Source organism: Saccopteryx leptura, chromosome 2 (assembly GCF_036850995.1).
Source record: "Saccopteryx leptura isolate mSacLep1 chromosome 2, mSacLep1_pri_phased_curated, whole genome shotgun sequence".
Classification (NCBI taxonomy): Eukaryota; Metazoa; Chordata; class Mammalia; order Chiroptera; family Emballonuridae; genus Saccopteryx; species Saccopteryx leptura.
In genome coordinates, this window is record NC_089504.1 from 217,078,718 (window position 1) to 217,149,372 (window position 70,655).

General features: G+C 45.1%; 3 protein-coding genes across 12 annotated transcripts in view; 2 read left to right on the forward strand and 1 right to left on the reverse strand.

Annotated features, from left to right (window-relative positions):
- The first annotated feature begins 3,939 nt into the window (after positions 1-3,939).
- Positions 3,940-18,951, forward strand: RSPH1 (radial spoke head component 1). Of its 6 annotated transcripts, none has more exons than XM_066365911.1 (10): positions 3,940-4,047; positions 5,249-5,362; positions 5,464-5,569; positions 9,971-10,061; positions 10,539-10,674; positions 13,070-13,141; positions 15,745-15,904; positions 16,789-16,944; positions 17,279-17,340; positions 18,850-18,919. In XM_066365911.1, the coding sequence occupies exons 1-9, from the start codon at positions 3,994-3,996 to the stop codon at positions 17,305-17,307; spliced, it is 918 nt and encodes a 305-aa protein (XP_066222008.1). In that variant the 5' UTR covers positions 3,940-3,993; the 3' UTR covers positions 17,308-17,340; positions 18,850-18,919. The 6 variants fall into 6 exon arrangements, with proteins under 6 accessions (XP_066222008.1, XP_066222010.1, XP_066222005.1 ...); XM_066365913.1 differs by having other exon boundaries at positions 16,789-16,899; XM_066365908.1 differs by lacking the exon at positions 17,279-17,340 and having other exon boundaries at positions 18,850-18,951.
- Positions 18,952-20,257: 1,306 nt separating this feature from the next.
- UBASH3A (ubiquitin associated and SH3 domain containing A) lies at positions 20,258-59,582 on the reverse strand. Of its 5 annotated transcripts, XM_066365915.1 has the most exons (15): positions 59,465-59,582; positions 57,429-57,482; positions 53,550-53,736; positions 51,000-51,198; positions 47,806-47,975; positions 46,018-46,226; positions 39,966-40,092; positions 37,588-37,687; positions 34,782-34,904; positions 32,572-32,664; positions 29,143-29,287; positions 28,394-28,500; positions 25,711-25,820; positions 24,523-24,669; positions 20,258-20,840 (listed from the first exon to the last, which is right to left on the reverse strand). In XM_066365915.1, the coding sequence occupies exons 1-14, from the start codon at positions 59,575-59,577 to the stop codon at positions 24,532-24,534; spliced, it is 1,875 nt and encodes a 624-aa protein (XP_066222012.1). In that variant the 5' UTR covers positions 59,578-59,582; the 3' UTR covers positions 20,258-20,840; positions 24,523-24,531. The 5 variants fall into 5 exon arrangements, with proteins under 5 accessions (XP_066222012.1, XP_066222013.1, XP_066222014.1 ...); XM_066365916.1 differs by lacking the exon at positions 20,258-20,840 and having other exon boundaries at positions 23,918-24,669; positions 25,711-25,817; XM_066365917.1 differs by lacking the exon at positions 20,258-20,840 and having other exon boundaries at positions 23,918-24,669; positions 25,720-25,820.
- Positions 59,583-67,596: 8,014 nt separating this feature from the next.
- Positions 67,597-70,655, forward strand: part of TMPRSS3 (transmembrane serine protease 3) — a 24,168-nt gene continuing 21,109 nt past the window's right edge. The window contains exons 1-2 of the mRNA XM_066365920.1: positions 67,597-67,678; positions 69,012-69,156. Of these exons, the coding sequence (XP_066222017.1) occupies positions 67,658-67,678; positions 69,012-69,156 (166 nt within the window). The 5' untranslated portion in view covers positions 67,597-67,657. The remainder of the gene's footprint in view (positions 67,679-69,011; positions 69,157-70,655) is intronic.

The following is a 70,655-nucleotide window of genomic DNA, read 5'->3' on the forward strand; positions in this document are numbered from 1 at the left end:
ATCTAAGCTTTATTGAACCAGTGCTTCTCTGCTTGGTGGATGGCTTGAGGTCACTCCCAGAAAACCAGAGTAACTCCTTTAAAACAGGGATCTGGGAGGCAGTCAAGTGTAGTAATTAACAGTAATAGCTCTTGAGTCAGAAAACGTGGTTCAAATCCCACTGCCTGTATGACCTTGAGCAATGACTTTATTTCTCTGTGGTTCCCTTTGCTCAGCTATGCAATGGGGAAATGACCATGAGGATTTAATGAGATACAGTCAGAACTTCGCCAACATTAGTTATGGTCATTATTAGAGCAAATTTGAAAGTTAAATTTCCAACATTTATTTTTATAGTAAAAAAGGTAACATTTATTTGCATATTCTTGATTACCACTCCATATTTCTAAAACTTAAAATATATTAAATGTTTTATTAGAAAGACATGTTCAATTGTAGTAAATGTGGCAACTGCCAAGTTCAAAGAAGAAAATAATGGTCTATTATTCCAATCTCCTCACTTTTCCCCATAAGAAAAACTGTTAAATTTTGATGTTTATAATTTTATTATCTTTGCAACTAATAAGCAGTATAATTGTAAGGTCGTGTGTGTGAATTTGCTTGTAAATTATTTCTTTTTTTTCATAAGTTATGTGTTTGGGCCTGAGATTTGCTTAAGGCTGCACCTTCCACTGTTTCATTGTTTCTCAGGGAAAGGTCTGCATGGTATTGTGTTCAGGAAATCTGTGGATAATCGTTTTGTGGATTCGGCATCCATAATGCTGTCAGTGGGATCAAACTCTGTGTCTACTCAACAACCCTTCCTCTCTCTCCTCCACAGCAGCAACAAACAATAAACCTTGGGGTGGGTGTGCAGGGACCTTTCTATAATGATATGTGATTTCTTTGTAGTATCTTCAGTATTAGCAGTATGTGGCCATTATAATAAATAAAATATCATCTTTGATCTCCAATCTCTTTGAGATTGCTAGGATTTATTCTACCCAGTTGACAGAGTAAGAAACTGGGTCTTAGAGTACAAGTGAGTTATGTGGGAGAGGAAAAATATTTTTTCTTCTATCTTTCTAAGTTCTCTTTGCTGGTCTAATAATCAAATTAATGTGAGACAGATTAACATGAGAAAATAACCAAATTTGTTACATATATACCTATGGGGCTTCTCAAGAATATGGGACCTGAGAGTAGGCAATGCGCAGGTATATGAGGAGAAGCAAACATTTGGTCCACAAATTCTTGCTGGGCCACCAGAAGCAATGTGACACAGAGGGCAGTCGAACAGAGTTTGCTTGGATCCTCCTTGTCTCCACTTAATTCATAGCATGATACTAAGGTGATGTTCCCTTCCTTTAAGCAGGTTTTTCTATGTGAATTCTTTTCAGCAGGTGTGTGTGTGTGTTGGGGGGCAGTCTAAAGTCTTTCTGAGTCTTTTATTTCTTAAAAAAAAACCCAGCTTAAAGTAATCAATATTCCAAAAAGGCAAATTTTGGGGTGTTGAACTCTGCTTCTCATCAGTTGCCCAAGGTGACCAAAGCTAATAACCTACAGGAACCCAGAATTAGAACGTGAGCATTCTGGCTCTAGGTAAGTAATGTTTTCACCAAACAATGATGACTTTAACAATGTTTTCCTTCCTTATAGATTGATTATTTTGAAAACTTAAATATTAGTTTTAAAGGAATAAAATGATTGTTCTTGAAGGTTTTAATCTCAATAACAACTAAGAATATCATACAATATTTAGATTTAAGATGAAACAGTTTTTGTATAGTTTGAAAAACACACTAGAAATCAGATGTATAAAAATATACAATGGCCAGACCATACATAAAAACGGAATTCTGACCCAAAATCTCTAGCCAAGAAAATCAACCCAGTGTCTTCAGTAACCATCTCAGGAGCCAGCCTGCTGTAATTCAGACTTGTAGGAAGTCAGTCTGCCATCTCTACCAACAGACCCAGGAACAAACAATAACTCTGTAATAATTGGCCTCAAGTGACCAGGACTTGATTAATAACTGAGAGTTTTTCTAATTTTTGTCTTTACTTCTTAAGACCAATAAAAGAAAGTTTAATTTGTACTCTAACTCATCACATAGGATGCCCTGCTTCTAGTTAGTTTTCTTGCAGCTTCCCAAAATCAACAGCTTTCTATCAGGGCACACCCAGAGCCTTCCCTTTTTTCTGCTATAAAGTTTTCCCATTTCTCTGCCTGCCTTTGAGTCCCTGCCAAATGCAAATGATAGTGGCTTACTCCCTTGTTATAGCAAGCCATGAATAAATAGTCATTGGTTGTTCTCATTTGGATGGTCGTTGTTTATTTCCACATGCAAAAATATTTTTAAGTAAAACAGATTTTAAAAATTGACCATATATCCATCGCATTAGGGATCAAAAGGCTCATATGAACTGGATTTCACTGGTTTGGTTGAACATCTACTGAGTAAAAAGACTTTTCTAGGTGCTGTAAGGAGAAAAAGATAAAGGTGGCATAGCTTCTGAGTATTCAGAAATCAGATACCTGCAGAGATAACTATTACATGAGACAGAACTTGTCTTGCATGTGATAAAGATGGTTCAAGGTACTGTGGGAGTTAAGGGAGAGATAGTAAGCACACCTAACTTAAAGGATCAATAGAGGCTGCAGGAAGGAGGTTTCACATATTTAAAGTAAAAAAATTAAAAACACAGAAAAATATGCTTAATATATATAATAAACACACGACATAGAATTAAAATTTGCATTTTGTCACACTCAGACCTTTAAAGTAGATGGATGAATGATAGATAGATGATAGAGTTGAAGTCCTTTCTTCTTTCTCAAAGTACTATTCCTCTTTCTCTTCCTGAGGGTGCCCTTATGGATTTGGAGTTTTTTTGGAAAGTGGTCCCTTAGCTAGTTTGGCTATGTGTTTTGATAGATGAAGCTGGGGAAAGGAAGTCATTTCAGGGCGAGGTGTGGCACAGGCAAAAGTATAGAAGTGGGAAGTGAAAAATGTATCTGGGGAATTGCCTGTGGTTTGGTTTTGTGTGAAACAAGTATAGGGAAGGGGTTGTGGCCATGAAGCTAAGAAGATGAAGAAGATGGCTTGGGCATTGAACTTGAAATGCTGAATTCCAGCGAGTGAGACTGGTCTGCATTTGGATTTCCGAGTTGAGGAGGTGTGTGAAGTGGCTAAGAAGTCCAGAGGCTGTTGCCAGAGTTTACCGGGCGAGTAAGAAGGCCTGGGCCCGGTAATGACTGAGAAATTGGGAAAGAGATCACGAGGAGCCCTAGGAAGGCACAGTGTCAGATGGACAGGAGACTGTCAGATGACAGGAAGAGGGGCCCCTCAGCGGGTGGAAGTGAGCGTGAATGTGCATGTGGATGTCTGTGTGACCGCGTGTGCAGTGTGTATGCATGTGGTCACGCATCTGCTAAGAGGTCAGAGCTGCCTCCTAGAATCAGGAGATGTTTACAAACGTCTCTGTGGACCGCCAACGCCTCAGAGTCGGAAGAGCAGAGCAAGGAGATGAGAAGTGGACAAGCCTGCAGAAGCCGAGAAGCCGAGGGAAGGGTTGGGAAGGGGCAGTGCCCAAAACCTGTGAGGGGTGATGCCCACTTTAAAGGTTACCCAACGCGCCTCCTGCGCCCCTCCCCTTTAGGGGCCTGATTCAAAGGCCTCTCGTTGCCGCAACACCCACCAGCCGACAATAGGGATTCCCAAAGTCGGTTATGTGACGTCGGGTTAGAGAGCCGGAAGGTATCAAGTCGGCTCCAGGCCCCGCCTCCTCCCCATCCCGGGCGGCGATTGGCCGATGCTTCCCGTTGCTATGATAGCATCGATGGCTGCCAGAGGCTCCACCTCGCGCCTTGCATCTCTTCGCCCGCTCTAGAGGAGAGAGGCGGAGCTGGCCGCGTCTCCCTGGCGACAGCGGACGCAGAGGTGGAGGCTGCTGGTACTTACCAACTAGAGGCGCGCAGGCAGCGACGGAGATCGAAGCAGAAGCGAAGCCATGTCGGATATGGGCTCGGAGGAGTTGGAGGAGAAGGGAGAAAATGATCTTGGGGTGAGAGCTTCGAGTGAGAGAAAGGCTTCACGGGGTACTGGACCCCTGGAGGCCGGATTCGCATAATAGACTGGTCTGGAGGCCAGTTACAGTCCCCCTACCAGAGGCCTACCCAGGGACCAAGACCTCGCCGGCCACAGCTAGCACTTGAGAGGTGAAACGTTATGACGTTTGCTTGCCACATCCCAGCTCGCGGTGTCCTACTCCACATCTATCCTCCTGTTAAAGGCAAAGATTTCCAAGTCAAAGGTCCAAGCATCCTCCCCTCTGTCCAGTTTTCTTATGTCTGGGTTCTCCCAAGGTGCCATACTATTTATTTTTTAACTTGATTTTAGAGAGAACGAGGGGGGGGGGGGGAGAGAGAGAGAGATTTGTTGTTCCACTTATTTATGCATTCACTGGTTGATTCTTGTATATGTGATGACTAGGGATCATACTGCAATCTTGGTGTATTTGGGTGGTGCTCTAACCTGCCCCGCCAGGGCAGTGCCATACTATTCTTGGATAAGTATTTCAACAGTGGAGCTTGGCTCCTCAGGATTAAGGTGGATGAAGGAAAGCTGCTTTCTGGCAGCCTTCAAAAATGCTGAGAGGAAATCTCAGGCTCAGCAAAGGCTTCCTGAAGATATTACCACATAGGTCTATAATCACATGTGCTTTCTTCACTCTTGTGGGACCTGACCCTGGTTGTTGGAATTATTCTTTGGTTTAGGCAGCGGAAGAGGTAAGGGATACACAACCAGTGAGGTGAGCTGGGCTCTATGTGAATGTGTATTTACTGTCTAGAGCAGGGGTAGTCAAACTTTTTATAAAAACCGCCCACTTTTGCAGTGCTGGTCAACCTAGTCCCTACCGCCCACTAGTGGGTGTTCCAGCTTTCATGGTGGGCCAATCAAGGCGCCATTTGGTTGCTCTGCTACTGCCCACTACTGGTTTCTCCTGGGAGCACTTTAAAAAAAAGTTACTTGCTCAGGGTCTGTTTCTGAGGGAACCCAACATACAACACATGCCCAGTCAGCTTTCTAGTTTCTCTCCTTAAATAGCCCCACTGGATTTGTAACTTTTTAGTGCCCAGGCGTGGTTACCTTCCTCACCTGTAAGACTGGTCAGAGCATGGGGAGGATTTGATGTGTAGCACATGGTTGGCACTTAAAAAATGGAAGCTTGTAATTATGCTGATTTTTTTTTTTTTTTTTGCCAGGAATATGAAGGGGACCGAAATGAGGCAGGTGAAAGGCATGGTCATGGGAAAGCCAGACTGCCCAATGGGGACACATATGAGGGGACCTATGAACATGGTAAAAGACACGGCCAGGTCAGAATCGGTGACTTGAGTAGGTAGTCTTCTATATTTAATACTCAATTTGTGAGTATTTAATCAGAAATGATATAACTCCTACAATCAATGTGTTTCAGGGGACCTACAAATTTAAAAATGGTGCTCGATATATTGGAGAATACTTTAAAAATAGAAAGCATGGTCAAGGCACATTTATATACCCAGATGGATCAAAATACGAAGGTAATATGTTCTCACAAAGCAGATTTTTGTGTTGCAGAGGCCTTCTTTTGGGATTGAACTTGTCTGTGAATACTGAGAAATATGGGGAAGCTTAAAGTTCTCCAGATTAGTCAGTCATTCAACAAACACAAACTGTGTTCCTATGTTCATAAGGTTGGTGCATAAACCAGAAAGGCTTGCAATTATGGGAAGTGTGACTGTCCCTGTGACCAGCACATTCTGTCCTGTGAGCCTGTGCATGGAGGAGCAAATGCAAGGGAAGCTGCTGGGCAGAGGCAGATTTAACGGCGGGTACACCAGGCACGTGCCCTGGGCCCCGACTTCTGAAGGTCTGAACAAAACCCTGCTGCATATGATACACATACTACACTGCATAGGCACACGAGGCTGCACCCAGGGCCTCAACTGACCTTAGTCCGCCTCTGCTGCTGTGTGAACACGAACCTTGGGGAGTTGTTTTTACTGTTTCCATGTCTGATAGATCCCTTTTCTGATGAAAACTATTTATATTGAGCACTTCCTTCACTGAGGGCTCCTCGTGAGAGGCATTCAGCCTTGTTAGATTAGTGTTCTTCTCTGCCACAATTCTTAACATGCCAATGCTATGTCTCAGGAAGATTCTTGTTTCCTTATTTCCAAGAACCTCACTGATGCCCCAAGCATTATTGTCACCGGGTGTTCCTATGGTCAGAGTCTAATCCAAACAAGGGATGAAGAAAACTCTGAACCTGGGAGGAATGACAAGCGAGGAGTGGGATTAAGCCTTCAGAAACTGTGTGCAAAATTCTACATTCTGGGCTTCTTTTCTGGGAAGAAGTTACCTAGTTTCATCAGATTTCCTAAAACGGGTTGGGAACCTATGGCTCGTGAGCCAGATGTGGCTCCTTTGATGGCTGCATCTGGCTTGCAGACAAATCTTTAATAAAAAAAATAATAACGTTAAAAATATAAAACATTCTCATATATTACAATCCATTCATTTCCTACCGCTCATGTTAATAGTTGCTGGTGGCTGGCCAATCACAACTGTCCTCTGGGACAACACCAAATTTTTATTGGATAATGTGTATGGCTCTCATGGAATTACATTTTAATATATGTGGCATTCATGGCTCTCTCAGCCAAAAAGGTTCCTGACCCCTGTCCTCAAAGATCTATTAACCCAGCCCTGAAATTGTGGTGACAATAGGTGTGACCTTGTACAGGGGACCTCATCCCTGACTGCCTCAGCTTTCTCATCCGTAGTGAATTGATGCATGTAGAACACTTAGAATTGTGCCTGATGGAAGGAAGCACTCAGTAAATGTTGGCTGGGTGACCACATACCTGTGTGGCAGTATCACCTCTTCATGCGACACATCCTTAGAGAGCAACCTAGAGTTGCCTGCCGTGTTGCCAGGTAAAACCAGAACCCAGGAATCCTGAAACAAAGGCCCTTCCAGAATCAGAGGCCAAGTTTTAGAGTGTTAATTCTCTTCCTGTTGGAGATGAAATTTCTATTTTGTTGTGCAGATCTTAGAAGGCTTGCTCCAGAAGAAACACCTGCTGCTTTTTAAATCAACTTTAAACAATTTAATTTAGGGTTTAATTTAATTCTTTCCAAATCCTATGAACCCCCTCTTATTGTTGCCATTTTTTATTTCAGTGTAGATGTTAATACATTTGAACAACATGTAACTGTATATAAAAAAGATTAAAGAATTTTTAATATGAAGGTTAGAGAACCTAAAATGTCTTTGGAAACATTTGTAAATTTTTGTTTCTCCATATGATTTCCTAGTTTACAGCAAGCAGTGACTACTCAGTTTTTTTCTCTGAGGTCAGAGAACACATGGCTGAATTCTTTGTGACTGTCTTTTGGCTGACTGCCAACATAAGAGGCACAGAATAGTATTCTGCAGTTTAATGAGTATGCTCAGACTGTGCCTGAGATATAGGGAATAGTCTCCCAGATGTTGGACCCCATCTGATTAAAAAGCCCAGGAAGGAGTGCTGTGAGAAGAGAAATCTGGGAGTTAAGTCACCCATCCTAGGTGGGTGGGTGACTTAACTAGGCACAGGGAAGCAGGGATGCTTAAGGGATGGGAGATGAGATTGGAGGGATGGGTGGGTGTCAGAGACAGAGGGCCAATGAGGGTTTGATGTTGGGAAAGGAGAGGAAGAGAGCATATCTATTCATGCTGGTCTGGTGGTCTGTCAAGGGGAACCAATACATATAAAGATGTTTAATAATGAAATTGTGCAGAAGCAAGAAAGTATGACTTAAAGTTGGCTCTTCTGGAAGCTCTCAGATGGCAGGAGCTGGAGGAAGGAATGAGTGCCGGCCATGGGGGTGCTCGTGGAGAAGAGAGTGTGACACGTAGGAACCAAACAAACCCTGATCTCCATTTTAGTTCTGTATGATCTCTTTGGTTTTCAGGTGCTGCATCTACAAAACCATATTTTTGTTATTATACATCCCAAATTCGGTGGCAAGTGCAAGACCCTAGCTGGTGGGTCTCCACAAATGCTATCTCCCTTCTCTTCTGTGTTTCTCTGACACAGCAGCAGGAGAGGAGGGGGGAAGCCACCAGGGAAAATCAATGACTCACTGTGTTTTAAATGGGGAGAAAGTGTCTTGTTCTTCTTTATCCTGTGTGGGCTTTTCATTTTAAATGGTCTTTAATCCCCAGAGGACCAGACCCATGGGGAGGCATGGGGAAGATGGTGGGATGGAGAGCTTTGTAACTAATAGGTCTCTCCCAGAGAAAAAACCAGCCCAAACCACCACCCACCCAACCAACTAACCAACCAACCACTAACCAACTAACTGTAGGGATTTCTCCTGAAAAGAAATATAGTTGAAAAAAACCCAAACACTTCTGCTATCATCATCAAGAATGATGAGAAAGTAAGGGATTGGGGTAACAAGACTAAAAAAAAAGTTAATTTTAAATGAAAAAAACAAACCAGTAATAAACTTTAAAAATGGCACTCACTTCGAAGGAGAAAACTGACTCATAGCTGTTAGAGACCAGCTCCAGAGGGTGGCTTTCTCTCAGCTACCTCTGCACAGTTTATTGATTATAATCCAATTATAATTATAATAACAGTTATTATCAGTGGATTGTAATCTGCTGGGCAGAATCTCCAGCAAGTTGTTCAGTAAATTGTGACATTTAAAAAAGTTTGCTTCTGCCTGACCAGGCGGTGTGCAGTGGATAGAGCATCAGATTGGGATGTGGAGGACCCAGGTTCGAGACCCCGAGGTCGCCAGCTTGAGCGCAGGCTCATCTGGTTTGAGCAAAGCTTACCAGCTTGGACCCAACGTTGCTGGCTTGAGCAAGGGGTTACTAGGTCTGCTGAAAGCCCATGGTCAAGGCACATATGAGAAAATAATCAATGAACAACTAACGTGTCACAATGAAAAACTAATGATTGATGCTTCTCATCTCTCTCCGTTCCTGTCTGTCTGTCCCTATCTATCCCTCTCTCTGACTCTCTGTCTCTGAAAAAAAAAAAAAAAGAAAGTTTGCTCACCTGTCCTTTCTGGTTGAAATTTAGTGCATTTTGCAATTTAAATTTTTTCTTTTATATTTGAAAAATTTATGCAAAATACTTAATATATTTTTCTTGCTGCACTACCCTGGAGTTAGATCCCATGTTCATTTGTAGGGTTGTTGTGAACTTTGGAAACTTCTATTAAGGTCCTTTCATATGTCAGCTGTAAGATGTGAGGACATTGTGAAGGAATACGTTTATACCTTTTAATTGAGGACATTCATTAACTAGTTTGTTGTTTTCTTAATGATAGAGCTATGTTATGAATTTTATGATCACTTTGCCAACTTCAGTATTTCTTGTCAAGTGAGCAGGTAACTAGCCAGACCCTGCATGGCGGTGAATAGGCAGGGACACTCAGGTGAGGGAGGAGTCCACACAAAGGCCCGAATGGCAAAGGCAGGGAGTCCACTCATACGAAGCTGTGTGCAGGCAGGGCTGCTCTGAGCAACTGGGCTTGGAAGGTGCATTGGAGCCAAGTGACAAGGTCAAGAATGGAGTGACATGCTGGCACGTGGCCAAAAATCAAGGCTTGAGGTGACTACTGGGTCAGTAAACACATGCAAGGCAGAAGAATATGGTGTTGGGATCGCTGGCAGCAGGGCGGACAATCCTTGGTTTGAATCCTTGCTGTGTGGCTGGCCAACTGTGAGACCTGCTGTCAGCACACACATGTGACTGTAGCCTCCACTCATACATCTGCCCAGTCACTTCCTAATTTAACCTCCCTTAGCCAGCTCCCCACTCCATGCCCTTCCGCCGAGGGGTAGGGTGAGAGGGAAGTCAGAGTGGAAAGAGACAGTGATGAAGGGTGGGCCCCTTTCTTCTCACCAGGGCTTGCTTTTGTGTCGTCTCTTCCAGGGGAGTGGATGGATGACCAAAAGCAAGGCCATGGCGTCTACTACTATGTCAATAACGACACCTACACTGGAGACTGGTTTGCTGACCAAAGGTGTGGTTCTCTCTTTAGATTGATTCATGTAATGAGAATATGATGTCTTATTAAGAAACAGAATCATGACATAAGTCCACAAACCAATCCTGCCTGGCAGTCCAAACCCTTCATGGCTTTAAGGGTTTATGATGCGCTATGGGGCAGGTGCAGACTCACAGGGAAAAGCCGTGGGTCCTTCACCCTAGAGCCCCAGGGAGTGAGGGCACAGTAAAAGGACCTTCTGGGGACTGAGCCTCAGCTCCCAGAAGTGCTACCTCTTCTGCATGAGAACCAGAAGGTTCCTGCTGTCTGGCACATGCTTCCTGCCCCACGCATGGGCATGGTGAGCAGGAGGCATGCTGTGATGGGTCAGACACAGATGGCTTGTGACTCTACGTCAGTCTAGGCTACCCTCAATGGAAATGCCTGTTTTCTACACCTGGAAGGCCTTTTACTGCTGCAGAACAAAAGGCTTGTGCTCCCTGTCTTTACCAGGCACGGACAAGGCACCTATGTCTACGCGGAGACTGGCAGCAAGTATGTGGGGTCCTGGGTGAATGGGCAGCAGGAGGGCGCAGCTGAGCTCATTCACTTGAACCACAGGTACCAAGGCAAGTTCTTGAACAAAAAGGTAAGTCAGTGAGAAGTAATGTTTAACAGCGAAATATGCAGTGCTCTCCTCTTTGTGTAACCCTGTGAACAAAAAGTACTAAAACTTCAGGGACACCCTCCCATCTTGAGTATGGAAAATGAGGCCACTGTGCCTCCCTCTAAGCATCCTGATACCCACAGGGGGCAGAGCATGGGTGAGGGGGAGGCTTGGCCAGTTTCTCTGCATCCCAGTAAATCCCAGACTCTTCCAGCAGTGGTCTATCATGTCCTTATAACACAGGGGCATGTGGCCTTCTGTTGTGTGTACTCAATTTCAAGGGTGAATCAGATATGAGATCCTTATTTGTCGGGAACGACTGAACATTTTCTGCTGTTGAGCATGTGGAGTTCTGACTTTCTTTCCCCTGGGGGACACAAGGCTGGAGCTGGGGAGAAAGACCACAGTACCTTCCTGGTCTGATGGCTGTGGGTTCCGAGAACTGCCCAGAGAACCACCTGGAGTGCCAGACCTTGGGTTGGAGGCCTCCAGCTTGCAGTATCCACGTTGGTTCCCTCTGCTGGGAGGACTTCGCGGCTCTGCCTGCCCTTCTGTCTAATTCCTGGTGGGATGCAGAGAAATCCTGGCGAACTGAGAACCTACCACCTTGGCACTCACGTTGTTCAGTCAGGGGCTGAGCAGATGCTGTCCCTGAGACAGCTGTTAGAAGTCCGCAAAGGGAACACTTCACTGAATGAAGGAGACTCACACTCTTCTAACAATTGGGGTTCATTTACATATCGTTCACACCCTAATTACAGACTCTCCTTTGAGTCTTTGAAAAACAGCTCATTCTCCTTAAATCTACACATTGCACATGTGATTCCAGCAAAACTTTTGTGGGCTATTTAGTAGGATAGAGCTATACAGACCAGTAAAGCAGAAAGTCTAGAGCTGATACAAGTATGTATAATAATTTAGTGCTCCATGAGGACGTCATTTCAAATTCATAAAGAAATGACAGGAGAAGTTAAGAAATGGTGCTGGAACAACTTGGTAACCATTTGGGAGAAAAATAAAATCAGAGTTTGTCCTCCAGCTTATAGATAAAGATCTTTTCTAGGACAAATAAAGATTTAAATGTAAATAAGATTTTCACAGTGAGAAAAATAAGTGAATATTTATTAACTTTAAAATGAAGAAGGAAACTTTGTAAATGAAAATATAAAGGGAAAAAGTAGTTTTTACCTGATAAAAATAATCCTTTATAGCTTAGAAAACACTAGAAAGAAAACTTAAAAATTCTGTGATGAATGGAGCTAGGTTATTTGCCACATTTAATGTATAAAGCACTTATATCAATGTGATTCAAATGGTCACGACGTTTAAAAAATTTAACATTGCTAATAACTTAAAATATATGACTTAAAATGAATTTCTAAAAATTAACATTTTAATTTTTTCTTTAAAAAAATAATGTGTCCCTGAGCTCAGTGCCCAGGAGCCTGTGAGCTTTTCTCATTTTCATTTTTTCATTTCCTGCATGTACCCTGACTGGAGATAAAACCCGCAACTCTGTCGCATCGGGACCGATGCTACAACCAACTGAGCTACCCAGCCAGGGCTAAAAATAGTATTTTATATATTAAAACTGTAAAAACAGAACAAAATGTTAAGGGCCAGATAAAAACAAGGTTTTGAGAATGAAGAGACTCTTAAGTGCTGTTGTGAGAATGAGAATTATTAAAGCCTCATTCTGGTGTACCTATACTGCACATACTTCTGCCCAAAAACGTTACTTCTGAAAACTTATCCTAAGGAAAACGCCAGAAGTGCACACAAAGATTTAACCCAGGATATGTTTACTCCCGCTGTCTTCGTCAAAGGAAAGTGAGAGTGGACCCAGGATCAGCAATAGTAAATGAGTGAAATAGATTGTGATTCTCAGATGAAATAAAATACCAGGTTGATGACTGGTGTTGTGGAAGAATATTTGTAAACACAGGAAGACATTCATACCATACATCTAGTAAAAATAGAGTTGGAGTCAGTATATGTAAATTGTCCTATTTATAATACAAAAAACCCCTCTGTCTTAGAAACAAGGTTACAGAGACTACATCAAAATGTTAGTAGTTCTATCACTATCTAGTTTGCTTGTGGCTGTTGTCTTAGTGAAATTTTTGTAATAAATACATGACTTTTATAAAGAGATAAAATGGAGTGAAGTTTTTAAAAAACAAAAACACAGTCCTTCTACTTTGCAATTCCATTAGCTATTAGTTCAGAAAAGCAATCTTTGTTCTATACTGGACTTCCCCTATACTCATGAGGTGGGTGGGTTTTATGGGGGGTAACATTTCTAAAGCATTTGGGACTTTCTATTGAGTGCTGACTCTCAAAAGTTAGGCACCTCTTGGTTTCCCTTTGCCCGTAGCCTACCGGCCCCGGCAAGTACGTGTTTGACATTGGATGCGAGCAGCATGGGGAGTATCGTCTCACAGATGCGGTAAGTGGTGGAGGATATATCATTTCCTACACTTGTGGGCAAGAGAGCTGCTCAGAGACATTGATCCCACAGATGGACAGGTGAGATGTCCGGTCTTGGGGGACTTTCAGTTATCCCCATTCCTTCTTCACTGACGTGTGTTAGTCTAGGAACTAAATGGCCAGAACTCAATGATATAATTTCACAGTTATTGCTGAAATCTAGACCTAGTTCCTTTGCAGAGGAACCAGCTAATTCTGAGCCAGCCAGAGGCTCTGGACAGTTAGGTCCTAGAAATGATGACTGAAATCTATCATCAGATTTGTGCAATAACTCAACATTTTAGGTGTGTTCAGATAACTCACACCACTTACAGTTTTCTCAGTTTGTTTCTTTCCAACACTTAACATTAACATTAATATTAATAATAAATCAATACTCTGTGGTTCATACTAAAATTAGCTAGCTAATTTGTCATTATTATGCACCCAAATGTGTGTGTATTTGGGGGAGGCATGTCTGTATTTGTATTTCTGTTTGTCTGCCCAAGGCTTGTAGATAATAGGCAATTTAGTAAAATACCACGGGCATTCCCCAGTATCCCCACTACCCCAGGGTAGACCCAAGGCACCCCACCAGGGTACCCCACCACCCAGACAGGCCCTGGGCCCCTCTTTTCCTGGTTCCTTTTCCCAGGGTGTTCTACTTCCTTTGTAATTACTCCACCACAGTCACTTTGCCCCCCAAAACAGCCCATGATTCCAAAGTCTGTGGGTAGATGTCTACCTTCCTGTGACCAGAGGCTCAACAGCCTGTCCCCTTGGCCTTTTTCTCTTGCCCTGCTTCACAGCTGCTGTGCTCCAGCTGACATGGATTGTGGTCAGGGTCATTTTCTTAGTTAACTATAGAATATGAAATGTCCGAAATGCTTGATTTTGTTGCCAAAAATGAGGCCTCACCACCCCTGAGCATTGTGTCTTCTTGGTTCCCAGGACGTCTAGTCTGAATGTGAGGAGGGTTTCCAGAAGTGATCAGGGACATGTCATCCTCCGTGCACCTCTAGAACTCAGTGCATTTGTCTCTGTGGGAATCCCACACACCAGCCTAGAACAAAACACATCTGACTGGCACTGTGGTAGGACTACTGATTGCTTTTGCTCTCCCTGGAGTTGGAAAACTCTTACTTGGCCCCCAAAGGAACCTGTCTGCTAAGGTCACTGTCCTGCCATTTGTAACAGATCTAGGTTTTACAGTCTTGGTGATGGAGCAGTTATTTTCACTTACAAAGTGATAAAAATAAAACACATTAAGTATTTTTCAGTCTCCAGGCAAAAGTTAAATTAGAAGTCAGTATTTCAGGATAAAAAGAAGAAATAGGAAGAACTGCTAGAAACACCTAAGGGGGAAATACTTATATACCCTCCCCCCCCCCACACACACACTATTTCTATCATATTTGGGAACAAGTCTATGTAGAAATGCATGCGACCCAAGGACCTTTGTCCACAGCCAGCACTGCACGCTGGGTGATGACCACACTGTGATGAAACAGAAAAGCCTGCATTTTCAAAGGGGAATGCATTCCTTTAGACTGAGAAGGGGTAGAGAACTGCAGCCCATGGACCAAATCTGGCAGCAGCCTGTTTTGAATTTTTTTTCAATTGTAGTAAAATACGTATAACATAGGAAATCCTCTGGTGGGCTGAGTGACAGAAAGTGGCCGCTTTGGAATTTCATTTTCCCTCCGTAATCCTTGAGACTGGAACTTTAGTGCTTATCCCTTTCGATATCACTATAAGCTCATTTTAGCATGCTTTTAGGCCCTTTCTTACTGTGATAGGATGGATCTCAGGGCAGGAAAATGTTGCTGAGATGTGGAAAAATGCTTCTCACTGTGGTCAATGCTTGACTGCCCCAGAGCTGGGAAGTGTAGGTCTGCAGGCTCTCCCGGCGCCTGTGGGGAGTGTGCTGGCACCCTGTCCCACTACATTTTATTCCTCATCCTAGTGCCACTCCCGCCACCCCCCACCCCATGCTCAAGCCTTAGGCCAGGGGTCCCCAAACTTTTTACACAGGGGGCCAGTTCACTGTCCCTCAGACCGTTGGAGGGCTGGACTATAAAAAAAAAACTATGAACAAATCCCTATGCACACTGCACATATCTTATTTTAAAGTTAAAAAAAACAAAACAAAACAGGAACAAATACAATATTTAAAATAAAGAACAAGTAAATTTAAATCAACAAGCTGACCAGTATTTCAATGGGAACTATGGGCCTGCTTTTGGCTAATGAGATGGTCAATATCCGGTTCCATATTTGTCACTGCTAGCCATAACAAGTGATATGTGCTCCTCTCACTGACCACCAATGAAAGAGGTGCCCCTTCCGGAAGTGCGGTGGGGGCCGGATAAATGGCCTCAGGGGGCCGCATGTGGCCCGCGGGCCGTAGTTTGGGGACCCCTGCCTTAGATTATACCTGGACAGTTGGCAATTAATCTGATCACTGACTCCTATTATACGAATGCTCAAAAGCAATTAACTTGCCCTTTCTCCCCTCCCTTTAAGTATCTGCAGTGTGTTTACAGACACACTGGCAAATTCACATTTTTAAACTTTAAACAGGAAAGAGGGGAAGAGGAAGAGGAAGAGGAGTCATTAATAAATGTCATTCCAAAATGGAAAGCTACCAAGATCACAGAATTGGCCTTGTGGACGCCGACCCTCGCTGAGGGGCAGCCGCCCATGGATGTGCCTGGCCAGGAGGAGGCCCCGGGAACGGAGGGTATGGCGCCTGCAGGTGTGGGAGGGGTGGGTTGAGAACAGCATCCGCACAGGCTGGCTGGAAGCTGGGCTCCTGGGACACTGATGTGTTCCCTCCCATACACAAGGGGTTATCAGGGAAAGCCTTTGGGATCAGAAGGGCAGTGATCAGTAGGATTGATTACATAGAGTCAAGCCATGATTCAGGCCCTCACAACCTTAGTTAATTCCATGGGAGGCCCTGGATATAAAATGTTTCTTGGAACTTTTATCCCTTCACCTTGCTCAGTGATTGGTTGTGGGTGTGACCTCAGGAAAGCTGGCTGACAGCAGCTGGGTGACAAGCCCTTCCGTGGGGTCTGGGCCGTATTCTCCATGGCCATCACTGTGGTCATCCTGAGTAGTTACACTGCCTGGGATGTTGAAGAATTGCAAGAGATTAAAAACTAAGTCAAATTGACTTAAGTGAAACTACACTAATTTATTGGTTCATACAACTAGAGGTCAAGGTGTACCAGCCTCAGGCATGGTTGGATCAGGCCTTAGCTCACTGGTCTCTGCTCTCATAAGCCTTGGCTCTGCTTTTTTCCCTTTGGAGACTAATCCTCACTGACTTTATCAAATTGTCACTTAGTCAGCTGAAGGACACTGGGGAACAGAGAGCTTCTCTTTCCCAATATGGTCATCCAAACCCTTGGGAAGTGGAGCCACCATCCCTGAAGCAGTCATTGTGGTGAGGGATGGGAGGCTCTGTTGGCCAGGTCTGGGCTGGAGCTGGGTGATGTCCACTGGGAAGGGGTGGTCCCTTGAGGGATAAAGGAGGGTGGGAGTCACACAGGTGAGCAAGCAGCCACCCTGCGCAGGCCTGTGCTCCGCTGGACACTGCGTTTCTTTGTTTCATCGCAGGTGAAGGAGAGCCTGTGGAGGAGTCCCAGGCGCTGACAGATGTTTCAGATGGGGAGGGAGATGTCACGAGGCCTGGGGAGGAAGATACTGATGCCTTCAGGGAGGAAAGCAGTGATTTCAACCGGGGAGAGTACCGCTATAACAGCACAGACCAGGGTGAGCCCATGCTCTGGGGGGGCACAGGGGTGGTGGAAAGTGAGGCTGCACACACGCTGGGATGGGCTGTAGGTTCTCCTCCCTGACCACGGCCATGCTTGGTCCAGGCCTGAACAACTGGGAGAAGGTCTCTGAAGACCTTCCCTGAACTCACATAGGACCCACAGGCACACAGTACCCCTAGGTGCTCCTGCGACCCTCCCACAGCTGCAGGGACAGCAGGTGCCATGCATGCTCTCTCTGATCTTTGCTAATCTTCATTTCTACCAGGAAAGCAGGCCTCAGGCTGCAGTGTTCTGTGAGAAATGCATAACATGGCTGTGTGTTATTACAGGGTTGACCAGGGCTGAGTCACAGGATTAAGAGCTGGCACTGTTGGGAATCAAACCTTTTTAGGTGGGTTTGAGTATACCATTAGTCTGGAAGCTTCTGCCACTGCAGGTCCTGGGACAGGGATGTGACCTCGAGTCTGCTTAGGGCTTCCGGTTCCTCAAATCTTCGTAAATCTTTCCTCGAGTGCTGAGGGCATGGCCAGAAAGCTCAGGGAGGGTTCTCTGCTTTCCAATTTCCTACATCTGATGTCAAGTGGATATCTTGGTGGACAGGCCACTGGTGGTCTGAGATATGTGGTCCTTGGGCCTAGGGTCTTAGTTGCGACTTAGTTGGTCTAGGCTGTAAATTGAGGGAAAATATATTTTCTTTTATTTTGATACTAATATCTGAGATAATTACAGCACACAAAGCTGTTTTCTAACCACTTTAAACACAAATGGACTTGGACTTTTGTCAGCAACATGATCCCAAATACTATAGTAATGCACCAAAGAATTGTGCACCACCATGTGGCCTCGTGGCTGAGAACTAGGGCCTGGAAATCTGGCTTCACTAGTTTGCGGCCTGTGACTGCCTGTCCTGTTCTTCCTGCATCCCTCATTGGCATAATGCAGAGAATGACCCTTAGTGCCTGTGGGATTCTGTGAGGATGCAGTGTGCTCATGTTCATACAGTGTCTAACGGGCACAGAGATGCTCTTGTGAGGAGGTCCTGGGCAGGTACTGAGCACCTCCCACCGGGAGACACCATGCTGGCTCAACCCCTGAGGAATGGGCAGAAAGCTCGTAGGACATCAGTGGCTTGACTGCCTTGTGACCTCTATGTGACTCTTAGGTACAGGACAGGTGCATGACTTACCTAGAGCATCCATAGAAAGAACTTCTGGGAGAGGGAGAACCTCTAGGTACCTTGAGAGGGTTGGGGGAGGTGGAACGTTGAAACCAAGAAGGAACTATTGCTCAGACAGACAGCAAGGTGGAGAGTAGGGCAAGGTCCCTTTCTGATGGCCTTTCCTTGAGAGCTTGAGGTGGCGTTTGGACTTGATCCTGAGTACAGTGAGGAGGGAGCCTCTAATTAGGGAGCTCCTCTGGGGCTGGTGGGGGTTGGGTGCCCTGGGGCCAGGCAACAAAGAGGAAGAAGGGGCTCCACTTGGGTAGTGTGGGCTCCCCCACACAGAAGCCAAGGTGGGGGGAGCACAAGGAGGGATAGGCATGAGTGATATTCAGAATGAGGAATCCAGGGACCAGGCTGGGGATATTAGGCTGAGTCCATGACATTAGGACCAACTGATGTCTGAGACTTCCGATTCTTGAAACAGCTTGGACAGAAGGAAGGTTATCTTAACTCAGCAGTTTTGGCCTTCAGGGGATATTTGACAATGTCTGGAGACTTGGAGGCTGGGCAAGGTGACAAGTTGTGCTGGAATAGAGGCTAGGGGTGCTATTGAATATTCTACAATACACAGGACATACAACAGAGGATGATATGGTCCCAAATGCCAGCTTAGCAAATATAGAATTAAAAAAACCCCAGTTAATATCAAATGTACTCATGCTTCCCTTTTATTCCCAGGAAATGTAGTTTTTGAAGAAGATGATACTAGACAGTCTGATCCAGACTAAGACGGGACCCAAAGAATGGGGACTGTGTCATACAAATGTCTGTCACTTGGGTGGTTAACACTAACCCATTACTAATCTTTCTTACTTAGTTGTTTGTGAAAATGGTTTAAATTGCAAATAAATTTCTTCATTTTCTTTTGTTGATGAAATCGCCTCTACCTCACATTCCTTTTTTTTTTTTTAAGATTTTTATTTATTCATTTTTTAGAGAGGAAAGAGAAAGAGAGAGAGAGAAGGGGGGGAGGAGCAGGAAGCATCAACTCCCATATGTGCCTTGACCTGGCAAGCCCAGGGTTTTGAACTGGCGACCTCAGCATTCCAGGTTGATGCTTTATCCACTGTGCCACCACAGGCCAGGCCTGCCTCATGTTCTTTACACTAAATGTTACCAGGTAGCTTTTTTTTTTTTTTTAATATTTTTATTCTATAAAGCTGGAAACCGGGAGAGACAGTCAGACAGACTCCCGCATGCGCCTGACCGGGATCCACCCGGCATGCCCACCAGGGGCGACGCCCTGCCCACCAGGAGGCGATGCTCCGCCCCTCCGGGGCGTCGTTCTGCCATGACCAGAGCCACTCCAGCACCTGGGGCAGAGGCCAAGGAGCCATCCCCAGCGCCCGGGCCATCTTTGCTCCAATGGAGCCTTGGCTGCGGGAGGGGAAGAGAGAGCCAGAGAGGAAGGGGGGGGGGTGGAGAAGCAAATGGGCGCCTCTCCCATGTGCCCTGGCCAGGAATCGAACCTGGGTCCCCCCGCACGCCAGGCCGAGGCTCTACCGCTGAGCCAAACGGCCAGGGCCGTTACCAGGTTGTTTTACCTTGGTTTTCAGGGTGTCTTCTCCTGGGATAATGAAAACTGCCACACCACTGACCCTCTACAGGACATGGTGGGGACCAGACTTCTGGCTGGGCCAGGGCAGTAATAGATACTGAATCTCCTCTCTCAAATGACCCTCAAGAGAACTGGGAAAACAACTAGACAATGAGAATTCCTGTGTGCGATTCTCATAAAACACAACATCATAAATACACTTTAGGTTAAATGAGAATGCAGACGCTGCCATTGGAAGTGTGCTCTGCCCTTCCCACAGCTTCAGCACACCAGTGTGGGTTTCGGGGCACCCTGCCGATAGCTGAGAGGCAGGGTGCCCACAGGCGTGGCTTTGGCCTGCATGTACCCTTTTCAGGTCTCCTACTGGGCTGGAGGTTAACACCTAGGTCACCATCCTGGCCCCTCCTTCTCTTCTCAGCACCAGTTCAAGCCCCAGTCTGATAAAATCACAAACTCTGGAGGAGCCCCTGCCTCCCACCCTGCCAGTTCTGCATCACCTATCCTCCATTGTCCCGAGTCACTCAAAGGGTAAGTGTCTTTGGATCCTCCCCAAAGTCCTCTGTAGTTGGTCTGCCCAACCCGAGGCCATGTGCTCTATCTGGTTTTTATGTTCTTAAACATGGGGCCTCTTTAAGAACAATACGTCATGAACCCAGTATCTGGGCCTCTTTAAGAAAAAGCACACAGCATTATAACTATAAAATTATATTCAAACAAAAATTTATTTAGACTAAAGAAAGAAATCTCAAAAAATTACAAACTAAAAGGTTGAGAAATTCACGAACAGCACAATGTCAGAAAACTATCAGATTATTGCTATTAATTCATTGCCTAATACAAATCTCTATTGCTTCTTTTCCTGTGCCTTTTGCCAGCTATCAATGTCCAAACTTTATCTCAGACCTGAGCCACTTGGCTGAATCTTCTTCTTGTGGTACTAGGATTTCAGTTGATTTTCTTGGGTTCCAGGTTTGTGGTTCTGGCATCTGCAAATACAGATACCAGGCCTTTCATATGTGTGCTGGAGGGCTGGGGGTTCTGCACGTGGGTGGGAAGGGGCTCCTCTGTTCTGCATCTTTACAGTCCGCAGTTCCTTGGGCTGATTTGGGGCCTGAAGGTGTGGGAGGGAGCAGTTAGGGATGTTTGTGAGACTTTGTGAACCCTGACACCAGGTGACAAAGTGGCTCAAAATAGAGGAGACCCCAGAGCCACTCTGCATTGGGAGCATGGGGTAGTGACCCCAACTGGGTGCGTGCCTTCTTCCTGATAGCAGTTTGGCAAAGCCACCCGAGGCCAGTCGAGTATGGGGCTGAGAAGGGCAGCGGGCTCTGGAGGCAGCTCAGAGGCTGTGTGTGTCCAATGGACCCCTGAAACACCATGCCCTCCCCTGAAAGCTCCCAGGGATACATGGAGGCGGGAGGGACGAGTTCGGGGAGTTCTGCAGCAAAAGTCAGGAGATCTGTTCTTCCCAGGACTGGGAGTTGGGGGATGTTTGGGCGTCTTCTTGCCTTTACTCTTCACAACTGCTTACAGGAAGTCAGAGCTTTATGTTTAATGTTGGAAAATAAGTGCAAAAAATGTCAGGGGAGGTAGTGTATGGATCTGGACATTTTTTACAGATTCACATGAGGGCGCCACTTATCTAATGCCTGTGCTGGGCTGCACCACGGGGACCAACAGTCAGCCCTCCTCAGGTACTGGTTTTGGTATTTATATCAGTGTTTCTCCTGTGTTAGTAGTATCCTAGGGCTGCCATGATAAGGTACCACAGACCAGGCAGCTTAAATAACAGATATTTGTGTTCTCACCATTCTGGAAGCTGGAAGCCCAAGGTTAAGGTGTGGCAGAACTGGTTTCTCCTGAGGCCTCTCTTGTTGGCACATAGGAGACAGTCATCTCCCTGTCCTCACATGGTTGTCCCTCTCTGTGTGCATCTGTGTCCTGATCTCTTCTCAATAGGACACCAGCCAGATAAGATCAAGACCCGCCCTACTGACCTCATTGTACTTTAATTACCTCTTTAAAGGCCCATTCTGAGGAGGTTAGGACGTCAGCTTCTGCACTTGTTGGGGAACACACAACTCAGCCCATAAAAATTCACCAACATGAGTCATATATAAAAGATTTCAAATTTGGTTCTAAAATAAGACTTACTTCAGGGGACAATTAAAATGACTCTTCTCACATAAACTTAGGGGAGTGTTGGCCAGGTGGCAGTCTCCAGACCTGTCCCTAAGCACTTTTCCATCAGAGGATACCAGGTTCCTTTGCTGTCCCGCCTGGGGCCAGCTCCCCCTCCTATTACTTCCACCTTTCATCTTCTGAAAGAACCAAGTACTGGGGCACGAAGACCCCCAGTCACTGTGCCACAAGGGGTATGAACATTAACATCTGCTGTGTCAGGGGTATGCAAGCAAAACCCGCACAGTTCCTTTCCAGGTTTGTGTTTTCAAGCCCACTGGTGAGGAAATCAAGAAGATGATGTCATGGGTGGGTGGAGGTGGGAGTCCCTGGTAGCAGGATGTCCATTTCCAAAGGACATCAGCAGGGGTCAGACTAAGCTTATAAATATCAAAGACCAGCACAGGGACAGGAAAGAAGAGGCAAATGGTAAGAAATCTCTCTCTTGCTTTAATTTTTGGTTTCTTGATAGTTCATAGAGTTGAAACCTAATCAGATAGTGACAAACTGTCATAGACACTTCTGTGTTGGCCCATCTCCAGCACTGCTCCCAGGACTCAGTCCTTGCGATGAGGTTCATTCTGGAAGCTAACTAAAAACCTATCAAAATAGATTTTTCTGTCATTGCAGCAGAATGTGGTGGGGTGTCTAGTCAGAACCAGAATGATGAAATATAAACAAAATGCTATTTCTTGCACACTTGACCTTGAGATCGAGATTCAAACACCTCTTGGGGTCCCTTGCAAGGGTCCCTACTGGCCCCTCTCATTACCCAGGAGCCTGAGACCCGGAAGCCTCACCTCAAAAGGGTGAATTCGGAAATCTGTGGACCACTTCAAATTCTATTAGCTTGATTTGCAAAGTTTTACTCCTTGTCATGATTAGTAAGGTTGGTGTGGCACCTGGGCACTAAAAAAGCAAGCAGGGGGTGAGGCGGGCAACACAGCCTATGGTGACTATGCTCTATCTCTGAGCACTTGGATGACCTTTACGTTTTCTTCAGTAGGGCTAGGCTGAGAGGCCACCACTGGGGAGCCCCCATCAACCACCTGGACCAACTTCTCAAAGTCAGGGGCACCATTTTACTCAGATGTCACTGTGCTGGTGGGTCCCTCTCCGGTTTGTCTTACCTGTTAGTCAGGTCAGGACCCACACCTCCATTTTTAAAGCCCATCTCCCCTCTCCACTTGATCAAAAGAGATAAAGAAGAAGCTAAAAAAGAGTTCCACTTCCTGAACAGGCAGTGGTGCAGTGGATAGAGCATCGGACTGGGATGCAGAGGACCCAGGTTTGAGACCCTGAGGTCACCAGCTTGAGTGCAGGCTCATCTAGTTTGAGCAAAGCTCACCATCTTGAGCCCAAGGTTGCTGGCTAGAGCAAGGGGTTACTCAGTCTGCTGTAGCCCCACAGTCAAGGCACATATGAGAAAGCAATCAATGAACAACTAAGGTGTCGCAACGAAAAACTGATGATTCTCATCTCTCTTCGTTCCTGTCTGTCTGTCCCTATCTATCCCTCTCTCTGACTCTCTCTGTCTCTGTAAAAAATAAATAAATAAATAAAAATAAAAAAGAGCTCCACCTGGGTGGGTGGGTGTCTCAAATCCTTACACTTGGGCCCCTGTAATAGCAGCCCCGATGTGTTGGGGTGTGGTGTGCTCAAGAGTGGCCCCCAGAGATGCCACATCCTAATCCAGACCTGTGGATGTATTCTCTTATAGGCAAAGGGGCCTTTGCAGATGAAATCAAGTTACACATCTTGAGATGGGGGATTAATCTCAATTATTATCCTATATTATCATGAGACTTTACAAAAGGGAGACAGGAGGGTCAGAAGCAGGGGGCAGCATTATGTTGGAGCAGAGGGACAAGAGAGAGATTTGAAGATGTGACACCACTGTCTTTGCAGATTGAGGAAGGTGCTATGGGGTGAGGAATAGGGGTGCCTCTGAAAGCTGGAAGAGGCAGTGAAGTTAATATTCCCCCAGTACCTCTGGAAGGGGTGAAGCCTGTTGACCTGTTTTAGGACTTGTGACTTCTGGAACTGCAGCAGGATAAATTGCGTGTGTGTTTTAGAATTTGTGCTGTCTTCACCACACTGTAGTGATTTGTTACCGCAGCAATGGAAAACTAATACCCAGTTGTGGATGCCAAGCAGCAGTTTCCTGCTTTTGATCTGATAGACGGCTTCTCATTACATTTTATTGAACATTTACCTCTTTCTGCCCCTGTGGACATCGCCAAAGAGTGATTGAAATAGAAATGGGAAAACGGTTGGGAACTTGACGAATAAGAGTATATATAATAAAATGAATATATCCTTTTGGTGTTTGTGTGGCAGGTCTTTAGTTCTTGGAAATTAGAGTCACAGTTCTCATCTCTCCAAGCCACGTGGCAGACACATGTTACCAGGTGGCATCCCACAGCTGGGCCCACAGGGTCACAGGCCCGCAGGTGGTGATAACAAACCTGAAAGCAGACTTCCCCGAAGCTGAAAGTGCATTTTGTGCTTCTGTAAATCACATCAGGTGAGACTAAGACACCCTCAGATCACAGTATCTCACAGTCTCTTTGCGAGTTTCGCGTCCCCATCATGAAGTTGTGCAAACGTACCGGCGGCGCTCAGTTGCCCAGGATCCAGTTCTGCCAGTTAAATGCAGAGTTGGAGCCATGGGTCAGTGTCTTCACAGGAGGGGCCACCAATTCCCACTTTCCTTCCTCTTTATTTTCTTCACAGAAGCACATCCCCAAAGAAGGGATCTAGAACAGAGTTAAACCACTTATTAGTATTTTATGCCAGGTCCATTGATTTTAGTCTCGTTCTTATGCCAACTGACAGGTACACCTTGTGATCTGCGCACCCACAGAGCTGATGTTGTCTGGACTCCTCCACAGCCCTCTGACCCCACAGGGGCTGGGAAACTCCTTGCTGCCCACACCTGTGGCAAACAAGCTGTGGCCGATGGTGGTCCCATGACAATTTTGTGTGATGGAACCATGTTGAGGACCCAGATATTGTCTACACTACGGTACTCCCAACCCCAAGACCATTGGTCAATTACTTGGTCAATTTGCTAAAAGGAGATGGGTAGAGGGCATGTCTAGCCCTGAGTGGATTTTGGGGGCAGGGCAGGAGGTGGGTCTCAGTTTCTGAGTCTGCCTGCCTCAATTCATCTCACTAACTGGATAAAAGAAACTCTTGCTTTGCCGGTGACATTCCACAAGTTGGTCAAGTTCCCATCATTCTTTTCTTCATGTCTGCCACCTGTTTGTTTTTCTCATAGTGTGTATCCAGCAGGCCCAGCACTGAGCGCTCTGGCAGCTACAACAAGCTCTTGAGTGTTCCATGGCTGGATGGCTCTCAAGGCAACAGGCTGTGTGTGGGGGTCCTTTCTGTCTTCACACGTCCCCTGGAGCAAGCCAGCCTGGCCAATGTCCTTTTTTCTTTTTGTCTAAATATTTTACTCTCTACTGGACCATCTGCTTAACTACTGGAGTTGCAAGGAATTATCATGTGAACTGACCTTTAGAGAGTCCTGTGTCTCATTCTTTTATATTATCTTGGCAGCAAATGGCCAAAACTGCCAAACTGATAATCAGGATGACAAACCTCTCCCATCAGCTCCTGCCCAAAGCTGCCTTTTGCATAAAAGCAGGTGGGCACATTCTGAGGGGACGGGTGGGTCCCTGCTGCCGTGGGCTGTCAAGACACTTGCTTTCATTCTGAGAAAGGAGTGGGAGGACCCTGAGTCCTCGGGCTGCCTGACTTTGTGGTCCAAAGAGGAAAAAACAGGCATGCACCTTTCTCACCAGCTGGGCGAAGTCCGCGCAGTCCCGGGGCGGCAGCCTGAGGAGGGGGCGAGTGCAGGAGTCCAGAGCCGAGCCGTGGCCCACGATGAGGATGACGCCTACTGTAGGATAAAGAACAGCTCAAGGTCCAAGCAGGCAGAGAGCACCTTTTATTAGACTGGAGGGGTCACCAAAGTTCTTGAGGTGAAACTACCTCATGGTACCCCAAAGCCTCAAGAGGCCCCAGGGTAGAATAGGTGTAGTTGGTGACTGATCAGTGACATTTATAGTCCTGCCTCTCATTGAACATAATTGGTTCTGCAAAAGTTATCACATCCTCAGGCAGGGTCTAGGGTGGCAGCTCCTGCCTGTGAACTTCAGGAATGGGACTTTGCCTTAATCTGAGCCACCAGCAGTGATCTGAGCTGCCACCTCTCATGGGATATAGTGGTGGCTGCCACCCAGGCCTGATCCGATTAGCTTGAGAATTATCAGCTAGTTAATCACAATGAGCCTACTGATGACTCTTTTTGGATAAGGACATCCAGAGTCCACTGGCTGAGTGAGTCTCCCTCAGGTGACAGGATGTGGGAGCCAAAGCCTGGACAAAGCAGAGCTGGGAAGGTTTACCTAACAGGGGAGTCTGGGAGGTGATTTGATCAGGCTCACTGGCTCCACCTAGAGGAAGAAATCAGACAGAGCACTTCCTTTGAAGGCCAGCCTGACTGCAGAGCAATCTGTTCACAGCACCTCCTAATGTGACTATAAATTCTTCAATGTGACACTTAGATTGAAGCTCCATCTACCTTTCCAGTGATATTTCATATTAATTTCATACTCACACCTTTGGTCTCCAAACTCATGGTTACTTGTTGAAATGCCATTGTGGGAGGTAGAGATGCAGGTTTGACTCCTGGCCTGTGCTCTCCAGCAGGGTGACTTGGGCACCCAAATCTCTCAGTCCCTCTGAGCTTCAAAGTCACGTTGTATAAATGGAGGTGGTATCTCAGACCTCACAGGAAGGTAAGGAGTTAACAGGTCATGTCCGTGAAGGGCTCACCTGTGCCAGGGTATTGCTGGGTATCAGCGTTTACTCTGCAGCCCAGTTGGACTTTCTGTTGCTCTGTCACTGCTTCCGACACCTGTTGCCCTCCTTCCTTGCTCAAGTGCTCCTCGTCCTCGTGGGGCACCTCTGTCTCCTGATCCTCCTCATTCTACTACTCGGTGAGACATCCTCAGAGCCTCAGCCACTTGTCATAAGCTTGGATGGATGAGCTGTGCTCCCTGTGGGAGCAGCACACACACAGTGCTCAGTAGACGCCGGAGTTGGCAGAGCAGTGATTCTGCATCTGAGTCCCCAGAGGACGGCAGGGGTCCTTGAAGGAAGGATCATCCTGGGACACTGACATTCAGCTGGTGGTGGAGGCTTGAAATGGGACAGCCAGAAAGGGGCCGGCTTATGGGGCCCCGAGGGCTCAGTGAAAGGCTCTGATTTCACTTTCTATCCTCTGATGTCCTGCGGCAATGACTGTGAGTAACAACATGTGTTTGATAATTAAATGTCACTAAGGCATGATTCCCAAAAGTATGTTCCCCAGGTTCAGAGCAGTCAAAACAGGCAATGTAGCCATCCTCAGGGCTAGGAGTGCTTGAGGTGCTGGATGTGGCAAGGTTTGGGGTCTCTTCCTGTAGGGTGTCTCAGTGCACGTACCCCGGGTGCACTGGGAACTCTCTGGGAAGGGGCCAGGTGCTTCGCTCCTCCTGGGTCCTATGTCAGCACAATTCTTCACCCCCAGAGCATCTCTGGGACGCGGGGCAGGGCTGGTGGTGAAGCGGGCCGCGTGGTCTCTCACTGCCTCTGTCTGAGGCTCTTTTTCGTGTTATTAATATTCTTAATATTCCAGATGTTTATATGTTTGTACCCCTTTCCCTAACAATATTTAAATTCCTTGAAGGTAGACTGTGTCTTCTTCACTTAGACTCCCCATGATGTTCTGTTTGATGCCTGACACATCGCTGGTGTTCAACACACATTTGCTGACTTAAATTTCTATAAAATTAACCTCTAACTTTTTACTATGGACATTTCTAATATGCACCACAGAAGGGTCTGATGAATTCCACATACCCATCACGGAGCTCCAGCAGTCATCCACAGTTAGCCCTTGTGTATTTCTTTTCTCTGCCCCCTAATATTATTTTAGCGCACATCTGCATATCCACCATGTGCCACGCCATCCCACAGGGACACCTCCAAATGATAAGGACTTTGCATTTGTACACAACCTCCTGCTATTATCACACCTAACATAATTGACAAAATATCCATATTCCAATTCCATACTCTAATCAGCTCAGTGATCTACTCATGCAGATTTCCCCCCATTGTCATTCAACCACATCCTGACATTTGGTTGTTCAGTTCCTAGTCTCTTTGTTTCCTAAGAATCTGGCACAGGTGGTATGTGTTGACCCTGCATCCTGGGTCCCATGGGGCCTCAGCTCCAAAATGGGGGTTCCGGGGCTTCCGTGGTGGGGGAGTATGTGTCTATGTGCCTACGTAATGCTCTGTTGAGGAGTGGGGAGGAGGAGGTTGGGGAATTATTAGGTTCAAAAAGTGGTCCAGTTTCTATCCCAGAGGTTATGACCCCGACCTCTGGGCACTGCTCATAGCGAGCATGGTGGAGGCACTCACCATCCTGTGCGCAACTGTTCACGATCCGTTCCACACTCACCGCACACCTGTCCACATACTCGCTGTAGCTCTCGGCCGGCAGGATGGAAGTGGAGGGGAATGCAGGCCTAAGGGTGGAGACAGGGAACAGCTGCCACCCTGGCCTGCTTGGTGGGATCCAAGACCACGTTGTGGTCAGTTGGAGAAGGAGGATGTTCTCCAGGATGGCTTGGCACAAGGGAGGCTCCAGGTTTGTGCTCAAAATGAGCAAAGGTCTGTCAGTCCCAGCGTACATTCTCACTGACCACCACATGGGGTTTGTGATGGCAAAGAGTCAGCCATCGGCCAGGCAGAGAATGACAAAGATGCTCTCTAGTCAGGCTCCCCCGAGCCCTCTTCTCAATAGGCCCTAACTTTGGGCTTTAGTGCTTGCCCTTGTAGAGTCCATTTTAGCAAGAATTCTGCAAAGCAGTTTAGCAAAAATCCTCCTCCCCCATATCTGATTCCTCTTCCTGATATCTGAGTCTTCTCTCCCCCACATCCCCATGTCTGATCATCCAGGTCAGCCTTTACCAAGAATCCTGTTAGGTCAGTTTAGCAAGAATTACCCTACCCTTCTAGAAATTAACCCTGCACCCTCCTCCTCAGCTACAAATCCCTATTTGTCCTTATTGTGTTTGGCGTTGAGCCCCCACTGCCGCGGTCCCCACTCACTGTCTTTAACAGGAACTGGGAAAGCCCCAGCCACAGACTCCGTGAGAGCTGCGTACCTGTACTCGGTGCTGACGTTGAAGTTCGCCTCTTTCAGCTCTTCCAGGGTCATGAGGGTTGGGGTGGTTTTGCCGGCCTCCCACTTTGTCCATTCAAAGAGTCCAGGTTCCACTCTTACCTTCATTTTTCTCTCCAGTCTGAGCTCTGCATGCAACAGAAGACATGTGTAGCATCTTTACTGTCCATTTTGGCTTTATGTCAGTAAGTCTCTTCCCAGATCTAAATAATACCTTTCAAAAATGTGTTTGTTTGTTTTTTTCTTGGCCAATATTGTTTTATGATCATCCATGGCTGGGCTGTGCTGTTTCTGAGACAAAAACCACAAGAGATTTGGAAGATATCAGAGGAGTGATGGCCCCCTGTCCATCGGAAAGGACAGTCTCCCCCTCTCCTTGCATCACAATCCGCAGGCCCAGCCTGGTGCTCGTCCTGATCATCTGGAGCAACTCAACGGCCAGATCGAGATGGCCTCACCTGTGGGTCTAGAATGAGAACGCACCCCAAGAACTCGGCTGATCCAACGATCCATGGAGAAGATACAGCTAATCTTGGAGGATGTCAGTCACATGCAAGTGTCCCCCGACTAACACTTAGACCAGACTGAGGGCAGACTGATGGGTGGACGGAATCATCTTCTGGGGGCATTTTGACTCCTCCCAACTCACCCTTCCCAAGCATTTTATTCTCCAAACCAAAAGACCTATAAAGTAAGGCCATCTCTTCTTGAGTGGAAGAAAAAAAGACCTTAATGTTCTTATTTGAAATGGAGAAAACTACATTAAACTCAAATTCTGGCAACAGGGCTCCTGAGCCCTGTGAAGGGCTCGTGTCTGCTGTGAACTGATCATACAAAGGAACAGTTTGGAGAGTTGCCAAATGGGGTTGACCACTTCCTTTTGAGGACATCTTATAGGCCATGGTTCTTTGGCTACCCTTTGGGAAAAGGTCCATTCGGACATTCACTGACATAGTATTGAAACAAAGTTTAGCATGTTGGTCTCAGATGTCTGCCTGAAAAACAGGTTGGCTGTGTTTGAAGACCTATGAAGCCTTCTGCATGGTTCCACCCAGCATGCAGAAGCACCCCAGCATTCACTAGGGGGCAACCAGTCAAGCACAGAAATGAGTGGTTTTTGAAGGTTAGTGGAATGATAGCAGCCCCTTGTGTAGGTTAGAACAAAGCAAGCTCATTAAATGGCAGGAATAAAAGGGGGTAGGGGAGATGGGAAATTCAGGGACCAGTTTGCACCTTTAATCTCACATCTGTATGTGTTTCTCCTCTGTTCACATCTGACTACTCTAGTTGTTGGACAAGTGAGAAATACATGGATCCTGAGCAATCCAGGGAGAAAGCAACTTTATATCTACTTTGCTTTATTTCATCATAGTTAGCAAGAGTTCTCCTCAAACTGAAAGCTTAGAACAAACACAGCTGAGAAGGGTTTACCTAGAGGTTGGGGAAACCCCTGCCTTCGCATGGCCATTTCTGCTGTCCCTACTGTCCGCTAGCAAAGGCCACAGTGGGGGGACTCCTCCTCATTTCTTCTTCCTTCCTGAACCCATGAGGGGTGGAGTGATCTGCTCTGACACAGAAGCAAGGAGTCTAACACCACAAGACCGTGTTTCCTGGGTGGGGGAGTCACTGCTTTAAAAAGGTTGCCTTCTCTTAGTCTCTGTCCCCCATCACTAGTGTAAGACTCTGAAGCTGAGTGAAACCCCAAGGTGAGTGTGTGTATTAGTATGTGAGTGTGCAAATGTGTGTGTGTATGTGAGTTTGTGTTTATGTAGGTGTGGATGGAGCAAGTTGTGTTAGAAGCCTGTCTTTAGTGTTAGGGCCAGGTCACATCTTCCAACATGCTATTAGAATGCACAGATTTGGGCCTTGGCCAGTTAGTTCAGTGATAGAGCATCAGCCCAGTGTGAAGTTTATGAGGACATAAGAGAGGAGTGGGTCAGCCAAGTGCCTGTGTAGGTCCTGCAGGACTGGTCCAATCCCTCGCTGGGACCCTGGCTGTGCGCCTAGACATGAGTAGGCACTTTGTCAGAGTTTCTCCCATGCAGAAGTAGGAGGTGGAGACAACATGTGAGACACACATGCTTGGTTGGATCCTTTATTGTTTCAACAGCTCCTCCTATGAAGATTTTAGCCTGGGCTCACTGCCCTCTTGGACACTACTGTAGGTGCAATGCTTGGTAACACCGTCATCGGTAAGATGACTCACCCAGCCTCTTGGCTCCTTGTGCTCCTCCTTCAGTGATGTACCTTCCTCCCTGACCTTGGTCTTGTCATTAGCAGTTACTGCAACCTCTTTCTAGGCTCAGAGTCAATCTTCTCTGTCTCCAACCAGCCCTTCTTTCTATATGGCTTTCTCTCTCTCATCCTCTGACTGCAGTGGTCCTGCTAGGATTTTATTCCACACTGAGCTCACTCGTCCTCTACCATTCACCTCCCTCAGCCTCTGACTCCCCCTTACCCAGTTTATGACCTACAGTCAATGGTCTTGCCTGCCTGTGTGCACCCTCGGCTCCTCCCGCCCTCTCTTGCTTCATTCACTGCACTCACTTTCTGAACCACCCAGAGTCAGATCCAGCTCTCTGCCTGCTCTCCTTGTCGGCGCTGGAGGCAGCCCGCACCCAGCTGATGGGTCTCAGTGTTAAGTCGTTTTCAATGACCTCAGAGGGCTCTTTGTGCTGCTGCCCAGTGGCCACCCTCTATTTGCCGGGCTATGTCCTTCCTGTCCCCCTCTCCTTGATATGGATTTCATACCTTCAGGACTCCTCTAACCTGCAGAAGCCCTCCCCTTTCCACATTATCTGGTGCCCTGATCCCCAGTGTGTCTGAGAAAGTAGAGGCAAGCCCCGCTTCCACATCTGCCCACCTGCTGCCTCTGTATCCACATGCTCTCCCTTTGTCCTGTCACCATGGAGGGCTGGCCCGTGCTCCTGCATGGTGAACAATATCTAAGTCCCCTTTCCCCACATAGGAGGGCAGGGAGCATCCAGAGGGAGCAGAACCCCCAGAACAGGCTGCCCTCCCTAGCAGGAACTTCCTCCCTCGGGCAGGTGGAGGCCCAGAAGCTCTGCCAGTGGCTTCCTGATGCACATCAGCTTTGGTGGTGCTGGACAGCTCCCAGTAGCCAGCCAATTCCCTTGCCCTGGGAGTCTTGCATTTTGAACTTCAAAGAACCACATTTCCCACCTCTCTGGCTTTCTAAAAGCCCTTCCCAGAAGTTTTTCTTTTTCTTTTTAAACACATAGCAGAAGCCAAAGAAGGTGGACAGTGTGATGACAAGGCCCAGCACTGTTACAATACTGACATTCCAGTAATGTTAAGGGTCTCAGTGCCTGCTAACAGTCCTAAGAAGGTTGGTCCATAACTGTCTATGACTCACGTGGCCACTCACGGCCACTCATTCAGTTTCACTGACCTTCCAGGATGTATTTGGCTGTCTGCACACAGCGGAGGGCTGGGGAGGTGAAGACGGAGGTGATTCGGACACCGCTGTCCAGTAGTGCTTCTCCTGGAAAAAAAGCAAGTAGAAATGCCTCTGTATAATTATAGCCTCCAGCAGTGGCTGCCCTGATGGGAGGCTTACCACTTGAGGAAGCCAGGCACTTAAATGGCTTCAAGATTTCCAGCCCCTGCTGTACACACCCCGTATAACTCCCTGGAGTATGTGGAGCCTGTGAACAGGGTGAGATGGCACTCTTGTGACTATGTCATGTTCTGTGGGAGAGGGGAGATCACCACAGGTGGCCTGACCCATTCAGGTGTGCACATTAAAAGTCAGAGGTTCAAAGGCAGAGGGATTTAACACATCAGAAACTCTACTGTTAGCTTCCAAGATGGAGGGGCCATGTGGCAAGAAATGTGGGTGCCCTCTCAGAACTAAGTGTGGCCCTGTGCTGACAGTGGCAAGGGAGTGAGGACTTCAGTCTTACAACCACAAGGAACGAACTTCTCCCAAAGCCTGATGAGATTGAACTGCTTCCAAGAGCCTCCGGATAAGAACTTTATCCAGTAACCCTTTGGTTTCATGTTCAAGGCCCTGAGCAGAGAACCCAGCCACACTGTGCCTGTGTTTCTGATCTACAGAACTGTGAGCCAACAAGTGGGTGATGCATTAAGTTCTTGGCAGTTTGTTCTGAATGATGGAAAACTCAGGCCAACCTGAGGCTCATGGAAGCACAAGCCTGTGAACAACACTTCCTCCTGCAACATTAGAGGACCTCACCTTTGGTGAAAAAGAGGATCTCTTCAGTAGAAGAACTACAGTACCGAAGTCAGGAGGTTTTAGTTGATGCTGTCATGGCCTGGATTGTGTCCCCTTAAATTCATATGTTGGAGTCCTAACTCCCAGTGCTTCCGAATGTGACTTTCTTTGGAGATGGGGGTCTTTGCAGATTTGATCAAGTTAAGATGAGGTTATGAGGGCAGCTCTAACTCAATCTGATTGTTGTCCTTATAAAAAGGGGACAATTGGACACAGAGACAGACACGGACAGAGGGAGATGATGTGACGACACTGGGAGAAGCCAGCTGTCTACAAGCCAAGGACAGAGGCCTGGAGCAGGTTCTTCCCTCACAGCTTCAGGAGATGCAACCCTACCCACACTTTGATCTCTCTAGAACTGTGAGACAATACATTTCTGTCGATGAAGCCCCTCGGTCTGTGGGACTTTGTTACAGGCAGTTCGAGGGCACAAATACAGAGGCTTTGCTTACATATATACCCATTCACAGATGCTTTCAAACACACACATGGAGATTGTGCAAACATCCAGGTGAAGATTTAAGCATGCAACACAGAGCTGCGAAAGTACTTTACACATCAGCACACATGGTATACACCACATACACACACACACACACACACACACACACACACACTCCACAGTGTGTTGCAGGAGAAGGAGCCCAGACAGGGTTGTGGGGAGCAGGTCACGCTGACCAGTGGGAGTCCCAACTGCCCAACTCTGTCTACCTCCTAACTCTATACTAAGTGGCCTTAAATCAGTGATCTTGATATAGTCTTGGTGTGAGCCCACTATTCACATCACTGAAATCAGCAAATGCTACAAATCAGAGCTGGCCTGCCTGCCCAGATGGCTGCGGACTAAATGCTTACCTCACACCACTGGGTGAGGAACCAGAAACTCTGGGTTCCAGTGAGTTCCTTCTGTTAATCAGCCATGTATGACTCGGGGAAGCCTGAGTTAATTCAGAAATTAATTCAGAAAATGAGAAGACCAGATGAGCTCAATGGCCTCTTCTGTTCCAAAAAGTCAATCATGTGGAACCAGAACCCCAGACACAAAATCAAAGAAGGAATTAAAAAACATTTTTTTAACTGACATCCTTAGTGAACCTGATGGTCATTAATTTTTTCCTTCCTTCTCTGTTTTTTACATACCTTTAATTCTTCCCTACTTCCTCAACCATCTATTCCTGGGTCAAATCTCTGAGCTTTCACTTACAAGCTGTGTGACCTTGGGTGACTTACTCAACCTCTCTGTGCCCCAGCTTCCTCATCAGCATAGACCTCAAAGGGCATGTAGCAAGGGCTCAATACATGTTAGTGACAACCATTGCCATGATTATTATTACTATTCTTACTAGAACGACTCTCCAATGTACCTGCCATTCTGGACTGGAAAATTCCACAAGAGGATAATGGTGGATCGTTTTCAAAGCCTTTGATGCCATTGCTCCGTGGGGGTAGGCTGCAGGGGAAGTTCAGGTCTGGCCGGTAGTATTTCCCTAAAGTGTAAATCCATACCAGACATTTAGTTTCCTCAAGTAAATGCATTTGTCCCACAATACTCTCAAGATCAAAACCCACATTAGAAGCATGGTTAGCATTTAAATTGTTGTTGACTGTGTTTTTTCTTGAATGTGCTCTGCACTGTGATTTGAGGATAAAAAGGTGCTTTACTGTGCCCACATTGCTTCAAATACAGAAAGCTGTTTCAGCCCCAGGAGTCCCAGGACCCTCTCTGTCCTCTCCTGACCCCTGCTCATACAATTTTCCTGAGTAAGAACTAAGTGTCTCCATGTTGGACTGAGCTTAACTGGATAAGAATCTTAAGTTGGCATTAATTAATTAGGTGAAATTCGACCCATTCCCAAAGCTTAAGTGTGTCATATTGCCTGTGGGAACAGAACCCATAAGGCCGGCTGGAGAGGTGCCTGCGTTGTGCATTATTCAGTCAATTGCTTGAGGCGGTACTGGAATCTGGAGGATTCCCTGGATTCCCCCACCCACCTACCCATCCAGAGGCTGCAAAGCACCATGGTTGACGCTGAGTTTGACCCTGAGCTTTAATCTGACAGTCTGGGGCAAATCCTGGCACCACCAGTTACTGGTGTGATTAGAAGTGAAGGATTTACTCTTTCTTATCAGTAAAAGGGGAAGTGCTACTTTGATGAATTATTGAGATAATGCCCAGAACCTGGCTCCTGTAAGATGTCAGTAAGTGGCTCGTTATCAAATTATCTGATCTCATTATCAAATTATTGACTACCCTGCAGAGGTCACCACTCTGCACCAAGACCTCACACCCTCCCAAGTCACCCCCAGACCTCCTGGTACAACAGATTCTAGCATACCTGTTTTTTAGTTACCATGCACAATTTTCCTGAAAGCTCGCTCCTTGGAAATTCCATTGGCAGACCAGATATTATTTCATCTGAACCGTTAACTTTTAGAGAAATCTGTGCCTTTATTGGCTATGTGAGAGGGACGATGCAGAAGGAGTGTGGCCTATAGGTGATGGAGAAGTTGCTCAAGTAGTGGCAAATCATCTCAGGCTTGATTTCCACCTAGTCGAAGGACTTGCCCTTGTACACACCCACCATGCTGCCCACCATCGCTGCAGGAGCTTGTGTCCCGCAGGTGTCTTCACCGCAGCCTTCTCCATGGGCGGGGCCTCCTTCTGCCTTGGGCAGGCTCTTGGGCAGCAGCAGTAGGTGCTGCTTCCTCCACCAGCTCCCGTTCACCTGTCACCACCACTGCTGCTGGGTGCTGTACAGCTGCACCAGCTGTTCACAGGACACATCAAAGCAGCTGATCACCGTCCATGTTGCGGTAGGTGAACATGCGGAGAGTCCACCTCCGCTATCTCTTCGCTTCTTTGGAAAGGGCTATCCACTCTTAACAGCCTTTATTAAATGTTACCTTTAAGCTGGTCATTTTCAGGGTCTTAAAATGTATTTCATAATAGGTGACTTGATCTTTTGTCTAGGATTCCCTGGTCGGCAAACTGCGGCTCGCGAGCCACATGCAGCTCTTTGGCCCCTTAAGTGTGGCTCTTCCACAAAATACCACGTGTGGACGCTACCTTGATAAGAAATGTACCTACCTATATAGTTTAAGTTTAAAAAATTTGGCTCTCAAAAGAAATTTCAATTGTTGTACTGTTGCTATTTGGCTCTATTGACTAATGAGTTTGCCGACCACTGGTAGGTGAATGAATATTTTTCCTTATATCCACCTATTATCCTGTTGTTTCTTTCTTGAGCCTTCATACCTCTACTTGATATTGTTTCATAGAGACAACCATAGAACTACCTCTGTGAGTTCTTGGAGGTATATTTGGTTATGATGTGATTGGCTCAGAATTTTTCTGTTGCGTGCTGGTCATCTGCCAATGGTTTTCCCTATTCATTTCCCCCTTTATTGAACTGCTGTGATCCTGGAGGAACCCCAAAGGGTCTGGGTAGCCCAGAATCTGGGAATAGATTTTATCACTGTGTTCATTCAATACCTTCATGAAATCATGGTTGTCTGTTAGGGATATAGCAATGACACAGATGTGGATCCCCAGTACAGAGACTGGTTTGTGGGACTTTGTATTTTCAAGTCACAGCCCTTCATTCTTGGCATCCAGAAGGATAAAGTTGGGGAGAGCAAGAGAATGTTCAAAAGTCAGCTCTTCAGTTGAGAAAGATAGGTAAACATTGTAGGGCAATGACCACCGCAGTGAAGATCAGCTGGGAGAGATACAGTGATGAGATTGTGAGATAGGGCAAGTGCCAGCAGCCGAGGGCCCAGAGACCACAGGCCAGCATGACTTGCTCAGAAGTCAGTGCTGCACCCACTAACCCAATACTATGTGTGCCGCTGTAGTACGCGGACTGGCCATGTATTACACCAGCAGGCTTGCTTGCTAGTACAACCATTCTTCTATCTTCCACAAAGCATTTGACCTGGGATACTCATAGACACCACCTAAGGTACTGATGGACAGCATACACACCAAAATGCCTTCCTGTAATGCCTACAGGGAAAGAAATGACATGTATCCACTTCACTTGTACAATCTATGTGTAATCATTCTGAAGAATGGTGCCATGGGGAATCTAGCTCAGAAACTCAGGAAGTGATCTCATCTGTTAGCTTTGTCTTGCATCTGCATTGAGGGACAGCCAGGACTTTACCTACCATCAGGAGTGGAACACTGTTGCAGCCATGACTTTCCGAAGATTTGATCCACGCGCTCCCCATGGCGTACCACCAACACACTTCTCCTCATGACGGTGGCCTGAGATGGTGGAAGGAGAGAAAAGCTGTGGTAAGCAATAGACATGTTCAAAATATATGTCCATCAGTTGAGTAGCATAGCCAGACATTGTTGAAATGTGCAATTTAACCTCCACATTATTAGACTTCAAAAAAGAATTGCCTAGTAATCCAGCAGCTGGCCTAGAAATGGACCCCTTCTTTCCTTCCTTGTTCTGTAGATTTACCTTCAGTTTTACCAATGCCATTGCAACAGAAGAGGACTAGCAATTGCAGGTGAAAATATCTTTCACTTCTTGCAACCTTTTATTTCCTGGGCATTATAACATTGTAAAGCAAATGAAAAGAAACAGAAATGTCCAAACCATGGCACATCAACTTCTTTACTCTTTGGTCTCTTCTAAGTGCTTATCCCTGGTCATAGTCCATTCCAGCTGCTCTAACAGAATACCATACACTGGTTGGCTTAGAAACAACAAGTATTTACTTCTTTCATGTCCTTGTCCATACTGATGTGCTAGTAGGTTGCAAGACACATATGTTTCTAACTGTTGCCTGCTTACTAACCATCTCAAAGTACTCTCAATGCTTTGGGCTGAGGTTTTGGATTTTGGATTTGAGGTATTTTCTCCCCTGGAGGAGCCTGGAGCATTTTAACTTTGAAAAGCAGAGCTTGGCAACAAGAATATTAAGATACAGTGAAAGGTTCACAGGGAATGGACGGAACTGAGCCCGGGTCCACAGAACAACAAGGCTGCAATGACTCTTAAGACGTGAGGTGCTGTATGTGTGCCCTGTGACTGCTGTAACCAAGCGCCACCAACTGAGTGGCTTAGAACAAAATTAATTTATTCCCTCACAGTTCTGGATAACAGACATTCAAAATCCAGGTGTAAGTAAGGCTGTGCTCTCTCAGAGGTTATAGAGGAAGGTTCTTCCTGCCTCTTCCAGTTCCTGGTGGCCCCAGCAATCAATTGGCTTGTGGCCTCATTGATCCAATCTCTGCCTCATGCTCACACAGCCTCTTCCCTGCATGCCTGTAGCTTCTCTTCTTGTGTATGTCAAACCCCCTCTGTTTTCCTCTTGTAAGGGTAGCTGTGATTAGATTCAGGGCCCACAGGATAATGCAGAATATTCTCCTTCACTCAGTCCCATGTAAAGGCCCTTTTCCCTTATAAAGTAACAGTCACAGTTCAGGGATTAGAACCTCCTATCTTTGGGGCCATTATTCAGATCACTACAAGTCAATTTACCAAACCTGATGCCCCAGTTTCCTTGCTATTTGGGAGGGGCACGTGTAGACCAGGTGAGAGGGTTTAGTCCACAGGGAGGCTTGTGCCAGGTTTTCATGCACTTGAAGCACCAGTGAGTTTAGACACAGGCCGAGCTATAGGCTAAGCCTTTATTCCAGCTTCTCCCCATCCACCAACCTGCAAAGGAGGCTCACAGCTCCAGGAAGGCCCACCATCTATGTCTGCTGTCATACTCTCCACCTGATGAGTTCAGACTTCACTGCACCTTCCCAAACCTGGGCAGTTTGGGGGAGGGAAGCCGTTTTTGTCTCTGTGGCTGCCAGGTCTCTAATTGCCGGTCAGCGGCTCCTCTTCCCCGGTCCATTCTGTCCAACTGAAGACCTGATTCACGGAGCTACCTGACTCCTACCCTGGGTCCAGCTTCTGGTGCTCAGCTTTTGTCTGGACCAAGTCCACTCAGACTGGAGGCAGCCTCTGAGGGACAACAGGTTTGTGGAGATGGAGGATGAGTTTTGGATTTAGGAGTCTCAATGAGGGCCTTTATTAGGTCATTCCATGTTTCATTAAATAAGAATTTTGGGCAGGTCCCGAGCCAAGCTCTGGGACACAGAAAGGAGCCAGATGCGGTAGCCCTGTTCTCTGGGCAGTAACACAGGACTGTCAGGGTTACCCAGTTTGGTGATGAGAGAATCAGGGTGGGAGCTCTGGATTCTAGGCTGGGCTGTGTCCCTGTCCCTTCCCTGCTCTGTGTCCTAGCATCATGACTGAGTGACAGCCACGTGCTCCCTGTTCTTGCAGACTCAGCAGGCACCGCTGGAGCATGCAGGTCAGCTCATAGTCATGGGGGTTCACCCTGGGCCCAGGTGGATGGAGCAGCCATGGCGTCAGCACCGAAGGGAAGGGACTCCTGCCCAAGTCTGGCTGCCACTCCGGGCGGCAAGGTATATGTCTGTAGAACAGAAGCTGCACCTGTGAGGCGGTGTCTCTGCAGAGTTAATATTAAAGGATGATGTCACTAAGCTCACTTTACAAAAGAGACTCTGTCACCTGCAAAGCCTGAATGCTGCCAGCACTCCTGGGCCTTGGTGGGGGGTGGGGTTCCCCACTGCTTCTGCTGCTGGCTTCCCCGTCCTTTCGGGAGTTCAAGTCCACGGTTAGACTGAAGGTATATGTTCTGTGGGAGGAGAAACGAGAGGCTGTGTCACAAAGACAGTGAGAAACACCTGGTTATGCGTGCACTCGAGAATGTACCTGATGAGATGAAAGATCATTGTGAGGGCAAATGAAATGATGTGTTAGAAGAGCTCAGTGCTCAGCACATAAACCATCCTGAGTTTTGGTGGCTGTTTGTCACCATATCACCACCTAACTGAACTGTGTCCCTCCAAATCCATATGTTAAGATTCTAAGCCTTTGGGACTTCAGCATGTGACTGTATTTGGAGATAGGGGGTCTGTAAAGCGGTAATTAAGGTAAAATGAGATCATTAAGGTGGACCTTTCTCCAAGATGACAAGTCTCATTATAAGGAGAGGAGATTAGAACACAGATACACACAGAGGGACAACTACGTTGAGGACACAGGGAGAAGACAGCCCTCTACACTCCAAGGGGAGAGGTCTCAGGAGAAACCACCCCTGTAGACACCTTGATCTTGGACTTGCAGCCTCCAGACTGTGAAAGAACAGATTTTTACTATTTATCTGCTCAACCTCTGGTATCTTTGTTACAGTAGCTTGAACAGCCTGTTACAAAATTCTGTTAGAGTCACCTTCTGTAGTAGGCAAGGGTGTAAGGGGGACGTGGTTGGGATGCAGGAATGCATGAGCAGTAAACAGACAAATTCAGAGCTATAGAAACACACAGGAAAGGGGAGCATCATTTTTGTTACGTAAAAACATTGCTTTCATCCTGCTCTTTGGACTGTTGTATTCCTCATGATTTTTAACATCCAGAAACCTTAAATTTTAAGTGTTTAATAACCATTATTGAAGATAGATCTAAGTGTCTCTTTAAGATCTCTTCCATCATGTCAATGCTTTCAGAACTCTCTCCGGAGAATCCAGATTCAGAAATACATTCATTTAAACCACCTTCTCTTTTCAAATAATTTCCTTCTTCTGTTTAATTCTTGGCTTTGCCAGGAATTGATTTCAGTATGTGATGTGAGGCCATGTAAAATGCCACTTATTTTATACCCATTTCTTTCCCCATTTCTGATGTAGCTAACAGATGTGAACGTCCCCATAAGCCAGTGCCATATTCCACTGGTCTGGTTTTCCTGTTTCCTTTAAGCCAAAACCATATTATAGACTTGTCACACATTTTGAACATCCTGGTAGGGTAACCATCTACTCTCATTGTTTTTATTTTTGAAGTTTTCTCAGCTTTTCTTTCCTGTTTAATCTGCCAGATAAACTTTTCAATCCTTCACCAAGGCTCCAGAAAATGATGCTGCTGGGATCTGTCCTGGAATTTCTTTAAACCTGGAAGTGACTGCAGGAGGCATCAATATAGTCACAATTCATTTGTTTGTTTGTTTTTAAAATCATGAATGTGGTGTGTTTCTATTTATAGGCCCATTTGTAGGTTTTGCATTTCTCTTAGAGAGGCCTCAGGACCCCCAGTTGTTATTAAACTGATGGCTCCCCAATCTCTGCCCTGAGACCTTCAGGAAACAGAGCCAGGAGCATCTCAAGGACATCTGTCCTGCATCTCAACCATCCAGAGCACTCAGGTCGTCTGTTTTGACAACCACAGTCATATGCCCTGGACCCTTCATCACCCTCACAATGTTTTGCTTTAGTTAATGCGTTTCTTAAATTGTCCACAACCTGTGTCATCTCTTTCCATGTTGTTGGTTGTCCTACCTTGAGCTGTAAACTCCCATTGGTGGTAACCAGGTCAAATAGACTGACTCACTTTGTTCAGGTGAAATGGGAGCTTTACTGATCATAAATAAACCCAGAACACTGACATTATATTTGAACCATTGACATTTCCATCTTCAAATGAACTTGCTCTCAGTAGTGAAGACACTATTCATAAAGTCTCCTATTGACACAGGAAACGTTGGTTTCCTCTTCCTGAATGTAAGGCGGGGACACCCGCACCCTGCTGTGGCTCACTGTGTGGACAGCAAAGTCTTGTTATCTATAAATAACACCTGTGAAGTTCATGGTTAGAGACAAAACTGACTTTTTTTTTGCTAGTCTTTCAAATGCAACACAATCAAGATGGTGATGGGATGTCAACAATGAGAAAAGAAAGGAGAAGCACTTGCAATTTCAGTGTTTCTGTTTTTCTCTTTAACTTAAGAGAAACACTTAATGGTTATCGTATACCATGGACGTGTGTTTAAATTCCCCCCTGTCTTTTAAAAGGGGCATAGTCTGTGGGGTTGTATGGATGATGTTCCTGTACTGGTTGCTAAAGCCACTATAACAAGGTACCACAGACGGGGCAGCCTGAACAACAGAAATACATTCTCTCATAACCTGGGGGCTGGAAGTCCCAGATCAAGGTGCTGTCAGGGTTGGTTCCTTCTGAGGCCTCTCTTCTGGGCTTGTATGTGGCCATCTTCTCCTTGTGTCCTCATGTGCTCTTTCCTCTGTTTGTGTCTGTGTCCTGATCTCTTCTTCTTATAAGGACACAAGTCATATTGGATTAAGGCTCACTCTGGCAGCCTCATTTTAATTAAATGTCTTTGGTAAAGACCCCATTCCCAAATACAGTCACATCCTGAGGTTTTAGGAGTCAAGTGTTCACCATATGAATTTTTGAAGGACCCAGTTCAGCCTAGAACCAAACCATTATCACATAGGAGTTACCTGCTGCCAGCTCTCCCTGTAGTTTTGTAGTTACAGCCTTGTATGGCTTTACTATTAGAAACTTCCTTTTGGCTAAAAGATGACAAAATGTCTACCCTTCAGGCCTCTCTTGGTTCTATAATTCTTCTATGTGGAGAGTTGAAAACAGCTGTGATTTAAGAATAATTGACTCCATCATGATCACCTTGATCACCTTTGATCCTTTTCTTCACAGGAACAAGCAAATATTATTGTGTGAATTGTTGCCAAGGAAACCCAGACTCCTGTAACTACTGGTATATTGGCTGAGGATGTTGTACTGGTGAGGGAGACTGATTTAGTTGCCAAGTAATGACCATCATAGCTGCAAATTCATACCTAAAAGTGTGTCCCCTAAGGCAGGTTGGGGACTCCTCCCCGTATACTTATACCTCTGCTCTCAGGTGCTATAAGGCCAGCAGTTCTTGCCACCTGGGTTGCACAAGCCAAGGGTGAGTCCTGCAGCTCAGTGAGGCTTTGGATAGTGCCATCTGACCACATGTCCCATTATTCAACAGATTAGTGATTTCAAGACATGAAAGGACTGTTTTCTAATTTAAAAATCTCTAAATATATAATAAAGCATCTTTTGGGCAGTTTTAGAAGACTTAACCAGGATCCCTGAGTCTGACAGCAGACTGGTTTTCCGCCATTCTGGTCAATAATCATGTCAGTTTTTCCAACTGCTCCACCAGGGAGGATGGAAGTGCTTCCAAAACACAGCCAAGCAGACACTCCACAGCCTAGCCTCATACTTACTTTTTTCTTCTTTTGTTGCACTTTTTGTTAATACTCATTAATTCCAAAGGGAAACTTGTCCCTAAGAAAAAATAGTCCCAGAAATGTCATGCTTAAAGACTAGAATAATTATTTTGATGACAGGTGGCTAACAGGCTAATTGTAAAGCAAAAAATGTCACAGCTACAAACTCATCTTCTACAGAGTCTTCACTGCCGAGATCTAGAAACATCTAGGTTTGTCAATTGCTTAGTGACAGCACAAGGACGGGGGCCATGTGGGAGCCCCCCTCTTCCTGGAACTCAGAGGGTCAGTTTCACCCTCACTGGTGTACAAACCAGAGAGCCCTGGGTTGTCTGACTTCTCTCCCTTGGACCCAATTTCCTTAGAATTTTTTTTTTACATTTAAAATTGATTAATTTCTGTTTTGAAAAGTAATACATTTATATGGTTCAAAAGTTTTAAATTATGGAATGGTACTGAAAATTGTTTCTTTCATTCCTGTTCCATTCTCCCAGCTTCCACTCCCAGCCCCCACTGGTGACTGCTGTTAGAGGTTTCTAGAGAGTCTCCTTTCCAGGGAACTTTTATGCACAGACATGCATACAAATACATGTCATGCATATATGTACACAGACAGGTATGTTGAACTTCATCCCTTCCCCACAAATTACTATACACACTGTTCTGCAACTTACGTAGGATTTTTTCATCAGTGCATAAAATACTTCCTCATGACCATCTCAAAAAATTGCAAGTATTCTATTGTGTGGGTGTACCACAATTTTGTTTCACTGAATTATCATTATTATTATTTAGTTATCTCTTTCATAGGTTTTTTAGGTCATTGTTGAAAGCATACACACACCTTTTTCTAGTTATCCAATCAAATGTCATCGAAGTGCTGCTGTGAGGGGGTTTTACAGACGTGATTACTCCATAATCAGTTGGCTTTAAGTTAAACAGAAGGGAGCGTATCTTATCTGGGCCTGACTTATTCAGCTGGAAGCTCTTTAAAAAAGGCTTCAGGCTTCCCTGAGCTCAGAGATTCCAGGTAGCAGCTGTGTCTGAACCTGCTTATCCATCTGTCTTGTGGTCCTTCCTGACTGCCACACCTAGCCCATGAGCTCTCGCTTGCCCATGGTTTCCAGCCTGCTGTGGGCTCCTTCCCTTCCTTCTTGCCTCCCCTTGCTTACCCACCCCTAACAATTGCACAAGGCAGTTCCCTGAAATAAATCTATATATGTATATGTAGGTACATGGCCCATGATATAGGTATATATTATAATACAAATAAAACAAAATAATATAACAAAACATAAATTAGTTAAATCATAAATAAATAATTATATATTCACTAAAGAATAATATAAAATATATTTATATGTATTTATATTATAAATATGTATGTCCATATATATGTGTGTATAATATAAAAATTACTGTTTTTGTTTTTTTGGTTGAATCTTGACTGATACTAAATTTGGTGTCAAGAGTGGGATGCTGCTGTAACAGACACCTGAGACTGAGCAGTGGGCGGAGGCTGCGAGAACTTCGAGAAGAATGATCAAGTCTAAATGACCTCAGACAGACTGTTAATAAAATTATGGCTGCTAAAGGTTTTGCTGGTGAGGACTTGGGATGTGAGGTGAGAGACACATTATATAGGAAATTGGAGGAAGGGGAGTCCTTATGATGTAGTAGAAAAAAAAGTTGAGTGAAATTGTGAGTGGAAAGCAGAACCTATAAGCAAGGAAGCTGGTCGTGTAGCTAAAGACATTTCCACGTCAAGTGTTAAAGGTGTGAGGAGGAAGAGATGTTGAGGGAGGACGTGTTAAATTAGAAGAACCAGTAGTTGGTGATTTTGAAAATCTTGACTCTTCAGGAGATGTGAAAGATGCTAAAATTAAGAAATTCCAGCTGAACATGAAGCCACCAGGAGTCCTATAGCTTCAAGGAAATGAATTCTGCTAACAACCATGTGTGCTTATGGGAGGACCCCCAGCCTCAGATAAGCTCCCAAACCCAGTCCCAGCCCCAGCCCAAACCTGCCTGCAGTCTTGGGAGCCCCTGAGCTAAGCCATGCCCAACTTCTGAACCATGGAAACTGAGATAAAAAATGTATATGGTTTTAGCTGTTAAGGACATCTGTTATATAACAACAGAAAATTAATAATGTACAGTTTATACACTGGGCAGAAGGATAAATAAAACCAAGCATACAGCCTTTGATTGTAATTTATGTCTGTAATAAAGAAGTGGTATTTTGCAGTCTTTTGGGATTACGATTTCCAAAGCCATATAGAGTAATTCATGTTTTCTGAGTGTTATCAGCAGAAAACCACGAGATAGCCAAGATACTTACTGTATCCCTGCAGGGATAATGTTGCCAGCATGGCAAATTTTTACCAATGTTGGAATGGTCTAGATTCAGCATTCAAACACTGTTTTCAGGTGGACACTTTCAGACACTAACTCAGAGATCTTTGGGCTGCCACTCAAGGCGACACTCACCTGTGCTTCACCCATGTGTCACACTCGCTGGCTCGTTCCGTGTAGTTCTCCGGCAGGAAGCCCCGGCAGCCGCTCCGCTGCGAGATTCCAATCACCCAGCCCTCACTGGCTTCCTCCTGCTGAGTGGGGTCCACAAAGATGTAGTCTCCAGGACTTAGTGTCAGCTCATCCACGTTCTGGGGTTTGTACTGAAATAGAGCCCTCAGAGTCTGGAAAAGAGGCAAATGTTTTCAGGTCTCAAGCAAGGACTTGTGCTGGGAAAGATGACCATGGAGGCTTATTGTCTGCCTCTGGCTTTCAGGCTCCCTGGTGGGCTGTACATCTCCAGGACAATACCCAAGCCTTTGTCTGATGGTAGACAGTGCAGAATATAACAAAATACAACACAGAGTTCTTTGGATAGATTTGGAAATGAATTTTGGTGTCTATTATCCATCTACACATGCATACAAATATTGATTGACTTACGACCTATGCAACTTACGACCATTCGACTTTACGACCACAATTGCTAGCCACGACTGCTCCGCATCTGGCAGCATAAGCGTTGCCCAGCTGGGTGTACAACAGTGCGGACCAGCTTCTGGTAGCACTACCATCTCCGCGTGCACCATTTCAGTTGTTATCTCAGACTCGGTACAGCAATTTGTGGTTTGCGTCTTGGATATTTTTCATCAAACCCCTCCCAAGATGTCTACCAAGAGGAAATTGTCTTTGCAAATATTAAACCAGTTGTACTGGTAATGCAGTGTTTTACTTAAACCTGACGAATGTAAAAATAAGAAACAAAATGGTGTAGAGATGGTAAAAATGGCATAAAATGAACAAAGAAAATTATGATATATAACAATAATAAAAGAAAATTATGATAAAATATTACTTTAAGATTTTTATAACATCATTTCACAGTACTGTACATATAGCCTACTCAACTGGTTCCTACAACTGGTCTGTTGGAACCAATCGTGGTCGTAAGTCGAGCACTAGCTGTATATGTATGCATATATACATGAATGAATCTATTGTTAATTTATCATCTATCCATCTGTCTGCCTACCTTTCTATCAATCATCTCCCTATCTGACTATCCATCATCTATCTATCTATCTATCTATCTATCTATCTATCTATCTATCTACCTACCTATCTCTTTGTACTTATTTCTTATACGAAAGATCTCAAAGCATAGCCAGACTTCCACACCTACCTTCCCTACTGTTAACTTTTTTATAGCTTCTCCCACAACATGGAGCATGGTGGGTCATAAGGAGCACTGCATGGTTTCTATTTGAATGAATCAATTTAGTAGGAGAAAATCTTGGAATGAGGCTTCACCCAAATCATTGTCTAAACAAATTAATAACCAACATAATATATTGATATAACTTTATAATAGTACATTTTTTTATTATCAGAAATGATTCTATTTCCCCCCCCAAATTTATATGTCTGCAACTTACACAAGATGGGGCAAAAGTAGGTTTACAGTTGTTCATATGGAAAGTAATACAATACTTAATAAATAATAATAATAGAATAAACTCTGTGTTTTGTGTACTCACAACTGTAAACCTACTTCTGTCCCACTTTGTATATACATAAAGGAAGGCTAGCTGCAAATTGCACAAAAAAGGAATCATTTTAGAGAACAAATAGAAGCTCTTCCTTGTACTAAAATACCTCCAGCAGGGAGCTGGTGGGGTATGTGCTTGGTCAGGGAAGCCATTCATGCATTAGTTCCTGTGGGAGAATACAGTCTGCCTGCCCAGCCCAGCCCAGGCCACTCACCTGGTAGTGCACAAAGCGCATGTCCCGCGAGTACAGGGCCGCGGTCCACTGGCAGCTGTGGCCCGGATGCACGGCTCTGGCCAGCTGCTCCAGCGTCCTCTGGTGGTGGGGGTAGAACTTGTGGGCCAGTGTCATATGCAGCTGCTTGGTGCAGGGCTTCACGGTGCAGTCTGTGAAACCAGGGAAACACAGGTGCCCACTGTCAGCAAGGCGCGCCTGGGATGGTTACGCACCCAGGCTCAGCAGCACGGGCCTTTATACATGGCCTTCCTGCCTCTGCACTGGGCTTCCTTGGCCAGAAAGGACTCCACCCACACTGTGCCATCTCTCAGAGTTCACCTTGTACAGGAGATGGTTGGGTATCTGCAGAGTCTACAACAATGTATAGAAGAGGTGGGTATAGAGATGTGATGTTGGGAGGTGTTTAGGGCCTGTTAATTTGTAAGCTAGTTGCCCGAACAGTGATTAATATTCTTGAAGTTGATGCTGGTTGTGCACGTTCCTTGGTGGCCTGGCCTGGTGGCCACACTCTCCTGATCAATGACTTTTTGTTCAGCTGCTGACTCTCAGGAAGAGAACGCAAGAGGCAGCACAACTCTGTCGGACACGACCGTCCCTCTGATGTCTGTCTCACTTTGGCTGGCCGTGGTCTTTCTGGAGTTCTCTGCTGGTGGGGCCCCAGCCCTCTGGTCCTCACTCCAGGGCTCTCAGGCCAGCCAGCATCTGATTTCAGCTGGACCACAAAGTACTTTATGGTGACTGGGGAGGTGGTGACCGACGGAAGCAGTGCAGAGTATGGTATCAGGTAGACCTGGCTTTAGACCATTTTGCTCTTTTTGGCGGGGCTGCATTAGCCTGACTCAGCTTCATTTCAACAGCAACAACACGGGGATCGGGAGGGCTGCCTTCTGGGGCTGCCATGGAAACCAGTCTCTGAACCCACAGTCTCGAGGAGCTTTTCAGCAAATCTTAGTTACCTGCCTCCTGTCCCACAGGTGACACACACCAACACACAGAGTCTTTTCTCCCCTGAAAAGTGCTGCGGTACTGCAAACACTTCCTGCAACCCAGGCTTGGTGGCCCCGCCCATGTTTCACCTACCTTTGGTGGCAAACCAGTCACTGAGACACCATGGAAGTGAATGTGGGTGTCAGGGAAATTCCTTCTCTCAGGTGTCTCAGCTGTGGGGGCAGGGTGGCCTTGCCACGTGCGTCACGGTGGACTGAGAAAGACCCACTGCTTTTGGCAGTGGAATCATCAGTGACTCAGCCCGACATCTGAATAGGCCCTTGTCTTTTCTTCCATCTGTGCCCCATGCCCATGGGGACGTTCTGCTGGGGAGGGACACAGGAGACGCCGGAGCTGTGGCTGGCCTCTCCTCAGCCCTCAGGGTCAGGCACAGGGCACAGGCAGCAGAAGGGCAGGGTGGAGCTGCCTCAGGATCGGGCGATGGACATGAGGTTAAAGGCGCTGTCTCAGTACCTGTGGCTGCTCAGTAGAAAACCCAGCTGGTGTGGAGGGGAGAGAGTTGGACTCCAGGTTTAGTCCCACCACCCACTGGGTAGGAGACTCATTGATTTCCTGGGGCTGTTGTAACAAATTGTTACAAACTGAAATCTGTTCCCTCACGGTTCTGAAGAATAGAAGTCTCAAATAGAAGTCTCAAATCAAAGTGTTGGCAGGGTCCACTCCTTGTGGGTCTCTGGAGGAGGGTCCTTTCTGCCTCGTCCAGCTTCTGAAGGTTTCAGGGGTGGCTTGTGGCTGCATCACTCAACCTCCGCCTCTGTCTTCATGTGGCCTTCTCCCTGTGTCTCTGTGTCCTCTTCTCTTCTTACAGGGACACCTATCATTGGATTTAGGGCTCTACTCCAGTATGACCTCATTTTAACTAATTATATCTGCAAAGACCCTATTATCAAATAAGATCTTTTTCTGAGGTTGTGGGTAGATATGAATTTTAGAGCACAATATTCAACCCATGACAGTAACCTTGGGCAGATGTAATACTCTTCAGAGCCTCAGTCTCTCCATTTTTGAAACAGGCAACGAGACCCACTTTTTGGGAAAATGTAGAGAGTGAGGTGCCATGCCAGCTCTGAGGCAAGTGGCTGACACATGGCACCAGGATGAAATTCACATCGTCTTTTCAGAAGCAGGAGATTAAAGAGCCATCCTTTGAATTTACATAAAGGAGACGGGGGTTAAGTTCATGACTATCCAGCAACTACAATCCCCAGTCTCGACAAGCCAGTCTCCAAGTGGAACCCTCTATCGACCTGGGTTCATAGACGTCCAAGGACCTGGGGCCCCTGAGTTTCAGAGGTGGCAAATCACAACAATACTGAGCAGTACCAGGAACTGTAGAGAAGTCCCACAAAAACAGGCTTTGTTGTTCGATGAGTGAGAGCCTCGCCATTTTGCAGAGAAAGGAAAACAACTCAGTGAGTGGAGGTGACCTGATGAAGGCACACCCTAACCAGAAACATAGGAGCGATTTACATCTTTGAAGGTCAAATCCAGATTCTTCCCACTAATGCCAGCCAGAGCCTCTGTCTCCAGACCTGGTTGGTGTTTGGAGAAAAGGGAATTTTGCTGATTTTCAAAGTTAGTCTAGATAATCTTTCCCCAAGAGGCCAAGGAGAAAGAACTTAACTCATACCTAAAAATTAAAATAAATCAGCTAGGACTTGTGTTTTCATACAACACTGACCTGGTGAGGAGAGATGTCCAAGGTGGTCGTGGGGCTATGGGAGACCCCTATCCCTTGGTGTATGCACCAACTTACATTCCCTGTCATTAAATGGCCACACAATGTCCCCGCTTGGGACAGTTTGCTTGGTAGCTGGAATATGGCAAGTGTTTGGAAAGTCACTTTAAAATCAATGCAAATAACGCTATTTCCATTTAGAGACAAGACCACTGCTGGTTCCCAGAATCTGTCTGCTTACCTTTTAAGGATACTTGACTCATTAGGGAGGATCCAGTAGAATTGTTCAGCCTTGGATTAAGGCCATATCAAAGAAGACCCTTGGCAAAGGAGAGCCATCGACCATCGCTGTGTTAAGGAACATCCTACATGTTTCCTGCCCTGGGATCCACCCACTGTGTCCAAGTTTGGCAAGCACAGTCCTAGACACAAAGGGTCACTTTCTATTAACTGGGCCCTTTGTGTGTGACTTCCCAGGGCTACCTACCTGCTAAGACAGCTGCTTCTGTGGCAAACGTCATGGCGAATTCCCGGATGACATCTGCAGGACTGTCATTCACGAAGAAGCCAAGGTAGCTGATGGAAGAATGGAGGACCAGAGGGACCACGGAGGGGAAGGAGCCCAACATCCTGTCTCCAGCTCTCTTTAGAGCCTCATACAGACACTCCACCTTCTGGTCTTCACACTAAAGGAAGAGACAGCCATGTGCTCCTTCAGTTCTTGTTATAAGGTCACCATATTAACCTAAAGTAAGAGGCCTTTCAAAGTGGGAGGCAACAAGCATTTCTTTGAGATCAAAGAAAAGAATAGCTATTTGGGAAGCACTGATTCATGCAGAAGCCTAAATATTGTTCTGATTAGGAAACAAAGGCCAGGGAACTTATGAGAAGGGGAAGGGAAACAATTATATCTACATAAGGAAGTCATTGCTATTGGTGCAGGTAACACAGCACAGTGAGGCTGGTTCTAAATAATGTTTTTAATTTTCAGTCCGACAGTCATCAGTCCTCTAGTCATCATGTCTGCTCTGCTTTCTTGTTATCGTTGCAAATAGTTCTTTGGGGCACAAGGTTGCTTTAAGCTCAAAAGTTTATTTTGCCCTGTTCAACATTCCAAGGTTTGAGACAGCTCCGGCTTCATTTTAAACTGGTTCCGTTGCCTGATTAGGCGGTGGTGCAGTGGATAGAGCATCAGACTGATATGCAGAGGACCCAGGTTCAAGACCCCAAGGTCGCCAGCTTGAGCACGGCCTCATCTGGTTTGAGCAAAACTCACCAGCTTGGACCCAAGGTCACTGGCTTGAACAAGGGTCAAGCCCCACGGTCAAGGCACATATGAGAAAGCAATCAATAAACAACTAAGGTGTCGTAACAGAAAACTAATGATTGATGCTTCTCATCTCTCTCTGTTCCTGTCTGTCCCTATCTATCCCTCTCTCTGACTCTCTATCTCTGAAAAAATAAAAATTAAAAATAAAATAAAGTGGTTCCATTTATTATTTTTAACATCTAGTTATGTAATTAATAAAAAATTATGTAGCCTAGCAAGACTCTTTTCTGTTCACAATGGTGTAACATGATTTATCTGGTTCATATGTTTGCGGTTATGGATTTATTCCATATAGCTGGTCTCCAGTTTCTTAGAGATTTGCAGGTAAGAGTCTTTGTGGAATGGAACATTCTTTCAAATGCCCAGGTTGGAAATCCCTTGTCACTTAAACTACAGCCCCTCACGCCCCATCATGTTGACTCAGCCTCTGTATCACATCCTGAGCCAACCCCCTTTCTGTGCCAGGACCCGGCTGTGCTCAGCATGGCATTGATCAGCTTCTGGAGGCTTCTGTAGACTCCGAGGCAGCCACAGGTTCACTGCTGAGAGCCTCTTGCAGACCTGGCCCTAGTGACCAAGACAGACATGGCCCCTGGAGGTATCTCAGGCTCCCCATCTGTCTCTGGCAGCAACAAACGCAGGTGAGGCTCTGGTGCTCGGTCCTCCTCCCCTTCTGTCAGCAGGTGTCAGACCTGCAAGGCTCACGCTGCCCATCTTTTCTTCTCTGTTATCCTTCATAGGCATTTCTCCCAAAAGAATCTCCTCCCCTTCTAATTCTGGGGTCTGCTTCTTGGAGGACCATGAACCAATAGACTCTGACCGTGACTCCTTGCTGTCCCCAATTCACTGCCCTCAGTTCTGTCAGTACACTTTTCTTAGGGCCCCAATACCAGTCCCTACCTCAAAGCTGCTCCCTAATCAGTCACCTGAAGAGACTTGTCTGAAGTGCTAGGCCTGACTACCGGGTGGAGCCCACAGAGTGTGCTAACATCAGGGCTGGGCTAGGGTGTGCCCTCCCCAGATTTTTCTGATGGGAGCCACAGAGGAAATGGTGTCTGTCCCCTCCTCCCTCATTCTCACACCTCCTTCTTCTCTTTGATCAGCCCAGGTCCTTCTTACCTTCCCAAGACCTCTATGGAGCTGCCTATTTGACCATTTCCCAAATCAGGACCCTTCCCCTGGCAGAAAACTTCGTTTATGACTGGCCCAAACCCACCCATTCCTCAGTTATCCATCTCACAGTTCTGAAGCACTTCTTCTGTTTCAGGCACTGTGCTCATTTCTGGGGATGCAAAGCTGAGGGTAGGACCCACCTTTATCTGAGGGTTCAGTCTGGCAAGGATACAGAGATGCCCCAGACACATTGTCATACAACAGGGAAAGTGCCCCTAGAGAGGTAAACAAAGGGGAGGTGGGAGTACAAGCAGCAGTAATTCCTTCTTCTTGGGAAGCTGAGAAAGACTTAAAAAAAAGAAAGGGGATAAATGAGTGAGGGTCTGAAGGATGCACAAGAGTTGATCAGATGAAGGTGAGAAGGAAAGCAAAAGCTATATCACACAGAGGTCAGCTAACACTGCAGTTGTGGACCACCCCATAAAAATAGACCAAGTGACAGCCTTCAATTTTGTCCCATCACTACCTAGTTATCACAAAAAATGACTTCAGTTGCTGTGTCAATGAGCATTAAAGGCACGTTGAATGACTCACCGTGAAGAAGTCACAGAGCGTTATGTGAGGGAAGACTTCATGAGCTCTGTTCTTTGTGCACTGACGTCTGCTCTCTCTCCAGAACTCTTGAAGCTTTTCCAGCAGGGACCCCATGGGGCAGAGGAAAAGAGCGTACTCCTGGGGGATGGGATCATCCAGAGACGGGTCATTGCAATGACAGCGCAGCCTGCAACAGAGAACAGGCCACTCTCAGCCAGTGTTGCAACAAAAAATTCTTTTCCTTTGGAGGACAAATGCCACAACAACACCTCAGAATAGCAAGCCACCTAAGGTGCACACAGCACATAAATCAGCCCTCCACTACCGCACAATGAAGTGCTCCCAGCATGGAGCTTTGTGCAGCGACAGAGCAGGTCAGGACACACCCAGGTTAGACGGATCCCAAGTCAAAGGCAAGAAAATGAGAGAAATCAAAACCTGGTCTTCAAATGACCTTTGTGGTCCAGCCATCTCCTTAGTGTTGAGAAAGTTTGTGGAGAAATTCTCATTTTAATTTTATCTCACACTTCAAATGAAATGTTAAAATAAAAACCACGAACAACTAGATAAAATGGAAGTGGCTACTATGCGTTCTTTCAACTCAGAAAAAGTTATCTTAGGTACAAGAGGAAATAATATAGAACCCAAAGTTCAAATTCATTCTTACTAATAATAAAAATATGAATTAAAACAGCCATTTTTCTCAGCTGTCAAATGAATGAAATGTTTTTCAAAGGATGAAAGTTATGCTCAATTGTGTCAAGAAGCAGTGAAATTTAAGGATGAAACTGTGTAATCTTTATATATGGTCATTTGCCAGTAGGTGTCAAGAAACTTAAAAATACCCAGATCATTTGAACTAATAATTCTACTTCCAGAAATGTAATCAAATGAAAAAAACTTAAGTATAGCAAAACTGTGTGTATAAAATATTCATTGCAGGGTCATTTATAATGGGAAAAAAGGAAAAAAAAACTAGTAAATTTATTTATCTGTTCATTAGAAAGTGTGGTTTTGAAGAATTTCTAATGACTCAGAGTTGTGCTGGTGAAATAATATTAAGTTTAGAGAGCAGTATGGAACCATTTGGGAAAACATTAGTTATGTGCAAATATACCTTCCAAATAATAATAAAAAATACCATTAGAGGCATCTATCCCTTCACCCTGGTTCACTGTCCCTTTCTAGAGGCAATCTCAACGGTCAACTGCTTTGTCTTCTTCTAGACATTTATGCAATAAACTCATAGACAACATTTGTATATGTTCTCTATAAATCATATAAGCCAGTGGGACTCAAAGTGTGCACCAGGGCACACCGGTGAGCCCTAGAAGATTTCCTGATGCGCCCTTATGGTATTCCAGAGAAATATGTGCCTGTTGGGGACCAAAAAACCAACAGGGTTTTTGGAGTTTAGATTTTTGGGGGACAGAGGTGTGGGGAATTGGCTGTAAGCTGACAGTCTGCCCAAATACCCACCTCACTTGCCTGATTAGGCTGCAAAAGGCTGTTAAGCTGTGGTGCTGGATTGTTTACACTACCCTCCATGTTCCTTGAAAAGACTGGAGGCAAGTTTCTTCTATCCTTTATTTGGTGTAAAGTTAAGATGATATGTATGGTGGGGGTTTTCTGCACTCAACATAATTAAGAGTAAAAAGAGAAGAATTCTTCAATGTATTGACGAGGAAATGAGAATTTGCCTTTCAAACAGATACCCAAACATTGAAGAAATTGCTAGGACACATCAGGCTCATGTTTCTCATAAACACAAGAATGAAAAAACTTAACACATTTGCACTGAGACCTGCCGAATTTACTAAATCTTACTAAGAATGTATCCATATATATAAAAAGATAATGTTTTTGTGGTTTTTTAAATTTTTAACCCCTCTTTTTTATAAATTCTAAAAAGCATAACTCAAAAAATGTAACATAAAAATGTTTTTTAATGTCAGAATAAATTTAATTTTGTCATATTTATTTCATTTAATTACCATAAAAGCATGCTTGGACTTTATATTTTTTTCTTTAATATTTGACTTAATTATTATAACATTTCTCAGAAATTTGTATATAGTGCACCTACAATAATTTGTAGGATTTTAAATGCGCCCCGACTTCAAAAAGTTTGAGAACCACTGATATAAGCCATTATTTTAATTATTCTGCAACTTGCATTTTTTTTATTCAACAATATTTTCTGGTTTCCCCCTGTTAATAAAAATCTAGTTAAGCAGGAACCTTCTCGGGGTTGTATAACATCCCATCACATATATATGTAATCATCCATTCATCCATTCCGTTGGTGTACATTTAAATTGTTTCCTTTTTAACATTGTAATTAATTATTTGTACTTTTTTTTAAGCATTTGGTATTTCTCCAGTGGACATCCTTAGACTTGGAATGGCTTGTTTGGGCAGCTACACACCGTTCAGTGTTGATAGACAGCCCAGAGTGCAGCCAGGAAAGTGAAGAGACCAGCCCTCCCTCCTCCTCACTGACACTTGTTGTTTTTAATGTGTGTGTGATAGAGACAGAGAGACAGAGAGAGAGACAGCTAGGGACCGACAGACAGGAAGGGGGAGAGATTAGAAGCATCAATTCTTCACTGCATCACCTTAGTTGTTCATTGATTGCTTTTTCCTATGTTCCTTGACCGGGGGGCTACAGCAGAGCAAGTGTCCCCTTGCTCAAACCAGTGATCTTTGGGCTCAAGTCAGCAACCATGGGTCATGTCTATGATCCCACACTCAAGCCAGCGACCCCTCACTCAAGCTGGTGAGCCTACGCTCAAGCTGGATGAGCTCATGCTCAAGTCAGTGACCTCGGCATTTTGAACCTGAGTCTTCTGTGTCTTAGTCTGATGCGCTATCCACTGCACTACTGTTGGCCAAGTCACAGTTGTTTTTAATGGTATCTTAATTTCCACCTCCTTGATTATTAGTGAGGTTGGGTCCTTTCTAGGCTGAGGTAGGACTTCTAGTCTTATTGGCTGAGGGACCAACCAGGGCCATCCCAGCAGTGGACTTGTTGTCTAATTCAAATCTGACAGCTGACTAGCTAGCCTAACCCAGAGTCCTGGTGTATCTCTGTCCTGTGGAGGGCCACATGCTTTGCCCTTGGCCAGGAGTTTCTGGAGGAGAAAGGCATCCCCACTGAGGACATGCTGGACACTTAGAGACCTACGTCAGTATCAGCCATGCTGCTCTGGAGAAGGCACCCTAGCCTGGTGGGACCTGGTTTTCATTGAGTTTCACTCTGGCTGTTTTGGGGTAGAGTGAGAAGGGACTTCCCACCTAGGGGCAGCATGATGGCATCATGGTACATTCAGGCAGCACGATGTTTTAAAGGACGGGATGCTGTGTCTAGATTCCCAGAGTAGACCAATGGGGCCTGTCGCCGTGGATGGGGTGCACAGTTACACAGCTGCAGGGTGGTGGAGTTGCTGGAACCAGCGATTCTTGCCCCGCCCCCCAACCACATGGCTCTCCTTAAGATGCAATGTGCCAATGCCTTAGGAGACATTTACGACCCCAGTAAATTCTCCTCCATCACAGGCAGCCTGAGAGAGTGGCAACTTCTATTTTAAATCAGCTAAAGGGGATCTTCCCTAAGTATTCAACAAATCATGTCAATATTTTCTTCTTTGACAGTCACAGTTGGATTAAACCAGGTTAATAAGTGAAAGAAGCCCTGTTTGAAGTCCTCTCTCTTTTGTTTTCCATTTTAAATGTGGGCTCTTTATTCCTGTCCTTCAGTGCTGGGTGGGTCGGCGTGGAGGGGCCCCTGCCCCACCCAGACAGTACCGAGCACTTCCCAGGCCCACCCTGCAGTGTCCTCCGCCCACACTCTCCAATGTGCCAGGACGCCCAGCTCACCAGTCTGCTGCCTCTTCTGCCGTCTTCCTCCCAGTAGCTGCCAATGCTTTCAGCCTGCAGGAAAGGAGAACGCAAGGAGCTTTCAGAACTCTGCCTTCCATTTCTGGGGGGAGGGAGGGAGAAAGGGTGAGAGGCAGGGGCAGCCTCGCCATGCATTGGGCCTTCAGGCACACCCCCATGATACTACACAGCTAAAGGCAACCCCCTGCCTCAGTCCTCCATGTGGCGTCACTGTGGGTTTTGAAAACACAGACCTGCTCACATGCCCCTGCTCACTTTCCTTTTGGGGCTGCCACCTCCAATCTTCGAGATGGAGTCCAAGGGCGCATGCCCTGAGGTCCACACATGCCTGCTGTCTCTCTCCCCTGTCATCCCCCAGGCACCCTGCACCAGGGCAGGAGGACCCACCCTTGGATCCTCTGGTCAGCCTCGAGCGGCCATAGCCCCAGCTCGTACACGTGCCTCCCTGCCAAATGTGGCCATGTGCTGACATGCCCAGGGTTCTTCTAGGCCCAGGGTTCATCCCTCTTCCAGGAAGCCCTCCACACACAGCCCACCAAGGTCTGCAGCCCCTCTGTGTTCCCCTGCCACACACAGGCATCATGCTTATCATCTCAACGGGCTCTGGTCCGTCTGCCTCCCTTACCAGCCTGTGGGGCCCGAGGCCTAACTGTGCCTTACTCATCACTGTCACCAGGATGTGCACATGTCATGTTGAATTGAACTGAATTGGACCAAGTTGGACAGAATGAAATATGTCTAAGAGAATTTGTCCAGGGACAGCCTCATTCAGGGCGATGAGGAGCCCAGGAGGCTGTGGCCAGTGCCACCGCTATGTGGTCACTACTGACAGCAGGCGCCTCCTGCCGAGGTCCCAACAGAGAAGCCTGGGCGTGGAGCCTACCTTAGGCGCTTCAGACTAATGAGAAGTTTAAAACAAATTTCCCACTGCCAGCATGTGGCTAACGTTTAAGTAAGAAGGAAGTTGAATGTGTGCCTGTGCTGCGGTGTCAGGAGTGTGACAGGCTTTCCAGGGGCTGTAGAGAGTAGGGCTCGGGTCTTGCCCTACCTCCACCAGCTCTTCCCGGCCTCAGCAACCCCATCTGCCCCCAGCAGAAGGTGCTCAGGATGGGGTCTGCACATGGCAGGCGCTTTGCTCATGCTGGCTTCTCTTCTCTGTCTCACAGGCCTCTGGTTTATCATGAACACAACATGAGGACCAAGTCCTGCTCTGGTTTGGAAGAGGACAGGCTCTGGTTTCAACATGATTTCATCCAGTTTTGTTGGGATTTTGTTATAATGCTTAAGGAACGTTTGCCCCCCTCCCAAGTCCAGGTTACCAAGGGTATTTCTGACATATTTTCCATGTGGATAAGCATTCAAAAGGATCAGCTCTAAGAGATCAGCTTCCTATGGAAACTGAAACCCAGGTTCAGTCTCATAGCTCATTGTTTCGGGGACTTCTTCCCTCTCTGAGGTGGTAACTCCTAAGGTGAAAGTTTTCTGCAAGAGCACTTGTTCCTTGGGCATGTAGGATGGTGCTAATTCAATAGATTCTTAACCATTTTGTTTCCTTATCAGACATTCAAGAGGTTTTTCCTAAGGACAAATGGTTTCCTTGCACCATTTAGAAACATCCTCATCCCAACAGTTTCCAGAATTAGAGACTCCCTGGCTTTGGGGCCTTTCAAATTAAGAGTTTGAAGTGTCATCTCAGAGTCACTGAGCTGCCCACAAAGAGGGTACAACCAGGCCCCAAGCTCCTCCTTGAACCCTGAGAAGTGGGAACACCATATAACACATGGCTTCCAAGTTTCACAAATTTCAGGCCACCCACCCACCAGCCAGCAGTGTTTGTCCTCATCATTAATTTATAAAAAGCAGAAAAGGACCTGATTGAAAGACAGTATCTTGCCCTGCAAGATGCACCCCCTTCAACAGGAAGTAGGTGCTATGAGCCGCCTGCAGCTTTGCGCAGAGTCCTCAGAGGGGTCAGGCTCAGAGTCAAGGGCAAGTGCCCAGCAAGTTGTACTCACGCGGTGTGTGCCGGGAAGCCCATCCCCAGAAGGGGGTCCAGGAGGGAGGCGGCCCTGTGGCCTTTGAGCTTGTTGTTGACCTTTGCGTAGACCTGTGTCTCCCCGGCTGCCATCTCTTCCTGCCTGCAGACTGAAATGAGTAGATAAAGCCAGAGAGGGAGAGGCAGAAGAGGATGAGGCTGCGGAGGAAAACCTCAAGCCTTTTTTGATCTTTCTGACAAAAGCTAATATCCTGTTTGCATAAGATAATTGGTTTTTAGAATTCTCTTTGCTGGGTGCTGGGGTTCAGCGTCGATCCACCCTGTTCCATAGTGCGGTTCAGGTACCAGAGGCCCCTGTGGAGACAGACCCAGTCTTTGCTAGGACATGGGTCACCCTGGGAACAAGTCTGCATGAGAAGGGACGAGGGGGAGGGCCAAGGGAGTGGGAGCTGGCGGCAAGGGTTCCCTACTGGGGCTCCCTATGCAGGCAACAGAACTCTGCACGACCCTAGCCCTTAGTCTCCTTATGTGCAGACAAGATATTGCACAGCACTGTACCTATTTTCCATGCTCACTCTAAAATGTTTGGTACTTTTAGTTATTCATTGATTTTTTTTATATCAAAAACTAAGTTTAAAAAAGATTTTATGCATGCAGGAAAGTTGCTGAATTGTATATGTGCATGCAGTTCAGACAATTTTCATAAAGTGAGCATGCACATCTAACTCCCCCAGGAGGTCCAGCAATAAAACAGTGATCCCCCTGGCTGGTTGGCTCAGTGATAGAGCGTCGGCCCGGCATATGGAAGTCCCAGGTTTGATTCCTGGCCAGGGCATACATCTGCTTCTCCACCCTTCCCCCTCTCCTTTCTCTCTCTCTCTTCCCCTCCCGCAGCCAAGGCTCCATTGGAGCAAAGTTGGCCTAGGTGCTGAAGATGGCTCTATGGCCTCCATGTCAGGCATTAGGATGGCTCTTGTTGCAATGGAGCAACACCCAGATGGAGCATTAACCCCTAGTGATGCAATGGAGCATCAACCCCTAGTGAGCATGCTGGGTGGACCCCAGTCAGGCACATGCGGGAGTCTTTCTGCTTCCCTGCTTCTCATTTCAGAAAAATACACACAGACACACAACACACAGACACACACACACACAAGACAGTGATCCTCAATGGAGGTGATTCTGGCCCCCTCCCCAGGGCCTGTGCCAAAGTCTAGAGACATTTTTGGTTGTCATAATGAGGATGGGGTGTTTGTTACTGGCATCTAGCAGTTGAGGCCAGGAATGCAGCAGTGCAGACAAGAGCAAAGAAGGATCTAGCCCAATTATACCAATAGCATCTGGGCTGAGTAACTCTGCTCTAGGATTTCACTGGGACCCCAGTTCCCAGCCACCTTCCTCCAAGAGGTAGCCACTCAACTAACTCATACATCAATTTAGCCTATTTTTGAAACTTATACAAATAAAACCATAGAACATACTATTTTATGTCTGGTTTCTTTTGTCCAAAATTACATGTGTGAAATTAATCCACATTATTACTTGTAGCCATAGTGTACTGTATTGTTAAGCAGTGTTCTAGAAGATGAATACACCACCATTTATTTCTCTGTCTATGTACATTTGTGTGATTTTTCAGTTATTTTGTTGCTACAGATACTCTTGTATTTGTTGTTAGGTGCTCAGTGTGCATTTCTGGTAGGTACCTATCCAGCGGTGGAACTTTTGGCTGTCAGGCTATGCACAGATGGCTTTAGAAACTACCACATGGTTTTTCAAAGCAGTTGTTCATTTACTGTCTTGCCAGCAGTGGGTGAGCGTTCAGGCTGCTCTACATCTTTGGCCACACTTGATACTGTCAGTTTTTTCCATTTTAGCCACTCTGGGGGTTGTGTGGTAGTATCTCACTGTGGTTCTAATTTGTATCCTCCTGAATGGCTGTGACACTGAGCACCATGAGACAAGCCATTGGCTACTTAAATACTTCTTTTGGGGAAGATCTTGTTGGATTGCTTGATTTTTCTTATTAATTTGTAAGAACTCTGGAGATAAGTCTTTATCTTAAATGCATCTTGTTGGATGCATTTAATGTTAATAAGTTTGTCAAGGCTGTGGTTTGTCTTTTTAATCTCTTAATGTCTTTGGGTGAAACAACATTTCTCAATTTGAGTCTCTTCTTTTATGGTTAGAACTTTCTGTACGTGTTCAAGGAATCATTGTTAATCCAGTTCTGATGAAGATGGTCTTCCATGTTTTCTACTGGAAGCTTGACCACTTTTACAATTTTAATTTAGCTCCATGGGCCATTTGAATTAATTATGTTTATGGTGTGGGGTAAGGGTAAAGGTTCATGTGTTTCTCCACACCTTTATTCATTTCAAAGACTGTCATCTGCTCAATGAACCACAGTAGAATGTTTATTGTAATTCAGGTGACTATGTGTACATGTATTTGTCTGTTTCCAACTCTTTTATGTTCTCTTGTTTGATTTGTTCATTTTTTTTGTATTTTTCCAAAGTTAGAAGTGGGGAGGCGGTCAGACAGACTCCCACATGCACCCAACTGATCCACCCAGCATGCCCACTAGGGGGTTATGCTCTGCCCATCAGGGGTGGTTGCTCCACTGCAATTGGAGCCATTCTAGTGCCTGAAGCAGAGGCCATGGAGCTGTCCTCAGCACCCGGGTCAACTTTGCTCCAATGGAGCCCTGGCTGCAGGAGGGGAAGAGAGAGATAGAGAGAAAGGAGAGAGGGAAGGGTGGAGAAGCAGATGGGCACTTCTCTGATGTGCCCTGACTGGGAATTGAACCCTGGACTTCCACATGCTGGGCTGATGCTCTACCACTGAGCCAAATGGCCAGGGCTTGATTTGTTCATTTTTGTGTTCATAGTATATTATTTTAATTACTATAGGGCTAGGTCCTCTGATTTTTGTCTTTTTTAAGGTTATCTTGACTCTTCTAGGCCCCTTGCATTTTTATATAAATCTAAAAGTCAGGTTGCCATAGTGTACCATTGGAGAGTGCAGAAAAATCCACATATACAGTCAACTGATGCTCAGTGAAGGGGTCAATATAGTTCAACAGGAGAAAGGTTAATATATTTAACAAACTGTGCTGGAAAACTGTATACTAATGGGGAAAAGTGTGAACCTCAGCCCTTATCTGACATCATTCACAAAATTTCACTCAAGATGTGCTGTGGACCTAAATGCAAAACATAAGGCTTCTAAATACCTGCTATATTGGAGTTTGCAAAGCTTTCTTAGGATGTAAAAAAGCATAAATCATAAAAAATTTATAATTGGATTTTATCAAAATTGAAAACTGCTCTTTGAAAGACACCGAAAAGAAAATAAAAATGCAGCCACAAACTGGGAGAAAGTAGCACCATGTATACACCTATAAAAGGACTTGTATCCAGCATATCCAGAATATAATATAAATGTATGTGTGTATTGTGTGTATATATATTCTTACAATCAATAATAAAAAATATCCATTTTAAAAATAAGCAAAATATCTAAATGGATACTTGACAAGAGAAGATATGTGAATGGCTAATGAGGACGTGAAAAGATATTCAACATTATTAGTCATCAGGAAAATGTCAATTGAAACCACAATGTAGTACCACAACACAGTTACTAGAAGAGCGAAAATAAAAAAAAACTGACAATACCAAGTGTTGACAAGGCTGTAGAACTGTAGGAACACCCATGCATTATTGGTGCAATGCAAAACTACCCAACTTTGGAAAACATTATGACAGTTTATTTTAAAGTTAAGCATACATTTTCTATATGACCAATCCACTCTTAGCTGCCTACCAAGAAGAAATAAAGATGGATGCCCACACAAAGACTTGCATATAAATGTTCATGGTGTTGTTATTCTTTCCAATCTAGAAAGAATTTAAATGTTCATAAACTGGTTAATAGATACACAAATCATGGCATTTTTCATCAACAGGTAACATTCATTGGCAAAAGAGAACATACTGCTGATTCATGCAACAACATGGGTAAATTTAAAAGAACATTATGTTGACTGAAAGAAGCCAGACATAAGATTTTATAAATACTGTCTAATTTTACTGAAGTAAAATTCTGAAAAGGTAATATCTCATCTTTAGAGACAGAAAGGAGACAATAGTTTCCCAAGGTAAAGGTCTGAGAGAGTTTTGGGGGGTGATGGAGATGTTCTATAACCTGATTTGGTGGTGAACATATGGGTGCATAGATCTTTAATTCTGACTAAACTAAACACTTAGGATGGGTGCATTTTATAGTTTGAAAATTAAACCTCAATAAAATTGATTTTTAAAAAGAAAAGGGAAGAAATACGAGAACAATAAAAAGCAGTATGTTAATTTCCACCAACAAAAAGCCTGCTGGGATTTTGTTTGGGATTATGTTGAGCCCTTAGATCAATTTAACAATACTGAGTCTTCCAATCAGTGAATATAATATTGTATATCTTTCTATTGAACTTCTTTTATAAATGTTTTGTAGTTTCCAGTGTCTTAAACTTCTGTTGTTGTTTATTCCTATAGTTTTGATGTTATTGTTTAAAAATAATTTCTACTTTCATTTATCTCCAGTATATAGAAATATAATTAATTTTTATATATTGACGCCATACAATAGCTAACTCAGATCGGTGATTAATTCTAATATTTTGTAGATTCTTTTAAATCTTCTATGTATACAATTATGTAATCTTCAAATAATCACAATTTTCCCCTCACTTTCTAGTATTTAAAAACTTTATTTTCCCATCTTGCCATGTTGTTCTTGCAAAGATCTTCAGTACAATGTTGAATACAAGTACCTGTTTTGGTAGCTCCCTTTTATGAGATTAAGAAAATTCTTTTTTACTCTTAATTTGCTGAGATGTTTTCAGAAATCCATTAGTGGATACTGAATATTATGAAATGCTTTTTTTATATGTCTATCAAGATAATCATATTAGTTTCCTTCTTTTTTCCTTTCTTTCTTTTCTTCTATTTCTTTTTTTCTTCTTTTCTTCTTTGGTTTCATTGCACTGGCTTGGATTCCAAATGTTGACTAAACATGGTCTTTATCAGTGGTAGTCAACCTGGTCCCTACCGCCTCCTAGTGGGCGTTCCAGCTTTCATGGTGGGCGGTAGCAGAGCAACCAAAGTATAAATAAAAAGATAGATTTAGCCTGACCTGTGGTGGCGCAGTGGATAAAGTGTCAACCTGGAAACATTGAGGTCACCGGTTCAAAACCCTGGGCTTGCCTGGTCAAGGCACATATGGGAGTTGATGCTTCCTGCTCCTCCTTTCTGTCTGTCTGTCTGTCTGTCTCTCTCTCTCTCCTCTCTAAAATGAATAAATAAAAAATATTTTAAAAAAATTTAAAAAAAAGACAGATTTAAGTATAGTAAGTTGTTTTATAAAGATTTATTCTGCCAAACTTAGCGAAAATCTGACATAAAGTACTTGGTAAGTAATTATTATTATATACTTTAACTTGCTGTAACTCTGCTTTATAAATTTTATAAAGTAAAATTACTTCCCTACTTTATAAATCACCATTACTGTGGAACCGGTGAGCAGTTAGAAAATTTTACTACTAACAGAGATACAAAAGTGGGCGGTAGGTATAAAAAGGTTGACTACCCCTGATCTATATGGTGAATCTCTTTGGATTATTCTCCACCTCAGAGTAAAAGGTTTCAATATTTCACCTTTAAGTGTAAATTAACTATATCTTTAAATAATATGTTTTTCTTTGACAAATTAAAGGGTGAAATAATTTCATTAACAAATGAATTATATAGCTTAAGTTTGAAAGTCTGAAAATAAACAAAGCTTGTTACCCAGAGGGGGAAAAGTAGATTTGGGGTCTGAAATATAGCCTTTACTCAAATACATTATTCTGTTCTAAATAATGAGCAATTGTGTTTATAACATATTAAAATGTAAATTTCTCTTTTAGAATTATCTTATTTGTATAAGCCAAAAAATGCCCACCTAGCTTAATCCTTTTTCTTAACTTGAAAAGTTATCTTTCAAGGCCAACAGGGAAAATACTAAAGCTTCCTGATTGACAGTTTCCCCTGTGACTGACTAGCAAAGCATTCCCTCTGTCACTAAGGGGATCAAGGTGGAGGCTGACACCTCTCCTGGAACTCAAACTATGTGCAAATGGTCAGGACAGCTTCACAGTTCCCAGGAGAGCTGTGAGAAGGGGTAGGATGCCCCTTCTCAAATCTCCAAACCAAGACCACTTAAGACACTGGCTTGGTGAACATGAGATGCCAGCCCAAGATACGCTGATTTCTGTTTCTTCAAAATTTTATTTTGAGCTCAGTGAAATTGGTTTGTAGGTAAACTTTCTGAGAGGCTACTTTTTGGTGGTGGAAGTTTAACCACCCTCATAGGTCCCTTCCCCGCTACCCGCTGCTAAACTAGCTCTGCCTTTGACCTCATCTAACACTGATCCCAACATGTTAACAGATGTTGACATGTTAATTAATGTGACTCGTAATGGCTTTTGGTTGTCTGCATGTCTACAAAGTACTGCTAGTCCACCTTGGTTTATAATCAGCCTATCAATGGACAGGGAGCCCCATCACATACTTATTGCTATGCCAGGTACCATGAAAGTACATTTTAGACTCTGTCCTCCAAGGGTCTACTTCAGTTAGGAGCACGACCTACTGCTTAGGTAAAAGCAAGGAAAGATAAAGTTTTAAGTTTCCTGTCATTGTCTTTGAGGGCAAATATTCATTCAGGGAATGGAGGCAGTAGTTAGGAAAGATGTAAAGACAGGATTATAAACTAGAAATATAATCTGTGTTAAATCCAAAAGACACGAATAGGTGCCTGGCAGTGCTGGAGGCAGGAAATCAAGACTTGAGTTAAACCACAATTGGCTCAATATGTCCCTTTAGTTGTTGTTGCCATCACCAATCTTTCCAATTTTACTTTCAAAACAATCTCAAACCCAGACCTCATCTTCATCTGCACCACTAGCACATTGGTCCAAGTCACAGCCATGGTCGCAGAAGTCTTCAGCAGCCTCATCGCGTCCCTCTGTGCGTCCAGCCCCACCCTTGCACTCAGTGCACATGCGCAGTTCCTGGCTTTGCCCTAATGAACTCTTCTGTGGCTTTCCACCACACAGAAATCAAACCAGAGTCCTTCCCTCCCATGGCCTGGGCCCTCCGTGATCTGCTCATTGGCCTTTCCAGGCACATAGGCTTTCTTGGGGTTTCTCAAACACCCCTCCAGGTCTTTGGTGTTGATGATCTCATGCTTGGAACAACCTCCCCTCTTAGCTCACAAGACCCACTTTATCCCATCACCAAGGACTTGCCTGAAACATCACTTCCTCCAGAGACCTTCCTTTACCACCACTCTGTCCCATTATTTGCTAATCCTCTCCCAACCTCATCCCTTCCTAGCGTTTGTTACCACCTGAGACCACGGGTGAATGCTTTGATCTCTCTGCCACCTGCTTTGAGTCTAGATGCCTGGTTCATGGCAGATGGCCTACATATATTGGCTGAATTAATGAATGGTTTACATCCACCTTCCAAAGAGGTTCTCAGTTCCCAGGCCCTATCAACTCTTCTGTGGCTTTTCAACAACAACAGGGCTATTTCTTTCCTGATAAAACATCTTTAAGCCGTATTGTGTGCAGAAACCCCTTGAGACACAGAGGCCCCTGAAGAATGGAGTGTGCAGTGTCTCCGTGGAGTGCTGGCTGCCAGAACACGTCAGCTTCCCTGCCTTTTGTCTTTAGAGCAGCTGCAAGTCTACACTTGGGCTCAGTCGCATGGGGGGACATATACCCCCACATGTGTTTTTCCTGTCCTCTTGGTGTGCTTGTTCAGCAGTGGGAAGGACCTGCCTGTTTTTTTAAATAAGAGGAGTGTCTGTATTCCAAAGACTCCCTCATGTGAAGTTTCTGCAAAGGTTTGCTTACCTTACTTACTAATTAAAGGGAAACCACATTTTCCCCTCCCTGGTCCCTGCGGTCATACCACTGATGGCTACCTGATAGCCACATACAGGTTGGGTTACACAGTCGCTTGTGATCATGCCATTTGCTGTGATGATTGAGTCGACAAGGCTGAGTAACTGGGTAGAAATATTTCCCGATTGGACTAAAGCATTGACAGCCTGCTCACCATCCCGCTTGCATTTATAATGAAAAAGGAAATTATTTCTGCATTTAATGATGGCGGCTCCAGAAATGGTGAGTAAAGAGGGAGCTGGGGAGAGAAGATGCCACTAACTGACGACGCTACAACATTTCTCAATGCTGTGAAACCTGCCAACAGCAGCCTGTTTGGGGAGGGACTTCCTCACCTAGGTTCCAAGTTTCAGGAAGCATTTTATCATCTATTCCTATTTCTGTGATAAAGGTAAGTTGTGTCATTTGCTACGTGTTGATGGTTAATCAGCCAGTATCAGCCAGAATCAAACTAAAAAATGCTGGCTGTGAATTTATTAGTTTTTTCAGATACCCTTCCAAACAATTCTTACAATGGGAATGAAATTAACATTGTTAGTTCACAACTCTTGCTTTGAGTTCCTTATGACCACACGAAACAACATAAAGACAAAGTTTGTTTTAAATGGCTTAGTAGTGCCCTTTTGAATTTCAAACATTACAACAGGTAAACAAGAAGAAAATTTTAAAAAAGGTGCTCGAAGCGTCTATGTTTCTATGGCTGTTGGAACCACTTGAGTTCAGTGTGTTGAGAAAGCAGGCTCTTAGAGAAGTCATGCCTGCCGCCTTGGGAGAGTGAACTGCAGTGTGGTTGGGACATCTGGCCATTTCATTGCTCCCTCCGCCCCTCTTCCAGTCACTGGGAACGACTCCCAAAGGCTCTGGTGCTGGGGCCCTGCGATAAGAGGAATTCTCCAGGAGGAAACAGAGCCCCAATGTAGCTTTGGCGCCGCCATCGGTCGCCAGCCACTCCTCCTTTTGCTATGTGTGTGTGTGTGTGTGTGTGGGGGGGGTGGCAGGCACCCCAAGGGCCCAGATACTTTCATCCTTAATTAGGTCATGGCTGTGTGAGCTAGGAAAGCCACAAATACTGTGGGCAAGTTGTCCTTTCCCTGGTGCCGTTGACATTTGAGGGGCTCGGACATTATGTGAGTATCAAAACTTCTTATGTTTATGGTAGGTGTATCTCGTGTACAGGCAAAAGGTTTAGTTTATGTGAGCAAATGGCAATGATGAATAAAGAGAAGGCATGTGCTTTGAAAGTAATTTATCTTTTGTAAAGTCATGGTACGGGAACCTCTAAATGGCAAAAGGGCGTATCTCTAAAGATGTATACTTAGTGGATTTTGAGATCAGTCAAACATTGGGAACTGAGTTTTTTGCTAACTCTAGAAGTTTCTCTGTTATCTACAGTAGCTTAGGAAAAAAATGCGTTCTGACCAAATAGTTTCAATTAATCAGTAATGAATTTGCTTAATGTGGGTTGTCAGATTTCAAAGATTTAACATAACAAAGATGCATTTGATACTAAGACTATAAACAGGGAAGCAAACACTTTCTGTTTTTCCTGGCAAAGGAGGTGGAGGTGGAGGTGGAGCCAAACCTCAGAGGCCCTGAAATAGTCACCATGGGGGAGAATGACCCGCCCGCAGCTGAAGCCCCCTTCTCCTTCAGATCTCTTTTTGGCCTCGATGATCTGAAAATAAGTCCTGTGGCACCAGGTAGGTGGAACCAGGTGTGATTCCCACACACGTTCCTCTTCACTCCCCACTCCCCATGTAGATGACAAATGTGGCTGAGAACTGAGTGTCCCTCTGAGGAAATAGGTGACTGGGAGGTCTTACACCTCAAACGCTGAGCACATGAGGTTCTTTGGTTTACAGAACATGGGAGAGAAGGGCATCACAGGGGGATGCTTTGGTCGTCCCCTTGCCAACTCCCCAGACACAGGAGTTGGTATTCTGTGAATGGTGATTTTCAGAAGTGGAGGCTCCACCTGTCCCTGGGAACTAGGGGTCAGGTCCTGGCCAGAATCTTTGAGCCCTCCAGAAAGTCCTGAGAACCCGTGCTTCCCAGTCCTTCCAGGAAACTTAAAAGAAGCTGGACATCACTGAAAGTATTAGATGCATAAATTAAAATCCAACAGCAGGCCACAGAGTTGCTCCTAGCAACAAAGGGATGCAGCTAGTTTTGTTATCAGGTTACAAATATTTGGAGAAACAGTGGTCTAGATAATGCCTATCCAGCTAGTATCTTTTCGGTGAGTCTGTCAGGACTTGTCACAGTGAGCTGTGGCTTGCTGGTCCAGGATGCAGTCAGTCAGGAATACTGGTGTCTGGGGCTGGGAAGTTTGCCACCTGGGGGCTCTGGCTGAGGTTCCAGAAAGCATGAGGAGGGGGCTACCCTAATGATTCCTTTAAAACCACATCTGATATTAGGGGAGGAGAGGAGAAAATGGAAGATGGGAAGAGAGCCACCAAGAAAAAGAAAAAATGTATAATTTGAAAATACTTCTCCCAAATTAACAGAAATGTAAACTTAAAATGACCCTGCCATCAATCCCCTGACCCCCAATTTTTACCTGGTTTTTACACCTGTGTTTATTTTCTTCCTGTCATTGCCTATAAATATGCATTAATTCATAGTGCCGACAGAGAGGCATTTTTCATGTGCTATTTGGTTTTAATACATGTCTTTTTAAAAATAACATTATAAAATTCCTTCAAATATATATGTAACAGCCATTTTATCAACATTTGAATATAATTGTTTCTAATATTTTTATAATATAAATAATATGAACATGAATAGCATTATACATATTTCTCTATGCTAATTTTTTATTATTCCTTCATGGTTTAATTCCTATTAGTGAGAAGGAACAAAAGTTGTTTAAAACTTTTCTTTTTAAAGCAATGTATCATTCAGTATAGAAATTTGAAAAGTACAGTTAATCAAAAAGATTTTTAAAAATTGTCCACAATTTCACCATTACTCAGAGATAATTCTATTAGCACTTTATGTGGGATTTCTTGCCTTTTTCCTATCAACATATCTATATTTCCTTTTTGAAGTGATATATGCTATTTGTACCATTTTGAATTTTTCTTCTTAACTAAACAATATCACGTTTATTTTTCCATGGCATTGAATAATTAAATATTCTTCAGTGTTTGGCAAACTATGGCTTATGGGCCAAATTTGACCCACTGTTTGTTTT

Bases quoted from the DNA above. Each gene is read 5' to 3' on its own strand.
- RSPH1 (XM_066365907.1), top strand. From the start codon at position 3,994: ATGTCGGATATGGGCTCGGAGGAGTTGGAGGAGAAGGGAGAAAATGAT. The intron at 5,363-5,463 runs GTCAGAATCGGT...AATGTGTTTCAG, and splicing joins ATGGTAAAAGACACGGCCAG to GGGACCTACAAATTTAAAAA. The intron at 5,570-9,970 runs GTAATATGTTCT...CGTCTCTTCCAG, and splicing joins AGATGGATCAAAATACGAAG to GGGAGTGGATGGATGACCAA.
- UBASH3A (XM_066365915.1), bottom strand. From the start codon at position 59,577: ATGGCAGCCGGGGAGACACAGGTCTACGCAAAGGTCAACAACAAGCTC. The intron at 37,688-39,965 runs GTGACAGAGTCT...CCACCATCTCAG, and splicing joins GCAGCATTCAGGCTTTGCAG to GCCACCGTCATGAGGAGAAG. The intron at 34,905-37,587 runs GTAGGTAAAGTC...TTTACACTTTAG, and splicing joins ACAGTGTTCCACTCCTGATG to GGAAATACTACCGGCCAGAC.